At 38.5% G+C, this 72,089-nt stretch overlaps 2 protein-coding genes across 2 annotated transcripts; one reads left to right on the top strand and one right to left on the bottom strand.

The window, feature by feature from the left end:
- The first annotated feature begins 33,391 nt into the window (after positions 1 to 33,391).
- LOC147625888 (uncharacterized) lies at positions 33,392 to 34,869 on the top strand. Its single transcript, XM_086817750.1, has 2 exons — positions 33,392 to 33,909; positions 34,095 to 34,869. The coding sequence occupies exons 1-2, from the start codon at positions 33,392 to 33,394 to the stop codon at positions 34,672 to 34,674; spliced, it is 1,098 nt and encodes a 365-aa protein (XP_086673876.1). The 3' UTR covers positions 34,675 to 34,869.
- Positions 34,870 to 57,958: 23,089 nt separating this feature from the next.
- Positions 57,959 to 61,593, bottom strand: LOC147625887 (uncharacterized). The gene is made up of 5 exons (XM_086817748.1): positions 60,912 to 61,593; positions 60,467 to 60,818; positions 59,870 to 60,309; positions 59,663 to 59,770; positions 57,959 to 58,165 (listed from the first exon to the last, which is right to left on the bottom strand). Exons 1-5 carry the CDS (start codon positions 61,071 to 61,073, stop codon positions 57,959 to 57,961), a joined length of 1,269 nt encoding a protein of 422 aa, XP_086673874.1. The 5' UTR covers positions 61,074 to 61,593.
- Positions 61,594 to 72,089: the final 10,496 nt, after the last annotated feature.

Genomic DNA, 72,089 nt, shown 5'->3' with positions numbered 1-72,089 from the left:
AGAGTGCGCATTGCCCAGGACGTCGCTGCAACGTCCAGCCAAGCAGATGCAAGTGGTACAGGTGTCATTAATCGTACCATCTACAATTCTATGTGCACACATCTCATTGGCATCCCGCACGAGGCTCTGTTCGAAGGGCGAACAATAGGCTCCGGTGTTTTTGGCACAGTAAAAGAGTATACAGTTAAAGGTATATCATTTTTACCGGAGCACATTACTTTTTGCGGGAAGCACTACAAAGGAGAAGGCAGTGCCAAGTTCGAGAGCTTCCAGGCAGAGCAGGGTATGCAAGTGCTACATCCATCGATTGTCCGGTGTATTGCCTTTACAAAAGAAGCTCCTTGGATCACTATTTTCCCGTACTATAATGGCGGCGCTCTTGGTGATACTCTTCTGAAGGTTCCCTTCATATTCAGTGAGTTCACCAGAGCAATTTTCCATTTGGATCGAGGATGGAGACAACCCCCGCCTGATAATATTCCTTTAAGTCATCTAGAACTTTCTAAAATAAAACAAATAGTAATAACCATGCCACATATTATGCATGCTCTGGTGGAAGGCCTAGCGGCAGCACATCTGGCAGGAATTGTACATACCGACCTACATCCATTCAATGTAGTGTTGGATTTTACAAAAGAGTTGAAGCCACGCATAGGTATTATCGATTGGGGGTTACTGCTGAGAGCGCCCAAAAAACGGGTGTCTCTCAATTTTATATTTGAAGCATACAAGAATCCTGAGAAGGTGGCACAGGCAATCTCCTACGCAGACAGAGAGCGAAATAAACGGCCGTGGATAGCCCCGGAGCTTTATGATCCATTTTTGGCAGATGCATACACTCCTGCATCTGATGTTTTTGCCTTGGGATATTTATTACAAACTTTATATGACTTTTGGCAGAAAGTACAAGAGTTGTGCATGGATAATAGTTCCTATGACAAATTTACCATGGATACTATTATTCATAGAGTCAAAAATTGGATGTTTCTACCTAATCGCGATGAGCTAAAATCAATTTTGCAAGTAGTTGAATTTTTTAGATCACTAAATACTGACCCAACGAGGGCACAACGTCCTCTTGTAGAGCTATCGGTGTCATTCACCCCAACTTTGTAATGATACAGTATCAAGAGATTAAGTTTCAGGAATGGCATTTTGTTTCTCTTCAAAATTTGATGTGTCCATTGTTTGAAATATTATCTCATTGAGTCTTTACAATATCTCTCTCCTCTTGTGGTGTTTAAGTTTATGTTTTCTCTTCAAAATTTGATGTGCGCGCATTGTTTGAAGTATTTTTGGAGTCAAGTGGATATTTCTCATCGAGTCTTTGCAATACATATCTCCTCTCGTGGTGTTTAACTTTAAGATTTTGAGAGTAATGGTCAATTTATCTTACGTTGATCTTTACAGTTCATTAAAATCCTAAAGTCATTTATGTTCTTGCAGATATGGCAGAGGCGCAAGCGAACGAGCATCAGGAGTTAGCCAAGAAGGCATATGAGCGAATGAAGGCCCTTGCACATGGCCTGACAGCCCGCGAAGCTACAAGAACAGCATGCAGGTTGTCGAAATGGACAAATCCAACTTATGCCCAATGGAAAGACATAAACAAGCGCGTAACCACAGAGATGATAAAAGAAATATGGCCATGTCCAGATGGCGAGATTAAGAAGGGAAGATGGAAGATTTCACGTTGCACTCACAATGATATCAAAACTAATGCCGAGCGCATTTTCTTGGAGGTGTACGGTCATCCTCTCCATAACGCCGACGCTCCACTCTATTTTCCTAAGATGCTATATGCTCAATTTATCCTAGAAACTCCAGTGGACTTCGCCTCTAGAGAGGCCACTGTCAACACCCACCACATACGTGAAGAGACAGTGACATTCACAAGGGAAGAACTTGCTCTCATGGTGGAGGGCGCTGGATTGGAGTTAAACAAGGTCAAAGAAAGCTTAGGGGCACAGCTAGCAGAGAAGGAGAAAGAAGCTGACCGATTAACTCAAGCGTCAACTCCTCTCCCGGCCAATAGAGGGATTCAAGAGCAGCTAACAAAGATCAACCAAGATGTGTAGAGCATCTCTTCATGTATTGCTCCTGTGCGCCAAGGAAACCACATATCTCATTTTTTGATACATCCTGATCTTGTGGGAGTTTCTGCTGAGGCTACTAGTTCCTCCACCCCCCAATGTCCTGTATGTTACAAAGTATTTGATGGGTGGAGCGGCCAGTATATACTACCCTGTGGACACTACTACCACTTAATATGTTTAGTGAGGCAAATGCAAAATACTTCCACATGTGCATTGTGCAGTGTCCCAATAAATCAAGGTATTTATACAGTGTTCGGCATGGCTAACGAATATAAACCACCACGACCTTTAGATGCAACTCCTAGTGCAATTCGTAATTTATTTCAAGATGAAAGCTAAGAAAAATAAATCTTACTTTTGTATTGATAATTTCTCCAAATACGATCATTTGTACAAGTACTTTTTATGAAATTAATGAAGTGACTTCTTCCTCTATGTCAGTATCTTGCTCCAAAATTCTTTCACCGTTTACTCTCTCATCTGCTAAATTAAGCTCATCTAAGTCAATGTCTAAATTATCTTCTATCTCAAGGGTGGTGCACAACGTGCATCCAACATCAAAGTTCTCGTCTACTACATCATCACAATTGTACATCCATCTGGACATATCTTCTTCATACTCTTCGCTTTCAATGTCTCGCAAGATCTTTTCATTGCAATACATGTAAACAAGTTTATCTGCTCGATCTGCAAGAAGTCGATTGCGAATAGTACTGTGAATATATTTGTACATGCTCCAGTTTCTTTCTGAGCCTGAGTTTAAAGAGCACTGACTTAGAACCTTCATCGCAAGGTTGCGCAATAAAGCATAATGCTCACCACCATTCATCATCCACCACTTCCATGCAGGTTGCTCTTTAGCCATTTGTTGAACAAGGGAGTTGGAAAATAAACCCTCTTTCAATCGAAATGAGGTCATCTCCTTTATGCACTATACATGATCATCATCATTATTATAGAAAGTGTTTACCACTTTATAAAAATCTTGCACCACCTCAACCTTGGACATCAAATCCATATTCCAATATTCAGGATCTAACATGTAAGCAGCACTGTGTAGTGGTGAATGCGCTCCAATCCATCTAGCATGAATGTACTTCAATAAAACTTTTCTTTGTCTACTGGAGAATGGTACACGCCATTGCTTTTCCACCACTGAATGCTCTAATTTCTCAGGACACTCCAAACTCCGCTGGACAGTCCACCATTGCATCCATGCTTTTTCGAGATAAGGCACTCTTTGATCAAGACTTCGTACAGCATACATAACAGGCATCATTACATGGTATGCATCCATCACACTGTTCCACCAACTTCTTCTCGTAAGCGCTCCCTTCAAGACTTTGATTTTCTCTTTCACTTTTTCAAGTTGAGTGTTCTCTTAGTTATGAAATGCCATGCATGTAAATGTTTCGCAAACTGCATCTTTATTTCTAAGAAGAGACTCAAAAGTGTAAAAGTGAGTGCAAAACCTAGTCTCCACTGGAAGCTTTAACATAACTGACATGCGAGGTCGAAAAATATCTAACACTCTCTGTCTCTTGAGCATGAATTTCACAAGTTGGCGAGCAGTGTCGACGATTGAGGCAAACCATTTGGTATCATCAGATTTATACCAATCTTTTAATACAAGATTCAAACTATGAGTATTACAGTCTACCGGAAAAATATGTGGATATTGTCGCTGTAGGATTTTGGATGCATTTTTACAATTTTTTGCATTGTCCATGACGACTTGGACTACATTTTTGGCACCCACTTCCTCTATCTCACAGAGCTAATAACTTGAGCAATGTAAGGCCCAGTTTTGATTGAACCAGCTGAATCCACGGCACGGATGAAAGTCTCACCTCTAGGTGAAATAACCATTATATTAATTAATGGTTTTCTTTGCACATTAGACCATCCATCACTTACTATACTACATCCAGAAAGCTCTATATTGCTAAGAATTATTCTTTGTATACATTCTTTTACTTGCGCATAACATTTCTCTAATAGATCATTTCGCATAGCATGGTACGTAGGCGGTGAAAACCCTGGTCCAAACTCACCAATTTTCTTCCATGCTCTCTTCCAATGCTCACTGTCCACCATCATCATAGCACTCCCAGAAAAGTAAATCGCTTCAGCAAGGACGAGTTGTGCATCATCGAGTCGACCTTGACGTAGGCTTTCTTGCAATGAAGTTTGACGCATGGGTATATTTCCTACGTCAAAGTTTCGCTTGCAGGAAGATGCACTGGGTAGATTACTTTCTGGTTGCACATTGCCGTTCGGGGTACAAGTAGGCGATGTAGCAGGAGTTTGATGATTAGAACAACAGTGTTCTTGCTGCCTTGATACATTAACGGTAGGAGTGTCATGTTTTCTTGAATCTTTCTTTTGAATTTCTTCTCTTATGCGTTTGGCCACTATAGGTGCAGAGGGGTGGGTACATGACTTTTTCTTCGGTCCGCCTAAAAAGTGTTCTCTTAGTCGAGACGCCCCACCTGATTTTACTGCATGGCATAGCTTACACTCCTAATCTATGAATCGATCACCAACGTTAATTGCATATTGCCACTCTATCCCAGGTGCCTTTTTTTTCCTGCTATTTGAAATTTGGACTCTATTGGAGGTATCACTGGATCCAACATTGTCCTCCATCTCAACAAATAACCTATTCAACCAAGCATATAACAATGAATACACAAATGAAAAAACAACAAATCACTCACGTATTACAAAACATACATTAGCAGACAAAGTACTTCGAAACTATCTTGACAAATACAAAAGATCATCACATAACACAAAACTACTTCAAACTATCTTGCAAGGTCTTACTACAAAACTACTTCGAAACTATCATGCACATTGCACCCCTAATGAAGGATGCCTTTTGTACCCAATTAAGGATACTTTACACAATCAAAGATCTATGCTTGCCCAATACTCTAGTATAGGACAATAGACCCTTGTCTACTCTAAACTATATCAAGTATCAAGAACCAATACAAGCCCCTAAGCAGGACTCTTGGCTCCATCAAACCATTCATAAAGTAGAATGAGGTAGATTACGTACGTGGCTGAAATGCAAAGCTGAATGACTCCAAATTTGTCCCTAAATCTCCGCAAGTATTAGCTACGAACCACACCCTGTCCCCAGTTCAAAGAACTAAGGACGAGTGGCTCAATAACCTTAGAAGTGCCTACAAGGAAAGACGACAGCCCCTAAGATAAGGACGTTCTTCCCAAGAGGACACTTCTAGCAACTCGAGAGCTCCACAAGTACTTTGAGGAGAGATATCACGTCCCCAAAACAAGGACTATCTCCCCAAAAGTTGTACGATGGGTGTCGGGCAGTGTTTATATACAGAATAGTACCCCGCCGGTATTCTTTATTTTTCTCGGTGGGCCCGCCGGGTTTTTATTTTTCCCGGCGGGCCCGCTGGGAAATATAGTTTTCCCGGCGGGCCCGCCGGGAAAGATAAAAGCCCGGAGGTGTTACGGGACTAGTGGGTTCTGGCAGGTCATTGCTCAGGTCATGTGAATATACAATGTGATCACAAGTTTTAATATGTTAACAATAGGTTTTGTTAACGTGATCACGAAATTATGAAGACGTTAATGAAATCCCTGGTCTCAACCACTTTCGTTTTTCCTTTACGTGATGTACCAACTAAATTTCTAGGACTGGTACTATGACACAGTCTACCACTCCATGGTCTATCAATAGAACCACTGGATGAGAACTCTCCTAGTCCAGCAGAAAGTATGTGAAGCATGTCAATTTGGAAAGCAAGCAAAGCATGTATTTCCACATGACAAAAATGTGAGTAGGAATGTCTAGATATTGTGTATTCATATGTATGGGATCCTACAAAGACTATGTCTATGGGTGGTTGCATGGAACATTCATCGATAACCACACGAGGAGAGTGTGGGTGTATTTCATGAAGGAGACGAGTGAAGTTTTCACTCATTTTTTAGAATTTCAGAGTGATGGGGCTAAAAAATAGACAGGAAAGCATGTGAAGTGTCTAAGGTCAGATGGAGGGGGAGAATACTTCTGCAATGAGTTCTCTGAATTCTTGCAAAAGAATGGCATTCAGAGACAATTCACATGTAGATACACTCCACAACAAAATGGAGTTGCTGAGCGAAAAAATAGGTGCATTGTAGAGATAGCACAAGCATTGATGGCAAAGAAGAATATGCTATATAGCTATTAGGATGATGCTATTTCTATAGCAGTTTATATCATGAACATGACTCCTACAACAGTTTATATCATGAACATGACTCCTACTACAGCCATATATGTAGCCATACATGATGTAATGCCAGAGGAGAAGTTTACTGGCAAGAAACCTGATTTATCCCACTTGAAAGTTTTTGTATGTATTGCATATGTGCATGTGCTAGATGAGTTGCGTACTAAGCTGGATCCAAAGTTAGAAAAATGTGTGTTTATTGGGTATTTCCTTGATCAAAAGGGATATAGATGCTATAATCTTGCTACACATGAACTGAGGGTAAGCAGGGATGTATTTGATGAGATGAGTAGCTGGTATGCTACTGAAAAATATGCTGTTGGGACTTATGTGAGTGGAAACATGGTTGCACAGAATGCAAGTTAGCTAGATGCATGAATAACCTCATCATCAATGTCATCCATATCATCAATGTCATCCACATGCTCACTAGAATCATAAAACTCATCCTCATGATATGTAGCATGTATATGCATACTACCATCATCCTCATCAAAATAAATGCTCTCCTCATCACAAATAATGATGGTAGATGAATCATCAACACTTGCATAAGCATCATCATCAAGAGGCCTAATGTGACTCCCATGATTAACAATGCATATGTTTAATCCTCATCTCTCTTTCCCCAAAATAGAAGTTCAAAAAGATTTTCAGAAGGTGCATTAGAAATAAATTATAACCTGTTCCAAAGGCCTTAGCCTAAGGGTCTAGATTTTTAAAAAATTTTAGATTAAGGTTCTTATGGACCAATAAGATTAATCCAAATGTAGGGAGTATATAAATTAAAAAATAAAAGAAAAAACCCCCAAAAATGAGTTAATGTTTACATAAGATGAAGAGTGGACTAAGGACCAAGAAAATAGTTAAAAATTTGATTTTTGACACCTCAAGATAGGGATTCTCCCTCATGAAGTAGGTGCCTTTTTCTCATCATTGATTTTCAATTTTAAACCATTAAAATTAGATATTTCATCTCTCCTCTCTCCTAATTCAAAACTAGATCCAAAAAGTGAACTAAACTGACCCAAAAATGGTAAAAATTTGACCAAATTGATCTCAAAAATTCTAGAATCAATTTTCTTGGTTAGAGGCTCATTTTTTCCTATAAATAGAAGCCTCCCCCTTTGTAAAAGCTTAATAGTGCTTTATGCACTTTTACTCTACTCCTCCCTAGAGCCAAAAACATTGAATTCATTGATAATGCACTTGTTTTTGACTAATTTCTCTACAAAGAATTGGTGGCCACTCTTGATCCAAGCAAGAGTAGAACCCTCAATCCCTCAAGCCAAAGGAAAGCTTACAAAACTCCATGTAAGTTAGAAATTCTACTTTTTTTAATTCTATTCTATGGTTTTTTGAATTCTTGCTTCTTTTAAATTGAAATTGTATGTTATGCCTTGACGGAAAGGCCTACCCCTTCTCTTCATTGTGAATTCAGCCCTTCTTTATCCAAGATGTGTAATTAAATAAATAGAGTTAAACTTTTTATATTGTTTACTATTTAAAAAATGAGAATTGATTAGATTAGAGTGTTAAATTCATCTTGAGGTAGATTCTAAGTAGATTTAGAATGTAAAAATTGAAAAATGGTCAGCCATACAAAGGAGGTTATGGTAAAATTTTCTTAAATTTTTTGGAAATAAGTTTTATCTTTATGTTATTCAAAAAGAGTAATCCCCTCCGTTTGTGTATTCTAAAAGTGTTATTCTTATTCTATGCATAGAAGGATGCATATTGGAAATATTTTTATTGTAAAAGCGTTATTTTCATTAGAATTAAATTCTATGCATAGAAAGATACATATTGGAAATATTTTTATTGTAAAAGTGTTATTTTCATTAGAATTAATTTCTATGCACAAAAGGATGCATATTGGAAATATTTTTATTGTAAAAGCGTTATTTTCATTAGAATTAATTTCTATGCATAGAAGGATGCATATTGGAAATAATTTTATTATAAAAGCGTTATTTTCACTTTAGAAAATAAATTTTATGCATAGAAAGATGCATATTGGATAATTTTTATTATTATAAAAGTGTGATTTTCATTAGATTTAAATTCTATGCATAGAAAGATGCATATTGGATTTTTTAATTAGAAAAGTGTTACTTTCATCAAAAATGATTTTTATGCATAAAAGATTTTTTTTAATTATAAAAGTGTTACTTTCACCAATATTGATTTTTATGCATAAAGTGATGCATAAAAGAATTTTTTTTTAATTATGAAAGTGTTGCTTTCACCAATATTGATTTTTATGCATAAAGTGATGCATAAATTTTTTTTTATTATTATGAAAGTGTTACTTTCACCAATATTGATTTTTATGCATAAAGTGATGCATAAAAGATTTTTTTATTATAAAAGTGTTACTTTCACCAATATTGATTTTTATGCATAAAAGAATTTTTATTATTATAAAAGTGTTACTCTCATCAAAATTGATTTTATGCATAAAGTGATGCATAAAAGAATTTTTTTATTATAAAAGTGTTACTTTCACCAATATTGATTTTTATGCATAAAGTGATGCATAAAAGAATTTTTATTATTATAAAAGTGTTACTTTCATCAAAATTGATTTTATGCATAAATTGATGCATAAATGATTTTTATATCAAAATTAGAGTTCTCTTTAATTCTATGTTTAATTTTCATGAATAATCGATAAATGAATAAGTAAATACACTGTGAGAGAAAATTCTATCATTTCATATTCACTCGGATGGTATTGAGAAAATTCTATCATTCTCGGATGGTATTGAGAAAATTCAAAAAACCTATCGCAGTCTGAAATTTAGATAAATTGATTAAATTATTTCTCATAGAAATTCGTGATTAGTTTAGAAATCAGTTACGTGAATATTCAATGAATGAAATTTAGTAAAATAGTAATTGAAATATCCCCCTTTCGAGAAAGGTAGTCCATGATAGAAGAACCTTACCAGACTCAAACCCAAAATCAGACTTTGACCAAGATCAAACTCTTCGTTAGTTTTTCAAGGAAAGACGATGTGACGAGTTCAAGAAAATACACTCAAATCACCCACCAAATCTGAAACAGTTGTTGAGACCCTTTGAATTGATCTAAAGATCAAGGTTACAGAGTTCGAGGAATTCTGCTTGAAATTCAGACCTATGATCAAGAAGTCTTGGGATACGGATTTAAGATATACTCATTATATTCAAAGAAAATCAAAATTGAAAACTTGCATAGAAACCCTGTTTTCTTAAAGGACTGTCTTACGCTAGAATGCTGGAGGGAGCATTTGGTATATATGTTTTTCTAAGGGAAGCTCGGTTGCAATAACTGGCGGGGAGTATTCAAAGGACAGCTCACGTGGCAAAAACCTGCCCACCTCGGTATGGTGAAAAATTGTGTGCTTCTGGTGGTACGATGGGCGAGGGCTGACAAAGCGGTCCGTGGGTGAAGTGCGAGTTCACCTAAGGAGGATCTTGGAGGGTTCTGTGAGACCAGGTGATGCACGAGCTCACGGTGCTTAGGACACCCATGCGTATGTTGTGGAAGATATTGTATGATGGACTAATGTTTATTGTAATCTGTTTACTGGATCTCGTTGCTTATCAACTGGTCTCAATGGACAGTCCAGAGTGATACTATTTTTTGTGAGAAACAAGGATTGGATGGAAATTTTGAGCTATGACATCTGTAACGATCAATAATTGTTTGTCAATGGACTGTTTTATAAATTAGAGTTTAAAGAGGAGTGTGTGCATATCTGTAGTCTAAAGCAAAAGTTAAGAAAGGCATTCAATTATGGGTGGGTGAGTACTTGTTTGGGTCTACCAATTCCAGTGGTTGGGTGGTGGCTAACCCATGGGCCGGATGGGGTTAGGCTAGAATCAGTAGAGTTTTAATAATAAAATTGATTAATAGGAATACACTTAGAACTCAAGTAGTTAAATAAAAGCCCGAAGACTTCTCTAATGAATAGATCAATGGATGTGCCTGATTCAATTAGGAAAAAAGCGTTGATTCCTTCAAGTTAAGTCTGTAATAGTTTTCCTTCTATTTGGTTTAATCAGATGAAGGTTAGTTCAGTATCTTGACCTCATTAGAAAAATTCGTTGAGAAAATAAAAATGGTGGAATCGTCCCCATTTTCCGAGCATGGGAAATTTTTTCGGTTTCGGTTTTCGGAATAACCACCAACTTAGTCTCGTGCGCCCGAGGCCTCGAGCGACGGGAAACCCTGCCCCGCGCAAGAAGGAGCTGCTTCCACTGCGAGTAATCAGGAATCTAGTGCATTGAGAGGGGCAGTGGGATTTCACAGAGCCTCTCTATATGCATGGCCTATATGAGTGGCTACTGCCGGGCAATACTTTTCATACAAACCATAGGTGTTTGGGGTTATATATATGTGTATGTATGTATGTATGTATGTATGCATGTATTCTCATGTAATTACCTAATGCTAGGGTTAAGTCCAAGGATAGATTTTATACTATCTATAATTTAAAGAGACTAAGCCTATATTTAATTTTTAAACTCTAAGGGTAAAGAGATTATGAGAGATTAAGCCTAAATATAGATTAAAGACTTTCTAACATTTGAAAAGACTAAGCCTATAATTTAATTTATAAACTCTAAGGCTTAACACATGAAGAGAGCTTATAATAGTTTATATATATAGTACCAAGGTCTTTATCTTGAGTATATACAATGCTAAGGTTATGTTAAATATATATATATAAATAAAGCTCTTAAGGTTTCAAAAGATTAATGAATTTACACACACACACACACACAGCTTTTAAGGCCCAAAACTATAAATATATTTTATATATATGCATCAAAAATATTTAAGGTCTAAATTATAAATATATAACACTAAGGTCTAAGACTATGTATAATATATTTACTAAGGTTTAAAGATTATGTTGTCTAAGGTTGTAAAAACAAGACCTTTAAAAGTTTTCTAAAAAACAAGATGTTTAAACGCTATATATATACACCTATGTATATCACTCTAAGATTTACTATGTAGATAAGCTCTTTATCTTTAATACATGCAATCCTCTCCTTTTTATCCCATTTGGGAAAATTAACCAAGAAAACCCTTCATATATATATATGAAAAAGAGTTACGATTTTCCTTATTTCTCATGTAGGGATTCGAGGTATGGAGGGGGACTCACCTCTACTTCTCTCTCTAATACTTGGTGGTGGTGGTGACTTCTGCACTTCTCTAGTAGTGGGTCTAGTGTCTAAGTTGCTTCTCCCCTTGTTGCTGCTTTGTGTCATTGTGTGCACGTCAGCCAATTGTCTAGTGTCATCATTGGTCATTGTGGAGCTAGTTATCTTGGTTTGTCTTTGTGTGTAGTCCCAAATAGCATTTGAGTCTAACAAAAAATAAGGAGATGTTCCTTTTTAGTGATATTTCAAAGTACAAGAATATTACATTAAGGCCGCACCTATAACTCTTCTAGCTTAGATGCCTCCTTTAAGGAACACAAAAAGATTCACAAATGAGCATGAGATTAAACTTGTGTGGTTCACATGTGTCTTTACTTAGGCACTAGAGTATTCTAATGAGATTAGAAATGAGAAATGAACAATTAGCATTCATTTAACAAATTAGTATTGCTAGTTATAAATTGTGCAGGAGGTAAGAGGTGGTGTGATGGGGGATTATTTGTGTTGCTAATATAGGTATATATTAAGGGTGGTAATGTTGAAGAGGTGGGCATAGCTGTAAAGGATGAGAAATATTAAGCAAAGGCAATGGTGAGGATTGAATAAAATGGTGATCAGGGGAGGGTCTGAGGGTTCAAGGTAATCTATGATTATTAATCAATGATAAGGATTCTAAGTTGAGATGTTGCATATGAATGCTTTTGGCACACACATGCATGTCGACGTATGTGACATAGAAACCTTTAGGGGTGACACCATACTCACATGTTTGCACATGCTTCAAAGCTAGGTAGCCTTTGTGAGAGCATCTGAACAAGCTCCTACAAATATGCGATTCATCATGAATTAGAACTACTAAAATATCCACCTAATTCTAGAATCTTAGATTGTTCCTAATGTATTTACCTCATGTATTTCATGCCTTAGATATTATTTTTGCCATACTTCTATCGAACATAGCAACACCTATACCAATGGCCATACGATGAATATAAAACCGGCATGCAGAGTGATGCTTGGATCATTTACAATGCCATGTTCTGGCACCGATATATTCTCCAACATTCCCTTGTAGTACATGTGTAGAGACATGTATGCTCTATTTATGTATACATAGAGTATACATAGCTTTATGCATGCATACAAAGAGTGTGCATGCATAAGGCATACATAGCTTTATGCATGTATACTCGATTTATGCATGCACAAAACTATGTATGCTCTATTTGTGTACATAGATGTGATGAAGCAATTATACATTCACATGCACATGTATGGGTCCATGTGCCTAGGCCTAGACCCATACATGTGCATTTACATGTCCATGTATAATTGCTTTGTTACAAACCATCTCCTCTCATAAAAATTCCATCCTTGAAATCAAAGGGTGATCATGCACAAAGAAAAAACATATACAAGGACTATATATAAAAGCTTAAAAAATATCACATCCAAATTTGAATGTGAATGTTGTCATCAAGGGTATATACTAAAATAAATAAGCTACATATATAGCTCTTATGTATACCATATATACATAGAGTTACATGTATAGAGCCCTATTCATAAAGCTCATCTATGCTCATATAAACAAAAGAAGAAAGAAATAAATAAAAAATGAAATTAACCATACAAAAAAGAAACATATAAAGCGTAGTAAACTTACCTTAAGGATATTTAAAGGACAGGAGGCTACAAAACAAATCAAATAATCAGTACTCTCAAGTAAGAAACACACAATAGAAACAATAACCAAAACAATAGAAATGATGGTTTCAACAGAGGATCACACAGGACCAATAATAAACATGATGTTGTTGGTCGTGTGGATCCTGGTTTCACCACAGGACACACAGGACCAACAATAAAGATGATGGTCTTGAAGTGTCACGTGTGTAGCATCCATTTGTTGCTGATGTTGAGATGTTGGTGTCCTCCATTAATGCGTGCGACGGAGGAAGCTAGAGAACAGAAGCCTGCGAATTAAATATTCAAATGATTTGACGTACGAGATTATTCTCAACGAGACCAAATCCAGGTTGCGCAACAACAAGCATCTGTACGTCGCTTTACAACATTTGCAAGGCGATCGTTTCTCACAAGAAGCATTGCTAAGCTAGTTTAAATTGAAAATGTACTTAAAATATCACTAGCTTGGGTTCGCTACAGCCGAAGCTAATAATAGTTTCTAGTCTAATCTTTGTTAATAAAAACCTTCGTTATACAAATTCAATTAATGTAGCATGATGAAACCAGTGTGATTCAAGGCTTATGGTAGCGTAGCTCAAAACTATATGAGATGTCACTGGTGGCTAGATACCAATCCCCAAACCAAAGCGCGCGCGCACCCAGCCACCCACACAGAACATATGAGGATGCACAAACAAATGAGATTCCTAGGGATGCAGCAAGAAGTTCTGTCAAAATGCAAAGACGTGAGGGGAGGAATGAGCCCCAAACAGCATTTGAGTCTACCAGAACATAAGGAGATATGAAGTAAAGTTAGTAATAATAAGTACAGAAATATTACATTAAGGCGTGTTGTCTATAATTCTTCTAGCTTAGACGGGACGCAGAAAGCATTCACAAACGGGCATGGAATTAAGCTTGTGTGGTTCACCTGTACTCTCTGTTGTAGTTGGGATTAGAGTACTCTGATGATTAGAAATGAGAAATGAAGAGCTGGCGTTAGTCGTCGTCAACAGATCAGTATAATTGCTGGTTATAAATTGTGCAGAAGGCAAGTGGAGGTGGTGCGATCGGGGATCATTTAATCTGTTGCTAATATAGGGATCAATTATGGGTGGTAATGTTTAAGAGGTGGTCATAGGCGCTGTAGTCAGAAAAGGATCAGAAATATCGAGCAAAGGCAATGGAGAGAGTTGATTAAAAATGTCATGAGCGAGGGGGAGAGTCTGATGAGGTACTCGTCTCTGATTATTATTAATATTATTATGAATCAATGGGAAAGATGCTAAGTGCATGTGAATGCTTTGGGCGCACGTGTGCGCGTCGATGTACGTGACGTCGAAACCTTCAGGGGTAACACCATCCTCGCATTTTTGCACCTGCTTCAAGGCCAGGCAGCCTTTGTGAGCGCATCTGAAGTAGCTCCTGCAAAATTATAGGCGACATTTTACGAATCAGAACTACTGAAAAATCCACTTAAAATCTTAGATAAATGTGCAGACCATGGCGAGCAGCTGTTTGCATGAGATTCGAACAATATATATTCACCATATTTACTTATCTCTTGTATTTGGCACCTTGGATGTTCTTTTCGCCATACTTCCGCCAAATATAGCGGTCCAAGTGCTCTGTGTAGCCCACTGGAACGCGCACAGTCTGCTTCCACACAGGTTTCCTACGCTTCCTAACTAATCGACTGCTGGCAGAGCCTAGTGCTGCACCTTGCAAGTTCTCATGCAGATGAGCACCGGCTTCCAAATTCTCGACTACCACAATTTGCTTCTCGCAATTTTTCATGACTTCCAACTTGCCCTTACTATGGTCCCCTAATACAGAAGTACTACTACTCATTACGAGCTCGATAAAGCGGTTCATATGCTCCACAATCTCAAGCGAGCCCTGGAGTAAAACGGACCGCATCTGGCTTCGGTCTTCGCCCAACAGGCTGCCCGCAGGCACTGATTCCACCTTTTCTTGCAGGCTTCCTGCCAGCTCCGAGCCCCGCGCGACCACCTGCCTAAGCTCGTCTTCAGAGGACCACTCTTCCTCACGATCCATTATTCGAATACCTGCTCTCAATCTCTCACAGAAGGCTGCCTCAGGCGGCTCTCCTGACTTCCCATTAGAAGCTATCAGTACGTTAACACAAGTCAACGCTGTTCACATGTCCACACTCCAGACCGGCCACCCACTAGCAAGACAAATCAGTACCTTAAATAAGGCCAGATCCACACGGTCCGACGGCTGCTCTAGAAAAATTACAAATTCTTAACCCTTAAAATTAAAGGCAATTCTTAACCATTAAAATTAAAGGCAATGCTTAGGTTTAACCGGGATTTAGGCTTGAAAATCACTAGAAATCGTACAAATGCAAGGGATTTCTAACTAAAATGTCCAAATTCCATCCCGAAAGGCAATATCAAATTCCAACCAAGATTTATGAATTTCAGCAGGGAAAATTATAGTACAAACCAGGTTATATGTATCGAGCATTGGTTTCACAAACTCTTTTCGCATGTGTGTGTTTGTAGGCTTTGTGTGGGTGAAGTGAGGTTTACCCATGGCCACTGGAGAACTAGGACCTCTTTAACACTAGTTTGGTAACATCACTTGTTACGTGACTGTATTCAAAATGTTTTTCCAAGTTATATCGCAAACAAAATTTAGATGGTATATTCTTTTGCATTCTATTTCTTATTATCTTTTCATCCTATTTCTTATGACTTGAACTCCATCACAAAATTTTAGTAGTCATCCTAGTATTCACAACGATGTCTAAAGGTAAGAAGATCATACATGATTGAAAAGTGACATTGAGGAAATTCTACCAAATGTTTTTCCCTCATTTACAACCCATAGGAAGGAACATTTTTTACTATGTAAATAAAGATAGTTATGTTGACACTTTTTTTTGGGGGAATCAATACAAATGAGTAAAGCACAAACTCCCAGCAGCAATTCAACCCCTAAAACATACAAGTTGTGTGACCAGTAGGAAAGTTAAGCCAACTAAAAAACCAACTCTTTGATGATAGAAAACAAGGCTCTCTTAGGTTACATTATGCAGTATGGAAGGACATCCCTCTAGGATCTTCTCCCTTACTTTCAAATTAGATGTCCCCTGACCTTTAAGATTAAATTAAGGTTAGAACCTTTACAAGTATGCAGCAACATCTCACTATCATTATTAGAAGCCCCCATGGGCCCACTATTTGAAGTACTTTAATCAATCTTACTAATCAATGTTTGTATCGTACTGAAAATTTCTTATAAAAGAAGTACACAAATGAAAACTTTAAAATAATTAAAGTGCTATCCAATACCACTCCCTACCTATCCTTGAAAAGAAGTTTTAAAGAAAATTTTTATCCAAATTTTGCACATAAGAAGAACGAATGTATGTATAAATTTCATATCAAGGGTAGAGAGTGTGACATGATAAAACAATTCACCTTTCCATTATAATACAAAATCAAAAGGCCAAATATTAGATTTAAGTGTCCCATCTACTAAGCAATGTTAGAGCTTCATGTGATCTCTCTCTCTCTCTCTCTCTCTCTCTCTCTCTCTCTCTCTCTCTCTCTCTCGCTCTTTAACACACACACACACACACACACACAACACATACATACAAAAACACTCATTTAGGGTCTTTTCCTACCTAGTCTATTGTATACATGTAGAGTCTTTGGCTACCTACTGTATTGTACACACATAGGGATTTTTCCTACCTACTCTATTGTATTCAGAGGCCCTACATTAGTACATTTATCTTTTTCATTCCTTTCAGTTGCTTATCTTTTATTTTTATTTTATCTTGACATCATATCTTTTTGGTCTCATGGACCCTTTCAGGCCCTTTGTAGATGTTGAGAGGATATTTCTTCTTCTTCTTCTTCTTCTCTCTCTCTCTCTCTCTCTCTCTCTCTCTCTCTCTCTCTCTCTCTCTCTCGCGTGCAAAAATGAAATCACACCTTATTCATATATAAAGTGCAACAATGACTCACTAATCAATCAAACTCTGAGTTATGCTTGCATCAAAAACAGACTGAAAAAAATGACCATACTTTGTGATTCTATTTTGGCAAATCACAATCTTTTTCTTGCTTTGAAAAGTTTTTCTACGAGAGCTCTTGTTGAGTTGCAGGGACTTGTTGATGCACTTGTCTTTGTTGTGTGCTCTCTATATGTTCTGCTAGTGCTGAAGGTGCCTTTTTGCTAGCTGGGTAGAAAAGTGAAGAGTAAGAAAAAAGTAGCAAGCTCAATAGCATCTGTGTGAAGGAGATCTTGCCGAACATGTGTGCTGCTCAAAGATGCCATACAAAGTTTGAACATATAACTTGGCCTATACACTATGTCAGGGAAAGAGATCCAAGGCAACCATCAGAATCATTTAAGCAGCACCTCGGCCAAGTTCAAGCAAGCAACGCATCCTCCTTGGTAGAGCCGACTTCACAACATAATAAGAGAGAGAGAGAGAGAGAGAGAGAGAGAGAGAGAGAGAGAGAGAGAGAGAGAGAGAGAGAGAGAGAGAGAGAGAGAGAGAGAGAGTTGTCCCTGAGTACATCTATAGCGCAATAGTAAATCGGCAAGAGGAAGGCGCAGAGGCCATTGACACATCATTCAACGAAGTCATGCAACAGATGCTTTGCAGGCAGAGGTGAGTCAAGCATGCTCAACAAGGAGAAAGTTTCCAACCAATGCAGCTCGGTCGATAACTGTGAGTCTCTACATGAAGAAGAGAATTAGAGTGTCACGATTCTGTGAGGCAAGAAGAGCAAAGAAAAGAAGAGGTGACAAACTCCAATGATGATAACAGCAAAGCCACGATAATTACAGATAAGGTTTGTTCAAAAAATAATTTAAAAAATCCCTAAGGCTTTTTTTTAAAAGGTGTGGTACAAAAGAGCCATTCATAAGAGAGTGTTCACATGGCCAACCATATTCTATTGTTTTTGGGCTTTTGCATTGCATTATGGGCATCACCAAGAAACACCAACGTGGATCGCAACAACACCATAAAAAATTATTCATTTAACCCTTGTAATTTTTCATCACCAAATGATCAATCATATGTGATTGATCATGAGTCAAACAAATGGAATGTAAGCAGCCAAATGAGTACGTAAAAAAACTCTCACTACCCAAGCTAAAGAGTTGTAATACTCGACCACTAGAGAGTAGCCAAATGAGTACGTAAAAAAACTCTCACTACCCAAGCTAAAAAGTTGTAATACTTGACCACTAGAGAGTAGCCAAAGTACCACCATGGGGGAGTGAAAATTAACCCAACTATCTCTAAAATAAACTCTGAGCTAGAGAGTAATCAAGAAAAAAGAGCCTTTGAGTTACCTAGCTTGTAAAAGGTGAAGTCAAAGGTCAAAAAGGTAGTACATGGGAAGTATAAGGGGGCACATGGAATGTGAGTATTTATGGACACATGTATGCCACAAGGATGTACACATCTTGTGAGTTGGTGGGAGCTCAATGAGGGCTATAAAAGGATATAATTGGATCAAGCTAAGTGATGAGACTATGTGACATTTTGTGAGCATACCATTTTGATGTTAATAATTTGTTTAATTTCTTAATAACCTCATTATTCTCGTTAATCATGTCTACAATTACTTGCTAGATCCATGATTTGTAACAACATTTATACATCACCTCTATGACATCCAATCCCCCTAACTTGGTCCTTTTTGAAACACTGGCCAGTTCATGGAGTTCCAAATCTCCCAAAGGCAGCAATATCTAATAAGATTAAATACTACATTAATAGCCCCTTTAGCTGAAAAGATGCAAGAAGGGAGAAGAGAGATTGAGCTCTTGCAAGTACACACACACTCACACAAACCCTAGAAGAGAATACGCAAGGTGAGGGGCTAAAAATTCTTCTTCTTCTTCACACAACAAAAGAGGTCTACAAAGAAGATAAAGGGACTAACACACATAATAGAGTATATACAAGTGGTCCATAATATGAACACGCTACATGGAGTGGGTAGGTGTGGACTTGTCGGTGTAGTCCACAACTATAGAATCTCTAGCGAAGATCTGTTGGTGCCATCTACCAAACCCGCCAGTGATGTAAATGTCGAACAGTCATGCAGGCACCTCGTGAGTGCCAGCTCTTGTTGAGCTTGACATCTCAACACTCCCCACTACTTTAGTATAACTTTGAGACCACATATTGGGGTACTATGGGTGCCTTTTATATACAAATTTTGAGGCATATCTTAAATATGTGGAGCTTCTCAGCTCCCATGGCCTTCATGAAAGCAAACAACCTAATCCTATGTGTTGACGTAGGCCAAGTCGATGTTGCTTGCCAAGACTCTCTCCCTGATAAAGTGGTAATGTACCTCAATGTGTTTCGTCCATGCATGGAAACCTCAGTTCCTGGGGCCAACTATATACTACTAAGATTGTCACAATATATGACAACCTTTATCTCCACATGCAATCCCAAATTAACAAAAGTAGCTTACATAACCAAGCTACCTCACATGCTGCCACTGCAGCTCCTCTGTACTCGACAAGGCAACTGTAGGCTGCTTCTTGCTGCTCCATGTCATAGTAGCACTCCCTAATGAAAACATAAATCCACTGGTATATCTCGTGTTGTCTGAGATGATACCTACCCAATCTCCATCTGTGTACCCATATAGCTCCAATGGTACACCTCCTCCATAATCAATAGTGCCCCTCAAATACCGAAGTACATAATGTCAAGATGTTTATGCGCGCAAAACCTACATAAATTGGCTTTGTAAGCCAACAATTGAACTTAAATATGTCCTGCTGATCGTGAGGATCCTCCAACACATAACCTGCATCTGCACTAAGCTTGCCATTCTGATCTAATGGCACTGAGATTGACTTACAATCAACCATCCCATACTTGGACAACATGTCCATTACATACTCTCTGTGGACAGCGAAATACCATCAGGTGTGTGAATGACCTCAATTCCCAAAGAGTAGCAGAGATCTCCCAAATCCTTCATCTCATCATAATCATAAGGTTAGAGGGGAGATGTGGGAATGGATTGCTAAGTTGGACATTCCATGCCCTTGTATCATTATGGGGGATTTAATACGAGAGAGAAACATGTTGATAGGTGTGGGGGGACAATTTTTATGGGTTAAGTTAAAAATAAGTGGAAAATTATTAGATGTGAGATGGGTCTTGTTAATACATGGGAGTTGGGGGGTCGAGGATCTGAACCTACATATGTACTTTAGCCTTCAATACTTTGGTTTATCATAGAATTGATAAGATCTTCATCAATCATCATACCTCAGGGTTCCTCATATCTTTTTTACTAAAGTAGAGTCTTGTTTTGCCTGATGAGATCATATGCCCTTGAAATGGGGGTAGCATGTGGCTAAATGGGGGGAAGATAAGCTCATACAATTTCCCACAAGGAAGGTGAGGGGAATAATCTTTAACTAAAGGATGAGTTGTTCACTTCCCCAGAGGCTATTTGAAGATTGAGAGGTAAGGGGCATGGATGGATCTTGGAGATGCTTTTTTTTGGGTGAAAAAGATCCTTCTATTAGCTAATGAAAAACAGCCAGAGGGATAACTACAACCACTAAAATTTTGGAAGCCATTTGTTGGTCAGCTCAAGACTTATGGCTATATCTGGATATAAAGTGTTCAGAGGTGAGACGAGTTAGGATCTCACTCTATTCCCAAGGAAGATTGAGTGGAGGAGTTGAGCAAAAATAGAGATGATGATGTCTTCAAGTTGAGACTAGTCATTCTGTTGTTGGAGGATACAGCCATAGATTGGTTTGAGTATGAGGAAATTGATGATGATAGAGGGAGCTAGGATGGTTTAAGGGAAGGTGTAACGAGGAAGTATGGTAAAGATGTTAGTCCAAAGGACCTATGGAAAGAGGGTGGTAAGCTAACCGAGAGAGAAGATGAGGAAGTGTTAGATTTTGTGGTGGAAAGATTTTACGCTGCTTGGAGGAGGATGGTGAAGGGCTTGGGAGAGAACCAGGCTCCTCCCGAGTTTTAAAAAAAGGATAAGTTTTCTAAGATTGTGACTAAAAAGACCAGAGAGAAGGGCAGAGCTTAAGGATGCACAGAGATTTGTTGAAGCTGTTTGGAGGCTGCTATATACCAAGAGAAGGAAATGAGGCAGAAGGCTAGCATGCCACCCCTTAGGCCCAAGAGAGTTGAAGTGTTTTATATTTGATGGATGTGTTTCTTGTTAGAAGCAGTGAGCCTGTAGTGGATCATTATGTAATTGATGTATTTGAAGATGTGAGTGCAATGGATTAGCCTATTTGTGAAGCTACAGAAAGCACAAGTTATGTGGTCGTGGACCCAGACTTGGGGATAGTAGGCGCTGGTGAAGGAATGGAGGGATGCCCAAAGGTTGGAGAATCTACAATAAAGGAGCATAAAGCATCTAGTATGTTGGGAGTGCTACAGGAACCTTAGGAGGAGTTAGGCGAGAGGATGCCAAAGTGGAATCTACAGGTTTGTTTTGTGAAGAGGTGGAGTGTGAGGAAGAGGGGATATTGGAATTTCCATTCTTTGTTAACACAAAGGTTGAGAGTACTGGCATGGTTGGGTACTCTTATGTGCTTGAATTTATAAAAAGTGATATGGATGTTGGATGATGTGATGGATGATGCCTATGAGGGTGTCTCTAACTTATTTGAAGGAGCTGTGGATTTAAGAGGTGTTGAGTAGGCAGGTGTCCTTGTTAATATTGCAGAGTGTGTCAATAATGAGGAGCGAGTGTTGTCAATAGGCTGTGGAGTGAAGAAGGAGAGGAAGCTACAAGACATAGTGTAGGTTTCTCACTTAGGTTCCTTGTTTGACAGTGTTGAGGAAGGCCTAAATGGGATTGTTCTTTGTGGTGATGAGAGTGTTGATGCAGATAACAACCAATCTTTGAATGATGACCATGTGGGTTTCCACCTAGATAATTGTAATGAGTTTGCAAGATGCAAAATATTTGGAGAGGTTGCAACGTTTGGATGGTTTGAGTAATGATTTACAGGTTTAAATGACAAGTGAATAGGCTATGCAGAGGGTCTTTCCCAAACACATAGCTGCACCTTGAATGATCACTCTCCATGCCAGCTTAGCCTTGGCATGCCTCCCATCAGTGCCAGCCCATAAAAGTTCCAAATGAAACATTGAACATGGCCAATACATGCTTAAGATAAGGCCCAGCAAGAAGCGATATACCACATAGTGGTAAGAAGGACCTAGTTCGCCACCACCACTCTACCAGCCACCAGGGAGAGTCTTGTAGAGGTCGAGTACAAAAGCTTCTTCCCAATGCTCAGAAGAAGAGGGCTTGGAGCTGCTCCTCCAAAGAGATGTCTATGCCCACCTCACATCCGAGATAGCAAACTGGAGTGCTCCATGAGATCCACTGGAAAACCTCAACTAGATGCCAAGTCGGGGGTGGGTGTAGAGCCTACCCAAAAACCACACAACTTGTGCCAGTTGATATGTGATCTTGATGCACAACACAAGATCTCAATTGCCGTAGTGAATCTCTAGAGATTCCCAACATCTCCAGAAAGAAAAGTGGTTGTGTCATCTACAAACTTTTGGTCCAGAAGCTCCTCATGTGAATGGAGGGGGAGACGCAATCCCTGAAGCCCTATCTCCTAGGTTGTGAGGATACTTCTCATGGCCTTGGCAATGAATAGGAAAAGGTAAGGTGCCAGAGGAGAGACCTGCTCGACTGAGTAGGAAAGGGGTAATGTGTCGCCCCACCACAGGCTCCTTGAATGAGAACTTGGCTATGAGAGTCTAAGTAAAATATTGAAACCCCACGGATCCACTCCACTGGGAATTCCATCCGACTCATACTGCCCTCCACAAAGCTCCAATCAACCCTATCATAAGCTTTCTCAAAGTCAAGGAGTAGTATAATGATGTCCTACTACCACATCCTAGCCCAAAGTAGTGGCCTCCTAGAAGGTGAAGATGTTATCCAGAATGCTCCGATCATGAATAAAACCTCTCTGAGTGTCATGGATCGATTCAAAGAGGAAAGGCTTGTTGAAATATTGAAAGCCATGTGCAAGTTGGCTATGGTGGATTAAATACTAGTGCTAGGTTAAAACACATGATAAAGAAGAATATTGTAAAATGACGTATACCACAAAAAAGAGACAACAATAATGGGAAAAATGGCTGATTGATTATTTCATAGGAAAAGTTCCCTTTTATAGATTCCATACAATTCAATACCACCTAGTGGTTTCATCAAAACAAGTAGAAAAACACAAAACTACGTGCTAGAGAAGCTTCACCCACAAGCCAAGTGATTTAGTCCCTTTCACATATACATGGTCCATTTGGCCCCATCCTTCTAGGGATGTGTTTGGTGCATATTTCAATACCCCGCTTCAAACACAAAATCATTACAAGGCCAACCAAGGCTAAGCAAGGGGCCCAAAGGATAAAATGAGACTAGAATAACCAAGCGGCACCAACATGCAAGACCAAATCAAGCCAATTGGTCTCACAAAAACCAATCATAATTGATAAATGTTTAATGAGAGCACCTAACAGCACAAAGTAGCATGGAGAGAATAAGCGAGTGAGACACCGGCAACTCAAGAAGTGTAACAGACCAGCCACCACCAAGCATGGGAGGGAGAAGCAAAGGTGACCCCTCCATACCCGAAATCCCTACAGGAGGGATAACGGCAGGAATCTTAACTCTAGAGAGAGAGAGAGAGAGAGGGTTTACTTGATGAATTTTCCCATATGGGTAAAAAGATACGCTTCACACCCCTTCTGCGAGAAAAGAGCAAATGGTAGGCTTGACAAACAATGAACAAACCCGCGAATGGCGGCTTGGTGATGCCTCTTAGCTCCCCCCCCCCCTTTGTTCAGCCCCTTCTAACTAATGGGACATCAAATAGGGTTGATAGGGTGTGGTCGGTGAGCTCAATGACTTCAACGCTGTCTTCTTGATGCTCTTCTAACCAATGCTTCAACAATGGATTTGTAGGCCATACCTGCTTTTAGAATCTTGTATGGTCTACAACAAAGCCTTTAAGTCTTCAAACATAGTATCAAGTCCCAGTTGTTCTCAAGACCCTTTGATGCCCTTTGAGGTGATAGTAGTAAAACCAAAAATGGCTATGCCAACAAACACTAGAGAAGTGTCCTTGGTGGGCCTCTGACCAAGGGAAATGATGCTTGTGAAAGAGTCTTGAATACCATGTATGTATGGATTTTACACCACCTTTTTTTGTGAATGTTCAGGTCTTTTTGCTTGCCTCAAGCCTTGAATGCACTAAACTTCTCAATAACACATGCATTTCAACAATCTTCAACTCTCATACAGGCATGTGCCTTTACAAACCTATTTGCCTTTGTAAAGAAATCTAACATGATTGCTTTGATCATTAATATTCTGCAAAAATACATGGAAATTATCTTGCATGCATCAAATTAACTTGCATTTCACACACAAAACTTTACTAAGTTCTCCAAGGTTAATCACTTATCATAAGATAAGTACTAAGATTTACACTATTTTCTTAATTCTTGGCTAACAAAATTGTCTAATTTTCTCTTAAGCACCAAATTTTAATGCATTTTACATAAACCTTGCAAGATTCACAATATTGTAGCTTCTAGGCATGAAGATTTAAACCACAAAAAAATGTTGTAAGATTATGTCTACATTCAAGTAATTTATCCTCTAAAATCTCTCATAAAACTTTTTTTTTGCATAGCATTTTTTCCTTGCAAGATAATAGTAGAGAAAAGATAAAGATTGAAAGTTGTTGAGGAACACTCATTGTTGTCCATTCTTCTCAAGATTTGATTTATGCACTATGTCTTTGCATTTTCTTAACAAATCTACACAATCTTTAATATTTTGCACTATTCGGCACAAAACTTTTGAAAAAAAGTACATCACAATCTTTGAGAACTATGAAGTGCTCCCAAAACTCTACAGAGGAACTGAAATCTCTACACAGTAGCTTGCAAAACTCTACACAGCAATCTGAAAACTCTGCCCTAGTAATACAAAATTTTTGCATTGTAATCTAAAATTTATGCACTAGATCTTGAAATATGTCTTCACTATTTCTTAACTCTACACTTTAATCTTAACTCTATACATGAAACTACATAGAAAGCTATATTCTATAAACTTTCTTGAAACAGCACCAAATTTTTACACAATAGCAACCTTCTTCTTGCAATATTCCTTTAAGAACTAAAATATTTGGCAATTTAGAGTTTCAATCTTGAGTAAATAAGAAATCTAAGGATTAATATTTGAAAAAGTATGCTCCCTAAGCAAGATAATGAAGGAAATCACTCAAAACTGGTTGTTAAAACTTCTCTAAATCCTAATTTTAAAAATCAAGGAAATTTTCAAGAAAATAAGATCAGGAAGATCAAGAACTTTAAGAAATCAAGTAGTACAATGGATTAGGGTTCTAGAATAGTGATCAATACAAATTTAAAAATGATTAACATAAATTTCATTGCTAATCTTCTCAAATCAAGAAATTAGCTGATCTAAAAACTGTGTAGAAAACAATTCTAAAAATTGTGTAAAAAATAATTCTAAAAATGATTAACCACTAATCATGATGAAGAAAATGCATTCTCAAAAATTGTATTAATAGTAATTTGAAAATGATTATCACTAACCATAACATCAAGAGCTGATACCAATGAAAGACAAGAGGAAGGTAATGACTCGTTAGCATGGAGTTGGGAACACAGGACATCATTTACATGGAGTCCAATACATGGGTAAAGGTCATCATGAAAGCCTGGGCATGAGTAGCAAGAAGACATAGATGTCTATAGAGTAAAATATGATAAAAAAAGGTGCAATGTCCATGAGCCCTATTCCTAATGTAGCCCAAGGTCCCCAAGAGTATACATGTAAATGACCCTAGGCCCAAGTACCTAGCCCCATTTCCCCATGCGCATGTGCTTACCAAATCTACTTCATTATAACTTCTGTCTTCAATTTAGTGCTTTGTATTGTGAAGGTTGTTCTTTTGCTATTGTCTTTCCCTACATGGTATCATAACTTAGGTCTCGTAGGAAAATCTTGCTTTGGTAGTTTGCTATTTGAGGGAAGATTAAGACAGATGGCCCAAATAACATTTGGTGAAGGAGATTTGGATGGAAGAAATTATACTCTTTCGAAGTTCAAGATTAGGTCTATTATAGATTCAAGATTAGGTCTATTATAGATTCAAATAAATTATGGGAAACCACAAAAGGGGTTGATGCAAAGTTAGTTCATACTTAAGATCTAGCAAGATTCTACTACAAATCATACCATCAGATCCTTCTTTTGCTTTGGCATGAGTAGATACACTATGACATCATCTTGACATCAAAATTAATGATTCGATGATGACTCTGATTCAGCATACTATAAAAACTTTTGAAGCATTGCAAGGTCTTAAGAATCTTTATGAGATAAGGAATCAGACAAGGATTTAAAATCTTAAGAATCAGCCTATAGTAGTAGTAGAAAAGCATTCTGAAGGAGAAGAAGCAGAGAATTTTGTGGCTAAAGAATCTACAAGATTAAATGGTGGCACCACTAAGACTAGTGAAGATTTGGCATGCATGTGCATCTAATTTTTATGCCCGAGGTGTGATAGTTTGTTGGTGACCTCACTGAAACACATAGGTGCACAACTTGTCTCTTACTTTTAAGGAGTTCGGTACAATGTTGTTGAGGAGGAGATGTGTTTTAAAGCCAAAGATGATAGTGACACTGCATTGTTGACCTAGATATGCAAAGAAAGGCAAGGGGAAGGAATCTAGTAACCCCAATGCTTCTTAGAAGAAGAATAAATTAAAGGTAAAAAGTTTCTACTATGACAAGCTTGTTCATGTGGTCAAACCATGTAGACTCATGAAAGTAGATAGGAAGAATGGCACTTTAAAGCCTTTAAAGAAGGAGTCTAGGAATAAAAATAGAGCTGTTTGTGGCATTAGGAGATCCAAATTAGAGGAGGCTATGCAATTAGAGTATGACTTCATCATGAGAAACCACGCTTGGTATCTTGTGGATCGTCTCGCAAAAAAAAAGTTATTAGCACCAAGGACAAGTACACTTGTGATGGTACATTAGCTAAGTATAAGAAATAAGTCTCAAAGCTTTATCAATAAAAGCTTTAAAATCTCAATGTTTTTAAGATTTCAAATATACTCAAATTGGGCAGGAGATTTTGTTACTGAAATTAGGTAGGATATTGTGATAGTAGAAAATCTATTTTTGGTTAATGTTTTCCTATTAGGTTTGGAACTACATCCTTAATCAAGAATTAGCCTATAACATCAAATTATTCTACAAAGTTTGGGTGCAAGAAGGTAGCATGTTTTCCACACACGAAGCGGTTTGGTTGAGAAGGATTTTAAGATACATGAGTGTTGGAGAGTGTTGTTGGGTGTTGCTAAGAAGGGATCATCAATGTTGGAGAGTGTTGTTGGGTGTTGCTAAGAAGGGATCATCAATGTTGTTGCTCAATTAGAGTTTGTTGTTGAGAAGGATTTTAAAAGACATGGGTGTTGCTCAAAAGGATCAATGTTGTTCAACAATTAGAGCTACATGTCAATTACTTGCACAAAGCACATTGAGATATAATATCAATATATTCGTGAGGATGAATGGACATGTGAATCTTGTTCACTGCCAAAGGATAAATAATTGGGCAGATATTTTTGCAAAGGCTCTTGGGAGAGATTTTCTAGACATCATCTTCATTGAATCAACATTTTGATCAAAGAGGTAGGTCGGACTATTGAAAAAAATAATTGCCCAATGCTCCCATATTGTTATTGCGGGTGACATATGAGCTCTATTTTGTAGGGCCCACCACTATAGGAGAAGTAATCATTGTGCTGAGCACTTGGGAACCTAGAAGTTCCTAGTTTAATCACGAGATGATCACCAAATGTGACCAAATGGTTAGGAGATGGATTATGTAGACTTGGCACTCTATTAAGTAGGATTCACTCTTGTGTGGGCTATGTGACAACATTAGTGAGTGTTGAATAGAAAAAGAAATAACACAATGTTATTATGAGACATGTTTGAGGGTTTTTAATGGTCTTAGAGGGATGTGGGAGTTACGGAGGATCCCTACATGAATGTGTTGTAGTCTAATATGGTCACAGTTAGATGATATGTGCATAGAGAGCTCTATGCATATGGTAAGAGTATTTATGAAAATTCATAGTGCTCTCATGCATGTGGTACCCTCTATGAATCTTTATAAGTTCTCTATGTTATGCATAGAGGATAAAGAGAGCTCTATGCACGAGATAAGTTCTCTATGTTATGCATAGAAGTTAAAGAGAGCTCTATGCATGAGATAAGATCCCTTATGAAAATGTATAGAGCCATCATGCATTTGGTAGGTTCGCTCTTTGTGCATAGGATAAGAGCCCTCTATGCACTCTTTGTGCATAGGATAAGAGCCCTCTATGCACTCTGGCAGGTTCCCTCTATGCATAAGATAAGAGCCCTTATGCAAGTGCATAGGCTTTCTTTATGCATAAGATAAAATCCCTTATACAAATTCATAAATCCCATACACATTTGGCAGGTTCTATGATGTGCATAAAATAAGAGCCCTTTACGTATTGGTAGGTTCCCTCTACGCATAAGATAAGATCCCTATATGCATTGGTAGGTTCTGTCTAGGCATAAGATAAGAGTCCTTATGCAAATGTATAAAACCATCATATATTTGTTAGTAGGTGGCCTCTAAGCATTTCCATATGGACTATACCTTCTACATGGAGCTCAAAGAGAGATCTATGCATAAGGGAAGAGCTCTATCGAGAGCTCTATGCATAAGAGAGCTCTATGCAAGGGTAGAGCCCTTATGCAAATGCATAGATATCTCTTGTATTTGGTAGAGCCCTCTATTCATTTTCATAAGCTAAGAGCACCTATGTAAATGTATAGATCTCTCATGTATTTGATAGATTCCCTCAAAATATTTCAAAAAGGGCTCTACCTTATGCATAGTGCTTAAAAGAGTTGTATGCAGAAGCTAAGATCCCTTATGTAACTGCATAGATCTCTCATGTATTTGGTACAACCCTCTATACATTTGCATAAGGGATTCTACCTACTAATGCATAGATCTAAAATAGAGCTCCATACATAAGTAAAAACATTCGATAGAGCCATTCCCATGCATGCATAGAGGCATAAAGAGCCCTATGCAAATGCATATAGCACTCTATGATGCATGCATAGATTCATAGGGAGCCCTATGTAAATGCATAAAGCCTTGCATATTCTCTCTATGAGCTCTATGTATACATATAGCTCTCATAGAGAGCCCTATGCATTCATATTGAGCCGCCCTATGTATACATAGGGCTCTATGCAAGCATAGATCCTTTTGCATACATATAGAGCCCTACGCATTTATATAGAGTTCTATTTATGCATGCATCGAGAGAAGTCATTGCATATATAGAGAACTCTACGCATGCATAGAGAGCTCTATCCATAAGGTAGAGCCCTCGATCCATGTATAGGGGACTCATAGATAGCCATATGCATGCATAGAGGGATCTCACAACAGATTGCTCTCTATGCATGCATAGAGAGCACTCTATGAGTGCACTATGCATGTATAGAGCTCATAGGAGAGGCCTATGTATGCATATGTCCATATGCATGAATATGGTTCTCTATGCATGTATAGTGCACTATACATGCATAGAGCTCATAGTGAGCCTTATGCATGCATAGAGAGCCATGTAATGCTCTATATGGCTCTCTATACATGTATAAGGCTCTCTATAAATAAGATAGTGCCATTAATGCATGAATAAAGCTTATAGAGATCTTTGAGAATGCATACAATATTATTTATGTCCATGATGTATATCAATTACAGATCAACATGTCTAGTATTTTGATAGTGGTCTAGCAAGAATATTATTTCTTAGTGTGATAATTTTAGTTTCCTCTGCTCAGCAACAAGGAGGTACGACCACATGTGTAAACGACTCACTCATATACATTTAAAGTATTTGGTAAGTTTATGCTTAATGTTACTATTTTAATCGGTGGGACAATATCTCTCTCAAAAGTAGGGGCAGACCTAGTGGTGATACTTGTAAACATCAACAAGTGTATAGTTCTTGATCAAAGTGATGGGAGACAGTGACTCTGGTATGGAATCTAGAGGTAGGTTGGACATGTATGAGATATTGGTACATAGTTCTTGTTCAATTACTCCCACACGTGCTATGATTGATGAGCTATTGCTGCATGCTCGTTTTGGTCACTTAAACTTTGGTAGCTTGTTGCACCTTAAAAGGCAAGAGATGGCATTGGCATTGCCAAATCTTGAGAACCCTGTCAAACATGTATAGGAGGGGTACATTTTTGGCAAGATGTAATGGGTATCATTCTCAAAAGATGGACTAGTAAGGGCTATCCACATAAATTTTATACACAGTGATGTATGTGGTCCTACGAGGACACCATCGATTGGGGGATATCTTTGCTTTGTGTCTTTTACTGATGATCTTTTATCCTTTCAAGGCAAATTCAAAGATTTTTTAATGATTTAGACACTTTATTTCTATGGATGAAAATGTGTCCACACGTAAAGTCGACACCCTTTATACAGATCGAGAGGGGAGGAGTATATGTCAAAGGAGTTTCATGCATATATGGCTCAAAGAGGCATAAAACACATCAATGCATGGTGCCTTATATACTCTTGAAAAAATGGTGTAGCTGAGAGAAACAAGAGATCTCTCATGGACATGGCATGTTGTATGGTTAAAGGCCTAGATTTGCACCTTAGTGATACCCTAATGGCATTTCTACTTTTTTTTAAAAAAAGGAAGTGGTAATTAAAGAAGTTATAGCTAGCAATTCAAGTGAATTATTAATTGTATTCAAGTGAATTATTAATTGTATTCAAAAAAATCAAAGAGTTTCATTTAAATATTGAGCTCTTATTCTTTGTGAAACCTCATGTGATATTTTATGATTCTCAATGAAAAGATAAAGCTACTAAATGTACGAACTTGTTCCTTTTTAATTCCTCATCACTATGCCATCTATAAGTTTGTCCTTATTTTACACTATGGGAATGATAAAGGTGATTTTAGTTGCCTCTTTCACTCTAGATTCCAATAAGATTATTGTTCTCTAGTTTTATAGTATGGGAAAGATAAAGGTGATTTGTGTTGCCTCTATCACCATAGATTCCAATACAATTGTTGTTCTTTCAAGAAATCCAAAAACATCTTTTTAGCAATGCCTTAATGTATTTTTATGTAAAGTTTTGTTTCTAGATTCGATTCTATGAGAAACTCATATATGGTTGTTACCCATAGTATATTATTCTTTTATATAGTGTTTTATACTTTTAGGGTGTGACTTTGCAAAATTTGAGGTTGAACTAAGGTTCACATGCAAGGACATAAACTCTAACAAGTTATGTCTAGCTAACAATAGTAGCTTTGTTAATTTAATTTGAGTTCAATTATTTATACTCATTGCTGTTTCATTTTTAGTGAAAATGTCTAAATCATGAAGGATATAAAGTGGGGCACAAAAATATACCAAAATGGTCTCACCAATATTTTTAAATCTATTACTAGTCTAAGTGTAACGCATGCTTTGGTTAAATCTATTACTAGTCTAAGTGTAACGCATGCTTTGGTTAATTAGCAAGTCAACATTACACTTTGTTTATGTGTTCAACAGGGAATTTGCCAAAATTTTCTCACAAAGTACAATTGTCTTTGTTTTTCAACATTTTGCTTATGCAAGTGTAACTCATAGTTTGATTAATTAACAAGTCACACTATTGCCCTTTATATGTGTGCAAGGTGTTATTTTATTAGAGAGAGAGAGAGAGAGAGATAGTAAGATGTTGTCAACCTCTACAAAATACCCAATTCAAGGGTTTCTGAGACCAAAAATATGTAACATATGACTCATGCAAAAAATCGTTATCAGGATAACATGAAAAAAAACAAGCCGTTTGAAATTATAAAATACAATAACTTCATGTAGGTGAAAGTAGAGTCTCTTGATATTATTAATTTGCACATGTAAGATATCATTGATGATCATATTTATGAAGGTCATTTACCATATTAAGTAGCAAAGAACTATTCAATTGATGTTTGGAAAGAGGGCATGTTATCTTTGAATCACTTTCAATATAGGAGAAAAGTCACAAATATTGTTGTTGGAAAATATGGACTTCTCTTTATTGTGCATGATTTGATCACTTGTAGTGTAGGTTTGTTGGCCTTAAATGCTTTGTCTTCCATAGAAGAAAAATAGTAAGATGATGATGATGATTTGATGACTTGGAGTGTAGGTTTGTTGGCCTTAAATGCTTTGTCTTCCATAGAAGAAAAATAGTAAGATGATGATGATGATGATTAAGAAGAAGGAGAAGAGAAGTACAACATCTAAATACCTTCACAAACAATTTTTATTCCCTTTGTACCCTTCAATCAATAAAGGGTAGGATAAATTATAGTTTATCCTTTACTGTGCACTCAAAAATACATGAGGTAGAAACAAATTATTTTGTATTACATGGTTATATTGAATTTGGAATTTAGCACCGATGTGTGAATTACGTTTTAATTATATGCTGGCCATTGAAGATGTAGGGAATACAAAGATAGCATTAGAAATTGATCTCTTTGGAGCATTGGATCTTGTGGAAGATGAACGGTCAAGAAATTTATGTAAATCAATTGTTAATGTTTTTTCTCAGAAGATTGATGCCGAAATAATTTTTATTTTTTCCAGTTACCGACACATATATATTGATGTTGATACCGATGCATGCATATATCAACTTGTTAGTCAAAGAACTCTTCAAGGCTTAAGGCTCAACCCTTAAAAATCTATATTTTCTACGTGTCTATCTTCAAAATGTAGGACATACCACCCACAAGCGGACCGATTCTGGACCGTGTGGATCGGCCTCATGTGAGGTACATTTGTCTCGCGAGTCGCGGGTGGGTGGCCTGGGGATGTATACCAGCGTTGATTTATCTGAACGTGAGCGTGCACTTTTATGGACTTGCCATGTGATCAGGCTTCACGACTTAATTAGGAGCAGCAGCTGAAGAGGCCGAGGTAGCCTTTTGTGAGAGAGACTGAGAGCAGGATGGGAGGAGATATGGTAGAGTTTGATTATGAAGACAAGCTCAGGCGGGTGGTCACGCAAGGCTCCAAGCTTGCGAGGAGCCTGCAAGAAAACGTGATATTGGTGGCTGCGGGCAGTCTGGGGGGCGAAAGCCCAAGCCAGAATATGCGGTCCCTTTTACTCCTGCACGGCTCGCTTGACATGGTGAAGCATATGAACCAGTTTATCGAGCTCTTAATGTGTAGAACTCCTGTATTACGGGACCATGTTAGAGTTGATCTTGTTAACGACAAGCTGGAAGAAGTGAAAAATTGCGAGAAGCAAATTGTGGTAGTCGAGAATTTGGAAGCCGGTGCTCATCTGCATGAGAACTTGCAAGGTGCAGCACTAGGCTCTGCCAGCAGTCGATTAGTTAGGAAGCGTAGGAAACCTGTGTGGAAGCAGACTGTGCGCGTTCCAGTGGGCTACACAGAGCACTTGGACCGCTATATTTGGCGGAAGTATGGCGAAAAGAACATCCAAGGTGCCAAATACAAGAGGTAACATTAATTAAGTAGATTAAAACCAAAAAACAGACAATCTGATTTATGATCAATCGCCTATAATTTGCAAACTCAGGTAACTAGTCTGCAAAATTATAAGTGTCTACCATTCCAGAATTAAGTGGATTTTTAGCTAGCTTTACTTTGTTTTATGATAAATCGCGCCTATAATTTTGCTGCAGGAGCTACTTCAGATGCGCTCACAAAGGCTGCCTAGCCTTGAAGCAGGTGCAGAAATGCGAGAATGACGTCACCCCTGAAGATTGGGACGTCACGTACATCGACACGCACACGTGCACCGCCCAAAGCATTCCTATGCAGGACGAGCTGCTGATCAACGTAGCTGGCGAATGTTTCAAATTTATTGATAATCATGATAGAAGTCGAGTACCTGAGGCATTGCCCCTCGCTGATCATCTGCACATTTTTAATCAACTCTCTCCTCCATTGACTGTGCACAACGTCATTTCGCATCCTTTCATAGCTATGGCGCCCACCTCTTCTGCAACACTAGCTATCGACGATCATTTCGCAAATGATCGTCGATCTCACCACCTCGTGACCCCTGCACAACTAACCAGAAATGCTAATCTATTGACAAACCCGACCAGCTCTTTTCGACCATCTCCACTTCTCATTCCTGATCATCATCAGAGTTATAGTACTCTGCCTACAGCAGGGGCGACGAATGTGAATCACACAAGCTTATTCCCATGTCCGTTTTTCAATCTTTTTGCGTCCCTTGAAGGAGGTGGCGTCTAAGCCAGCTATAAGAACTTTAGACGCCTTAATGTATGTAATATTAGTTCAGTCTAAGCTATATTAAGACTTATAGACGTCTAAGCTGCAATAATCCCTTTGTGTCCCTTGAAGGAGGCCTCTAAGCAAGCTATACACGCCTTAATGTATGTAATATTGCTGTACTGATTACTCAGATCCAGCGAATTCAGGCTCGTGAAGTTTTACTTTCAAATGGTGTGATCTGGTTCTCTTACAAAGAACTTTTACACAAATGCTTATGTGCTAAAAAATTATGTGAAACTGAAGTTTAGCTTTTAACAAGTATGAAAAATAAAGTTCATACAAACAAAGTATTGAACCTACTTTATATATATATATATGCGCTAAACTTTACTTTTTCGTATGTGTTGATAGAACATTCTCAATTCTAACCCGTGCGAAGACGTATATAATTCTCCACTTAATATTTTTCAAAATTTCTGAATTATAGGACCTTACAACTCTTCCTATAGTAATAGGAGCCAACCCCTTTAACCTCCAAATTGCATCCTGAACCCCCCCCAAACTCTTGCCACATGGCAGCTTCGTAAAACTCTTCATATATATATAGAAGATAGAGATAGAGTTAGAGATATAGACATAGTGTCAATTAGAAGATAGAGATAGAGTTAGAGATATAGACAGCTTCGTAAAACTCTTCATATATATAGAAGATAGAGATAGAGTTAGAGATATAGACATAGTGTCAATTAGATGGATAGCTTGAGTGGGCCTAACCCGTCTACTATATATTTATTATATATTTGCTGTATAATAAATAAAAATATATTTTTAAAATATTATAATAATAAAAATATTTAATTTAAATATTTATTTATTTACATAATATACATATAAATGTATTATATGTTATATATATATATATATATAGTTGGAGGTCCTTACACCTGTTGTTATTGCTACTATTATGCTTTACTACTCTGTTAAGTTAACTTTTAATATGTTATATTTATTTGGTTTGATATTTAAGAATTAATGTCATGTTTTTTTATTAAGATTTAATGGTTAAATTTTTATATTATAAGCCTTGTGGTTAATTATCTGTAGGATGTAGGAAGGAATAGGAAAAGATATACACTTTCAATTAGATGTTGAGTATAGACCTTTACAAAAGTAAATATAGTGCAACAAACAATGATGCAACAACAAAGAGATGTAGGTTAAAAACATGTTAATCTTTGGGTAGAGGGATCAGTATATCCACTTGATCCTCTTACTCATCACTCAGTCTCCTCAATTTTTAAGATTAACATTTTTCATTAAGTATGTATGTGAGCGTCATGCTAGTATGTTAGGATACACAAAAAGACTTGTCAACCAAGTATATAGTGTTTATACATCTACTAAAGAACAAGGAAGCAAGGATTGTGCATCTCTCAAATGCGTTGATTGAGAAGGAAACCATGTATGATAAATTATAGGGTGCAATGCATGTTGTTCAAATAGAAAATGCTTAGTTGTCTATTAATGTGCAAAGTTTAGAACGAAGGAATAGAAATATACAAACTATGTTAGAGAACTTGACTCCATTAGGGCTACATGAGCATGTGAAACTGCTAGTATCAACGTATAAATTGGTCATTGGAGGTGGGTGGTCAATATGGAAGCATCGAATCATGGCATGCAAGAACATTGGACAAATGTTTACCAATCTAGATGATGAAGTCGATATGGCAATTTCAAAAGTACTCACAAAAGGCATGGTAAAGTCTGCACTCCAATCTTCCAAATTTAAATCAGTCTCTAAGGAGATAGCCATAAATTGTTTGTAGGAGGAGAGAAAGTATTTCACACCCAATGATGCTCAAGGTATTTGTGATAAAGTGTTTTTCTCTCAATTCTTGTGCCATGAATATGTGTGTGAGAGGAATCATGGTTGAAGTACTTTATATGCTTTCTTAATACCTTTGAGTGTATGCATGCCTTCTTAAATATATTTGGTTGGAGTGCGTACTTACATACATGGTTCAATGGATTTTAGTGTGCCAATATAAGTGATTAATTTCTTTGATAGACAAAGATCTCATGCAAAATCTAGAGTGTGTGAAAGTTGTCTTAAGGCTAGTTGTAGATGTAAGAGCATAGCCCTTGAGAAATAAGGTCTCTTTGCTTTATAACTTAGACTTAGATTAGGTTGAGTTGGATAAAGTGGTGGAAATTCCATGGTTCTTGGGTTGATTCCTTTGAATCACTCTCGGGTCAAATGCTTTGTGAGAATCATGCCTTGAACTTGATGCAAAACTTCAGGTTTTTCCATGAAATAAGTCCTAGAAAGATTTTCTCACAAAAGTATAATTATGTGGTGAAAATAAAGTTTTTCAATGAAAGAAGTTAGCTCCCATTAGTTTCATGCAAGGAAATTTTCTTATATCAGACAAATTGGTTTATGGAAATTTGTTACCAAAACTTCTATCACGAGTGACAAGAGTTGGAAAATTTTAAAAACCTTTCCAAGTGTCTTACTTAAAGCATAAACAAAATTAAGGTTTAGTGCTTCTTTGGAGTATTTAAAAAGATGAGTAAATATTCTATGTATCAAAACTTGCCACGAAAAAGTGAAGAAGAAGAAAAAAATGAGTAATTCACATCCCAAAAATAAGTATTCAAAAGATGAGTAAATACCTTATGTATCAAAACTTGCCACACAAAAGCAAAGAAGAAAAAAAAATGGGTAATTCACATCCCAACTTGTGGAGAGAACTTTTGATGTAGGAAGGCATCACCGGGACCGATCTCTTCAAGGACTATCTCTAAAAAAAAGGTCATCTTTGTGAGAGTCCAATAGTAGTTCAAAATAAAAGGGCCGATCTCTTCGAGGACTGTCTAACAAAAGGGCCATCTTTGTGAGCATCCAATAGTAATTCAAAACAAAAGGACCGATGTCCTCAAGGACTATCTAACAAAAGGGCCATCTTTGTGAGAGCCTCGTGAGAGTCCAATAGAAATTCAAAACAAGAAGAAGAAGAGGAAGATCAACAAATGGTGAGAAATATTTCAAAGCCTATTACCAGCATAAGAAGCCTTAAAAAAATACATTGGCCTTGGCAATGCACTAAAGTTCTAGAAACATGGTGATATCATAAGCATATAGTGATCGTGCATGGATTTGTTGATCTCAATTGACTTTAACTCAAATCAAGTGATCACAAAATAGGCCTTATTTGACACAACTTGACCTCATTATGTGTGGGTCATCCATTATACATATCGAACCTCAATGAAGATCTAATGAGCTTAGTTAACCCCATTTCATGTTTATTCACCTTGATTAACATCAAATTGACCTAGTTTGATCTCAATTAACACCATTATGATCAAATGACATCTATTTATTTTCCATTAAACTCAAGTTATATTAGGCATAATAAAATGACATCATCTAACCTCAATTTAATATCTATGGAGTTTATTAAAACCAAATCAACTCATTTGATATTAATTAATTCAAATGTTATTTGACTGATTAGGGGTATAATGGACTTAAAAAAGGGCCCATTATTCATAAATATCCTAAAAGGGATGCACATTTAATCCACAAGAAATGAGGCACCTTTTTGGGTCCTTCATTTTACTAGATAATAAACTCTTTTTCACACATCTCATCACTTTTGGTACGTACACCCTTAATTTTTGATACCATTTGAATAAGACCCAAAATTTCATGTTGTGGTCCCCTACCCAAAAATAAATAAATAAATAAAAGTCTAAACTACCCATGTAACATACCCATCCTTTTGACACCATTCCAATGGCTCATGCCACCATTACCATACAATAACATATTCCACCATACTGATGTGCCATGAAATGATCCACCATAGATGGTGTAATATTTCTAATAAAATAACCACTTAGTAAGTTAACATGGATCTTCACTAATGCTGCAAACATTTGTAGAAAAAGAGCTTCTTCATTACTATTACAAAGCCATGATTCAATGTTGTAAAGTACTCTAAAGACACTCCAAAGTCTTGTGGAACTAGAATAAAACATGTGGAACACTCGACTTAGAAGGCCAATTTCTTGAAAAAGCCTTGCAAATGACACGTACCCTCAGGTCACTTACTCCTAGGGGACCTAGTGAGAAAAAACTTACAAAGTATAAAAGCCAATTTATAATGTTTTTAAAGGGAAAATTTGGCATACATGCAATTGAGCTAAATTTTTTCTATTCTTGTAATTGTTTTATGCACTAGCATTTCTCTCTTACACACACACACACACATAGGAAGGAGTCCCTATGTTTGTGAATCTCCATCAAGTAAAGTTCAAGGCATTTATGTTCCAAGAAATTTAATTATCCTAGGAAATGGACCAAAGCTCTCTCAGAAAAGGTAGGATTCTCCTTTGGATCTCATAGTAAGTTTGGCACTTAGTGAGATACTGAGGAGGAGATTGTCACCCATTGGATGTGGAGCCATGAATAATGTGCACGAAAGGGATACAATGAATGAGCTCTTTATGAAGGTTAAGATCTTGAGCTTTGCTCGAGCTCAGCTAGACAAGGTAATAAGTTACAGCCAACGAGGACAAAGAAGCTCTTAACATTATTGATATATGTTAAATTATGCTGGTAGGAATCTAACCTAATCACTCAAGAAACCTTTGATTTTTTCTAATCCTTATAATTTTAGGCCCTTTTTACTTTTTTTACTCCTAATTATTTTTGGTTGACACTAATAAAGATTCAAATGGCCTAACGATCTTTTAAGAGATCAAGTGGAGATTTTAAAAACATTCCCTCGAAGTCCTCTTTAAAGATTTCCTCCATTCCCAATGACTTCTCTTATGGTGCCATCCTAGCAATTAGGCTGAAAGTTTCCTCATAGTCAATTCTATAGGTATGTGCATATCCTTTGTCTATACCAATCTTTCCTTGTACCTGCTCATAAACCCATATGAAATTTACTTTATTTTATAGACCCACTTGCATCTGATTGCCTTCTTCTCCTTACGGAAAGGCACTGACTCCCATGTCTCATTTGCATCCACCCAATGTAGCCATCTCTTCATCCATGACATCTTCCTAATGTTTATGTCCAAGTTTCTCCTCAAACTATGTGGTCTCAATATCTTGTCTTGCTTTGAGACCATATAAGCATAATGATGATGATGGATTGTATACCCATCATATCTCAACATGTGCCCTAAATATCTAACCTTCATAAATTTGCGTACACCTAGATCACTACACCAAGTTTTCTCAACACTTCTCTTTAGCTCTTTATACACACTCGTGTAACAATAGCCAAGATCCCAAAATCCTTATTAAGGCTTTGTTATAAGCTACTATCCCCATCAGCAAATAAATAACTTGTTGAAAGACTAATCTACCCTCTCTTTTTCCTTACACGATACATGTGATTTTGTGAAATTTTTAGCATCTGTATTACCACCAAACGGTGTGTCAAATTTCTCCATTATAGACCCACTACTACTAGAGGACTCTCCATGTCCACCACTAAGCACATGTAATTGGCTAACCACTTTGTTAGTTATATAAGTCTCTCTACAAAATCCTTCACTAGAGCATACCAGCTACTCATCTTATAAAAAACATCATCCTTGCTCACTCACATCTCATAAGTAGTGGGGCTATAGTATCTATAACCTTTCTACTCAAGGAAGTATCCAGAAAGGTTATAGCATCTTTCTACTCAATGGAGTATCCAGAACGATTATAGCATCTACAGCCTTTGTGCTCTAGGGAGTATCTAATAACATTACATTTTTCTACCTTAGGATCCAATTTGCTTCTTGCTTTATCTGGCACATGTACATAGGCTATACAACCAAAAACTTTTAAGTGTGGTAAATATAATTTTCTACCAATAAGTTTTTATTCAGGTCTCATGCCATGAACTTCTAGTGGGGGTTTTGTTTATACTATAAATTGTAGTTGCTAGTCCAAAATAATGAGGCATTCTTTTCTCGTTCCTCAACAATGCATGGAAAGTTTTTATAATATATATGTTCTGCCTTTCTACTACAACCACATTTTTGTTATGGGGCATACCTACACATAAATTACCTCTTTAACATACGCTCTCTTAGATGATCACGTCTTAGGTATTTTATGTACATGCATTTATCTTTCTCAACCACCATAGCCCTTGAAGCTCTGAAAGTTTATTAAAACTTCACTTTTCTCTTTTAAAGTATACCCACACCTTCTTGGAGTGTTCATCAATGAAAGCTACATAATAATGACATTCTTTAATTGATGTTGTTTTTGTTGGTCGTCCCAAACATTAGAATGCACCACATCCGATGGTCTTTGGCTCACATTCCTATCATAGAAATGCATACTTAGCCTATTTTCTCAATTGGCATGCTTCACATACTTTATGCGTTCCGTCTAATTTGAACTTCGGCAAACCTATAACAATGCTTTAAGCCTGCATATTTTTAACCAACCACTGAATATTGACATGACTAATATGCTTACGCGAAATGTCAATGTCTACAATCACACTTGTACCATGTGCAAACATTGTAGACTACACTTTAGGCATATTTACATATAATGTAAACATTCTTCCAATTTTTTTCCCTTTGCAACCATGTGGTGCTAGTTATTGAAATCTTCTACATAACACCCATGAAGGTTAAACCTCACTTTATAGCATTGTGAGGAGAATCCGGAGCCTGATCCCAACATGGTGTAAGGGTAGATAAAATGTACATAAGATGGTGTGAAGTGAATCCTAGGTGGCAAAAAAACAACGTGGCAGCCAAGTGGATTTGCGCAGGTGTGAGAACAAAAAAGGAAAGCGTATGGGAGAGTAAAGGAGTCGGGTGGCATAGTGTTCTAGAAGAAAGCAAGACGACGATGGAGTTGAAGAGGGAGAATTGGAAAGTTTTTAAGGATTCCAAGAGATAGAAGGCTAAAGAGACCACCAGAATGAGTGAGAGTTGAAGGACTGCATAAGAGTGGCTGCTTTAGGTCCGTTTTCTTTTTGAAGGTTTGCAAGCTAGAGGTCTTGCAAATTTTCAAGCTCACAGAGAAGATCAGAATAGTGTGAGAAGGATTGGTGGGGTCAAAGCAGAGGGTGTACTGAAGACCAGAGAGTTGGTTAGGATGTGTGTGCCCTAGGTTCTCTGTTGTGCAACATCTCTGTTAGAGACATGACTCGGACCTGCTCAACTGTTGCTGTGCTGACGTCAAATGAAGATAATTTTTGTATATGTTTGCAGAAGGCATGCTACTTGTGGTAGTGAATTCTGTGAGGTTTGAAGTTATGTGGCTGAAGATAAAGCATTGGAGAGTTGTGGCTAAGGTCTACCTAGGGGGATCCTTGAGCTTTTTGATGTTTTCTTCTTATGTTTGTGCCCATGTCTCAGGGCTGTTGACACAATGATGTGTTTTTGTCTATATGATGAAGTTTGAGAGTTTGGATTGTGTCAGTATGAATGGATGCTAAGTTTTTCAGATTTGATGTGGTGTATGTGTTGTTTTGATAGAATTTGTGGATATTGAACCCCTGTGAGTGTAAGTCTCATGTTTGGGTTGTTGGTGCTGAGTCAGTGTTGACTCAGTCAGCATCAGATGAGAAGGTACAGAGTCAGCCAAGGTCAACTAAGCATCTCAGATATGATCAGCTAAAGGTGTAAAAGTCTAGGATTGCTTTATATGGGTTGGAGGGAAGAGATTTTGAGTCAAGTCTAATAGCCAAATGACTTTCAACAGTTAGCAGTCAGCAGTCAAACCGGTTTGTGGTCTGAATGATGATTTAGAGTCTATCTATGAGTTAGTTGCTAGTAGGCTGAGTGTCCATAGTGTTGGATCCTTGAGAGGTTTGAGTGTTTTGAGGGGTTAAGAGTGTTAGAGGATACAAAAGAGGGATAATTTTATTGAGCTGAATCAGCCAGATCTTAGGTTTGAGTCAGATTGGGATCTACTGGCTATCAAAACAAGAGAGTCTTTAGTGTGATATCTCTTTGAAGTGTGAGCATCCTGAGAGTTGGGAAGATTCAGAGGAAATATGAAGGAAGGTTTTTTATTCAATTAAGTGAGTTGAGTCAGCCAGGTCTGTTTCTGTCAGAACTGAGTAAGTTTCAGTTAGATTCAATTAGACAGGTGTCAGCAGAAGGTCAACAGAGGGTCAGCAAAGTGTTCAATGAGACCTTGGAGTTGTGGGTTTGAGGTTATCTTATGCTGGAGAATTATAGAAGATCCTGGAGACCTCGTGTTGGCAGAAATGGAATCCGTGTCAACATTCTGGATCAGTTTACAGTTAGTCATGTGTTAGCTGGGGAGGATTCAGGTCACCAAGCTATTAGAGGAGGTCAGATGGGCTATAGAGGTGAAAGATCAAATATCTTAGAGGTTAGATCTGACTTGGGAGGACAGATAGGGGAGTCAGCTAGGTTAGATTATTGGAAGGTGTTGAGGTGTCCGAATGTGTCAGTTGAAGGGCACTTAAGGACAAGAGCAGGGTTGATTGGTGCCGTTGGAGCTGGGATTGGTGCTGTTGGATCTGGGATCTTAGCATCCTGTAATTATGATCCCTAGATATTTTCTTCTTGTGTGCCTGCTGGTGGTGTTATAGAGGCCATCACCCAGCAACCTCATATGCTTCAGTGCTCCCACTAAGCATCAGAATGTTCTTATTTAGGGCTTTGTCACAGTAGGTTGGAACCCACTTTTGCGGATCAACTTAGGACCAATGGGCTGGATTTGTATATGGTGTGTTTAGAGGTGACAAGGGGAGAAGATGTCACTCTGTTCCTCTTGAGGAGAGTTGAGTTGGTGGCTCTGAGCAATAACAGGGATGACGATGCCTATAAGTTGAGGATGGCAGATTTGTTGTTAGAAGACACAGCCAGAGAGTGGTTTGAGTATAAGGCCATAGATGCTTAGAGAGGAAGATGGGACAGGTTGAGGGAATCCCTGAAGAAAAGATATGGAAAAGCAAATACTCCCAAGAACTTGTGGAGAGAGATGAATAGGTTGAACCGAAGAGAGGATGAGGAAGTGTCAGATTTTGTGGATAGGTTTGAATTTGCGTGGAGGAAGATGCTCAAGACCTTGGGAGAGAACTAGGTTCCTCTTGACTTTCTGAAGAAGGACAAGTTTGTTGAAGTGATGAATGAAAGAATCAGAGAGAACGTGGAGGTGAAAGACCCACTCACTTTTGTAGAAGTTGTGAAGATGCCATGTACCAAGAGAGGAAGATAAGATGGAGATTTGGTTGGTGTATGCCACCCACTATGCCAGGTAACTTTACTACATTTGATTTTCTTGATGTGTGTTATGCTAGTAGCAATGCACATGATATGGATCATTGTGTGAGTGATGTGTCAGAGGATGCAAAGGCATTGGATCAGTGTATTTGTGAAGTTACAGAGAGTGCAGGTTATGAGGTTGTGGACCCAGAGTTGGAGATAGTAGATGCTCGCAAAGTGATGAAAGATTGCTCAGAGGTTGGTGAGTCTACTATAGAGGGGCAAGTGGTCCTTAGTGTGTTGGAGATATCACAGGAGCCTGAGATGAGGATTGCTACATCAAAGATGCCAGTGTAGAGTCTACAAGTTTGTTTGGTGAAGTGGTGGAGTGTGAGGAAGAGAGTCTATCAGAATTCCCTTTCTATGATGACACAGGTGATAATGATGCTAGAATGAATGAGCAGTCATATGTGCATGAAAATATGGATAGTTGCGTGGATGAGGATGCTTTGTTGGATGACGCCTTGGAGGGTGTCTATACTTTGTTTGAAGGATCTGTGAATCTAGGTGATGGTGGTGAGCAGGTTTATGCCTATGTGGGCACTAGAGTGGATTTGTGTAGGTGCGAGAACGAAAAAACGAAAGTATATGGTAGAGCAAAGGAGTTGGGCGACACAATGTTTTGGAAGAAAGTGAGGTGCGGTGATGGAGTTGAAGAGGGAGAATTGGGAAGTTTTCGAGGACTCCAAGATATGGGTGGCTAGAGAGACCACCAAAAAGAGTGAGAGTCAAAGCACTACATAAGAGTGGTTATCTATAGGTCCATTTTCTTTGAAGGTTGCAGGCTAGAGGTCCTACAGATTTTCAAGTTCACAGAGAAGATTAGAACAATGTGAGAAGGATTGGTGGGGTCAGAGAGAAGAGGGTGTGTTGAAGACCAGCGAGTCGACTAGGATGTGTGTGCCCTAGGTTCTCTGTGCAGTATCTCTATTAGAGACATGACTCAGACTAGTTTCTACTCAACTATTGCTGCTGAGACTGTCATATGAAGACAGTTTTTGTATGTGTTTGAAGAAGACATGCTACTTCTGGATGCTACTTCTCGGGCAGTGAATTCTATGAGGTTCAAAGTCGTGGTTGATTTGATAAAGCTTTGGAGAGTTGTGGATAAGGTCTATCTATGGGAAATCCTTGAGCTTTTTAGTGTTTTCTTCTTCTTATGTTTGTGCTCTTGTCTCCGGGCTGTTGAGACACTGATGTTTTTTGTCTATATAATGAAGTCTGAGAGTTTGGATTGTATCAGTTTTATGAATGGATGCTAAGTTTTTCTGATTTGATGTTTTAGATGTGGTGTATGTGTTTTTCTGATAGAGTTCATGGTGGATATTGAACCCCTATGAGTGTCTGTCTGATCTCTGGGTTGTTGGTGTTGATACTGCTGACTCAGTCAGTCAGCATCAAACGAGAAGGTACATAGTCAGCCAAGGTCAAGCTAAGCATCAGATATGATAAACTAAAGGTGTAGAAAGCTAGGATTGCTTTATCTAGGTTGGATGGAAGAGATTTTGAGTCAGGTCTGACATTCATAGGACTGTCTCAGTAGTCAACAGTCAACAGTCAGTAGTCAGCAGTCAACAGTCAGTATAGTCATATGGGTTTGTGGGGGACTGAATGATGGTTAAGAGTCAGCTGTGTCAGTGTCCATAGTGCTGGATTCTTGCAAGGTTTGAGTGTTTTGAGGGGTTAAGAGTGTCAGAGGACATAGAAGAGAGGAAATCTGGTTGAACTAAATCAGTAGGATCTAATTCAGTCAGTTCAGTGGAGCACAATTAGATTTGAGTTAGATTGGGATCTAGCTGTCAGCAGAGAGTCTTTAGTGTGATATCTCTTTGAAGTGTGAGCATCTTGAGAGTCGAGAAGAGTCAGAGGACACATAAAGAAAGGTTTTTTATTCAATTGGGTCAACTAAGTCAGTCAGGTCTGTTTCTGTCAACTCAGCACATGTTGAGTTAGTTTCAGTCCAATTTAGTCAGACAGGTGTCGATAGAAGATCAGCAAAGTGTTTAGAAAGACCTTGGAGTTGTGGGTTTGAGGTTAGCTGATGCTAGAGGATTATAGAAAAGCCTAGAGGACTAGGGTCCACGTCAGCCTTCTGCATTAGTTTACAATCAATTCTGTAGCTGGGAAGGATTTAGGTCAGTAGGTTGTCAGAGGAGGTCAGCTGGTCTATATAGGTGAAAGATCAAAGATCTTGGAGGTCATATTTGACTTGGGAGGACAGCTAAAGGAGTCAGTTGGGTCAGATTCTTAGGGGGTTCACTATGTATTAATCCTCTATATCACGTGCGTTCAAGGCCTATTTTCAAAACCCCTTACCTGTGAATTTTTCATGAGTAAATCACACCCTTTTTGTATTCAATCTGTAAATACCCCCTTTAAATGGTACCCTTCTGTATGTAAAAAAAATGTATTAAAAGGGATTTTTAAAATCCCTTCTATTGAATCCATGTGCTATGCTTACATATTTATGAGTGACCCCCCCCTCGAGGTCAAATGGAAGGTGTTGAGGTGTCTGAATGTGTCACAGCTGAAGGGCTTAGGATAGGAGCAAGGTTGATTACTGCCCTTAGAGCTGGGATCTTAGCGTCCCGTAATTCTAGTCCCTATACGTTTTCTTCTTGTGTGCCCTACTAGTGGTGATATAGAGGCTATCACCCAGCAAAACCTCACAACGTACTAAACCATTTATCCAATAGATATACTAGGTTCTTTGTAATTTTTGAAACATGAAGTACGTTAACTAGGTACTTCATTTTTTCATCCTATATAGACAGTGGTACCTTACCAGTATCATGCACAATAGCATATGTAGTATCATCACATGTTTTCATATACCTTGGTTTTTCCATTTTTTGTATATCTCTAAAACACTAAACCATCCATGACTAGTCATGTAGTTAGAAGCACTTGAATCAACATATCATACATCTCTAGGATTCTTGCATTTGCAATTATGGAACTAAGAATATGCTACATCACAAAAAACTACTCACTTCTATCTTCATCTTGGTTGCTTAAAGATGTATAGTTCTCTTATTTGCAACTGCCCACTTTTAATTTCATTCTACTTTTTATGGCACTCCTTTGCTATATGACCTGGTTTTCCATAATAGCACTCCGTGCTATTTCCACTTTTAATGTCATTTTAAAAGTTCTCCTTTGAAGGACATTGAGATGGATCAGCCACCATCACAATAAAAGGGACAGTGCCTTCAAATTCTTAACATGTAAAGCATGTGGTGTTCTCAATTCCATTGGTTTTCTACCCTATGAAGAAAATAAGCTTACAATTGGTATTGTAGCTTAGAATCTACTCATGTTTAGGATAAACTAGTGCACCTTCTGTTGTAGATCCATGAGGAGCAAGCAAGTAAAGGCAAAGATGTAGGTGGTAAAGGATTTTCCTATGGTGCAGTTGGCAAGAAGTATTTTGTCTACTTTGTCCTAGGCCTCACTTCTACGGACATAGGTTCTACCCTTTCCTCCTCCTCAGACTCTTCACCTAGAGGCCTTATCAAATTCATCTTCATCAGATTTAAAAACTTTGGAGTGGAATAGCGAGCGCTAGAAATCTTGTGTATGTATGGTGCACAAGGTTGATTGTGTTGGTTTTTGCAAGCCCTCCATAGGCACCATGGTTCCCCATGTCTTCTTTGACATAGGTTAAGATGGTTTATTAAATCATCCAAGCAATCTATCATGTTTCTCAAATGATCTAAGCAATTTAGAACCATCAAGAATGTTGCTTGATTGAAAAATTTATCTCTTTGTAAGAGAAGTTTCATAAGGTTTGTTAGGCTCCTACCTCTCTCCTTGTGTTGCTATCTTGCTCTTCTTTAATGCTTGAGTTATGGAGGTGGAGAATTAAACTATGCAGCTTCTTGGACATGGTCCTTACTCCTCTTGGAAGGCTTCTTTGAGCCTTTGCATCTATAAAAATGAAAATAAAATCAATAAACACATGATAAGTATGCATTATTATAGAGTCATAGTCCTTGTAAGTAATCTAATTGGAGTAGAAATATTAAAACTAGAGTAACTTTAAAAAAAACATATATATAGTAAGAACACAACATAAAAATACATAGAATTACAAGAGAATGATGAAATTTCTAACAAAATTGCCTTGATACATGTAGAAAAACTAACATAGAATTAATGTTAGAACATCAACTAAAGGGGCTAAAAACTATAGATAAAGTATATGAATTTATGAAGGAATTTATTTATTTTTGGTGAAAAACCATTTACAATGAAGTTAAAACAACTAAAACCAGTAATTTTTAATTCAAAGCAATAGATTTGTGTTTATAAAGAGATTTGAGAACAAAACAGATGTTAAAAATCTAATTTGAGCCTATTTATAAAGAGATTTTTGATTAAAATTGATGTTAAAAATCTAGTTTGAGCCTCCAACTCGATGTTCAATTAACATCAAGTTGGAGGCTCCAAGTTGATGTTCAACATTGACTTTAAGCCTCCAAGTCAATGTTCAACATCTAGTTTGATCCTTCAACTCAATGTTGAATATTTATTTTGTGCAATAATCCTTCAACTCTAGGTTGGAGGTTGAAACTCGTTGTTTAACATCAAGTTAAATGATCACATGAGGTATGAGAGATTAATGTATAGGAAACATGCTTGTGGTTTATTGAGATCACCTTCAATCATAAACACAAGCCTTATGTCCTATCATTGGTTTTAAGGTACATTAGCATTGTACCCAAATAGGTATTGAGGTGTGCATTTAGGTACATTTTTTATCATACAGGAGGTGACAACGGTTTTGTCCTAGAAGAATAGGTGACAAGGTTTACATGCAACCAAAAACCCTTTTGATGTGCGATAGAGTAGGGAAATAGTAAAAGGATCTAGCTACTTTAGAGTGGGATCTCTAGGGTGACATTACGTGAGCACCAGTCGGATGCAAGGGAGGTGGGTATAGGACATACAAATTGCATAGGCTAATGGCAAAGATGCGTTACGATGCACAGATGAATCAAAGGATGGGAGCATTATGCATACATGAGGGCATGGGTTGGGGTAGGTTGCACTTAAACAAGTGAAAGACGGAGGTCTAGCAACACAAAAGCACAACAAGGTGATGCCAGGGCTATAGGATGTTGTGTAGATAGATGCCTTTTGTTGTTGGTAGCACACAAGTAAGTGGGAGCTTGTAGGGGGACGATGCACACATAGAGATAGTAGTAAGACGTAGGGCATGCACACGAGAGGTGGCAATGTGTGGGAGAATAACATTCTGCCAAGATAGAGCAGTATGGCATATGGGGTAAAGACAATGCGGACATGGGGGCTCTTGAAAAAGCATGTGCTAAATATAGCTATCAACAAGAATGGATACGGTAACATGTGTGTGGCACGCTCGCATGGGGGAGAGAACATATTTAGAAAACATGCCCCTTTAACCTCCAAGTTGATGTTGAATATCAAGTTGGAGTTTAAAATTTTACTTGCATATTAACGTATCTAATATATTTACACTAGAACACCCCTTATGCACCTAATCTTATGTACATTGGTGCTCTATTGGTGTTAATTCCCATGCAGACATATAATTGGGTGTTGTCGTACCCCTTGGACATCCAAGTAGATGTTCCAATGGACCGAATGGACATCCGAGACCATAATAGACTAAAAAATGTCACGAACACTAGGGGTGGCCGTTGATCATGGCCCCCCCCAAACACCCCAGCCTAGATTAAAAAACATCAAGGGCGGGGCCATTAATCATGGCCCCCTCGAATCCCCCCTAGATACAATACCCTTTGGGATGCTAACTCTTGAGCAAAGGCTTTTCACCTAAAATAAGGTGTACTTTGGTTTCTACCTAGGTCTCTACACAAGCCATCTCCTAACCATTTGGTCACACAAACAATTGAATTCCTTATAATGCCTGAATCATGAACCTATAAATGTCAATGCTCACACCGACATTTCCTCATAATAATGGAGGCCTTATAAATCAACTTAATGTCAAACATCAAGCTGAAACCATAAGTTGATGTTGAACAACAAATTTGGGGCTTGAAATTGAAATTAACCCCTTAATATTAAGCATTTATTTTGAGGTTAACTTTATATTAATGAAAACTTTTGTTTCTTTTGGATTTTACTTTTACAAGCATAAATAATTTCTTTGTGCAATTAGTTTCAATTTTCAGTACTCTAAAAAATGGAATCTTCAAGGAATCCTTTCATAAGAGTTAAAAAACAAGTACTTGGCCATGACTTTGATTTTTTATCCTTTCTCCTCCACCTCTAAAAAATAACAAGTTTTTTGGGCTTTGTAATGATAGTTTAATTTAAAAAATTATACTAATGTCACTTTTTGTGCTCTTCTAGGATTGTATTCTTGCATTTGCCTCATACACAGAGAGTCACTACTACATGTTAGCCTAATACCGGCGCTTATACCGACGTCATTCAACGGGGTCTAAAAAAGCCCCGTCATCGGTATAAACGCCGGTATAAGCGCCGGAACCACAGCGTCGGTATAAGCGTCGGGTAACAATACCGGCGCCTATACCGGTGTCTATACCGACGCTCACCAGGGATAATACCGACGGCTATTCCGGCGTCTATACCGGTGCATATACCGGGGTGTATACCGGGCTCTATACCGATGCCAATACCGAGAGATATACCTATGAATATACCGATGACAGTACCGGGGAATATACCGACGCTGTACCAGAAATTTTTTTTGGGCAGAATAGTGCTGCCTGGCTGTTGCCTGGCTGCCTGCAATGAACAGGATCAACAACAGCAAACAGACAGCACCATTCTGTCTAAAATAGAGCACAAAAACAACCGTGCTCGTTTTTTTATTTTCCTAATCGACAAACAAGAAATTAAATTAAACATTAATACTCAAGAATGTTTTGATCATATACCATTAGTTTGAAGGTAATCTTACATCATGGTAATGCTCTGGGCGCACAAAAGTATCTTGCTGATCGGTCCATACCTTTGTGGAGTCCACTTGGATGAGGCCACTCTTGTCTCTACGTGCAGTTGCATGTGGCCCATTCATGATTACCTTGAACCACTTCACATCAAAGATAAACAACTCAAAACTTCTGAAGCCAACCTTTAATATATCTTGAATGGTTCCAAAGTAATCAAGCATTCCAGTAATTGTGTTATCATCACTTGCACTTGCACGACTTTCTTGAACAAACTGTGCTGTGACACCACAATCAAAGGTTGCTCTTCTTTGGTCTATTCGTTCTACTCGAAAATGACGTCCATGGGACCAAAACGCCCCATATTTGTGATACTACAAATAGCACAAAAAGATTGTTGATGGAGAATCAAACACTGAGACATGTAGAGAAAAAAAAGAGAGACACATAGAACTTAAACACTTACATGCCAATCGCATCCTTTTGTAAGCTCCTCCTCCTCCTCTGTTATAGTTAAACCAGCACGTTTGGCTTCTAAAATTGTAGCTTCTAGCCATCTACTTGTGGGAAAGTCCGGAAGAGCTTGCATACCTTCTGGATATGGGAGATTTCTTGTAGTGCGATTCCTTCTGAAACTTAAACGATCTTGTACTCGCTGTCACTTGAGAGCTTCATATGTCTCAATCCACTTCTCCATTACATGAGAGTTCAAGATGCAAAATTTGTTGATTTTTTCCCTCAAATTGTTATCCATCTTTCTCTTAATGCCTTGGCCTTGAGGTTCCTCACCAATGACTCGCCTGTTAGACTCTTGAGACCATAGTCGAGGTATCTCTGGATCTGAGGAACTTAAATATTCAGTGATGTAAACAAGGGACTCTTGTATCAGCCACCCTTCTGACATACTACCCTCTGGGCGAGCCATTTGGCGAACAAATCCCTTTAATGTCTTCATAAACCTCTCCAAAAAGAACATCCATCTTGAATGGACTGTTCGAGCAACTGCAACCTCATCTACAACATGAACTAGCAGATGCATCTGGATTGTTAATAAACTTGTAGGGAAAAACTTCTCTACCATGCAGACTGCCTCTATGGAGTTTAAACGCGCTGTCTCCAAAGTGTCTCTCTTTATCTCTTTTGAAGAAATCCAGCGTACCAATGTGCCAATCTTATAGATAGTAGCTCTAATGTCTTCAGTGAGGCAATCTTTTATTGCTATGGGTAGCACAAATTGTAGAAACTTGTGCCAATCATGACTCTTGAGGCCACTAAGATCATCATCCTTTGTAAATGCACTTTTCAAGCAATGCATACAACCTGTAGGAGTCCGAAACTCTAAAATTGTCCTCTTGACTTGTTGTTCCTCCATCTTGCTAAAAACCCATGGGGCTCTTGGAAGTAGCACCTTTCCATTGGATCTAGTGCGAGCCCACAACTCTTGCATGCAACCAATCTCTTCCAAGTCATCCCTTTGGCCTTTAGTCTCCTTTTTTCCTGTCATGGTCTTCCACAGAATGTCAGCTACATTCTTGAAAATATGCATCGGGTCAAGCAAATGGTTTATAAGGAGATCACCCCAATAGGGGAGTTGGTGAAAGATAGAGAGCCTCTTCATCCCAGGACATGCCAAGTTGCCACATTCCTCCCATTTGATCTTCCAATCGCTTGCCTTCAATGCACTTGGAGGAGGTCTTCCTAGATTACCATCCCGCAATTCATGATTTTCTGGAAGATACCTAACATGTCCTTGGTAGACATTCTTTCGTAATGCTTTTGAGTATCTTTAATCAAGTCGAGGACCACATACAGGACATGCATTGTAACCCGATATAGACAAACCTGAGCATTCTCCATAGCCAGGCCAATCATGCATTGTCCACATGAGAATACCTTGCACAATTGTAAGTCTTTGGCCACTCTGCTACTTCGACATGTCCTTCACTTCAATTCCGTTCTACAAGGTGCGTAACTCATCAATAAGTGGTGCCAAATATACATCCATGTTCTTCACCTTGTACTTTCCTGGAACTATTAATGAGAGCAACAAATGACCTTTCTTTATTGCTAACCATGGCGGAAGATTATAATTCACAAGGCAAACAGGCCATGTGCTCCATGAAGAGCTCCTTAAACCAAAAGGGTTTACACCATCCATTGCTAACCATGGCGGAAGATTATAATTCACAAGGCAAACAGGCCATGTGCTCCATGAAGAGCTCCTTAAACCAAAAGGGTTTACACCATCCATTGCTAGGCCAAGACGGAGGTTTCGAGGTTCTTCCTTAAAAGCCGGCCATTTCTCTTCAATGTGTCTCCATGCGGGTGAGTTAGCAAGCACACGCATCACTTCATCTGTGGATCAAGTTGTGGCATGCCATGTCATCAAGCTTGCTATAGATTTGCACCTGAATATGCTTTTTATTCTTGGGATGATTGGAAAGTGCCTGAGAACCTTTACCGGGACATCTTCCCCCTGAACATCTTCTCTATATCTGTTAGAGCCACAATGGGAACATTCTTGCAAATGCTCATATTCATGGCGGAAGAGGCAACAATCATTGCGACAAGCATGAATATTATTGTAATCCATGCCTATGGATTTCAATAACTTCTTGGCATCTGCACGAGATGGAGGCATCTCGTTGCCAGGGGGCAATATCTGGTCTTTCAAAAGCCTCCAAGTATGGCAATATCTGATCGTTACTATTAAGATTTTCTCAAATACAAGTTGATAATTTATCATTTCAACAGTAGGTGTAATCTGCAAAAAAAGTCCTTACTTGAATAGTTCAGTGACACTTGCAGCTCATTAAACACAAATCATTATGCATTACACAAAGCACTATGTAAACCATAAAACAGGGCTTCTTTTCCCCAGCCGTGTGAGGGAGATTTTAAAAAATAACATTTAAAGCGTCAAACGGGCTTCTTTTCCCCAGCCGTTGAGGGAGACTTTAAAAATATTTAAAAAAGCGTCAAACGGGCTTCTTTTCCCCAGCCGTTGAGGGAGATTTTAAAAATAACTTATACATTAGCTTATCTTCTCTCCATACAAAATTAAGATGAATTTGAATAAGGATGGAGAGAGAAGCTATCTCTATTCATAAATAGCTATTTATAAAGGCCTTATGCAAAAATCTAAATGCATAGATTCTGTAAATAGAGCCTACACATTGAGCTCTATACGTAAGTCTTATGCAAGCTTTATGAATAAGGTTTATGCAATCGTATGCATAGTAAGGCTTGTAAGCCTTAAGTATAAGCTTGCATAATAAGGCTGCAAGACTTATGCATAAGCTCTATGCATAAGCCAACTGCATAAGTCTTATGCATAAGCTCTATGCATAAGCCTTATGCATAAGCTCTATGCATAAGCCATATGCATAAGTCTTATGCATAAGCTCTATGCATAAGTCTTATGCATAGAGCTTATGCATAAGCCATATGCATAAGTTCTATGCATAAGCTCTATGCATAAGCCATATGCATAAGTCTTATGCATACGCTCTATGCATAAGCCATATGCATAAGTCTTATGCATAAGCTCTATGCAAGACTTATGCATAAGCTCTATGCATAAGCTCTATGCTATAAGCCTTATGCACTATGCTAACCCTTAACCCCATCACCCACCAATGGTGTAATAAACATGATCTTGTTTTACATGGATAAGAGATCTTACCTTAATAACATATATAAACTCTATGAATAAAGAGAATACCTTATGCATAGAAAAACAGAGCATAAGAAATATATGTTATATGTATAAGAGAGTATAAACATTCAAAAAGCTTATGCTTTCCATCCATGCAAGGCACTCTACATCAAAAAAAGCTTTATGCAAAAAAACATAGCGCATGTGAAGCCTTATGCATAAAGCTCATCCATAAGATTTATACATAAAACATTATGTATTAAGCTTTATGCATAGATCTTAATTCATGCATTCAGCTAGATTCATATAGCTCTATGCATAAACTCTATGTATAGAGCTTGCATAAGCTTACAAGCCCTATGTATAGAGCTTTCATAATCTTACAACCTCTATGTATAAAGCCTATACATAGAGCATATGCATTGAGCTTTTACAAGAAGGCTATGCATAGAGCTTTCAACAAGAAGGCTATGCAAGCTCTATGTACAATGTCCATGCAAGCTTTCAAGAAACCTATGCATAGAGATTCTATAAGCTTGCAAACTCTATGCATAAAGCCTATGCATAAAGCTTATGCATAGAGATTTCACAAGCTCGCAAGCTCTATGAATAGAGCTTATGCATAAAGCTTGCAAGAAGGCTATGCATAGAGATTGCAAGCTTATGATAGGTTTTATGCATAGATATTGAATTAATCCTATGTATAAGCTTACAAGAATCCTAAACTAACCCTAAACCATAAAACAGGGATGCAATAATACATAGAAAAAAGCATAAACAAGAAAAATCGAAAGAGGATCTACCTCTTTTTTGCGAAGCTGAAGGAGAGGATTGGTGAAAGATTGGTGAAAGAGCTGCAAAACAAAATATTAAACAAAATAATTAGTAAATTAAACACAAGAATAAGAACTAATACAAAACCCTAAAATCTCTCTACATGCATTAGGAGATCTATGCATACATAGAGAGCTCTCAACATGCATAGAGAGCCAAAAAAACACAAAACTCTAAACGTCCTAATTCCTAAATTAAAAAGTAAAAGCAAGAACATATTAGGAGAAGGAGAAGAGGAGAAAAGAAGAAAGAAGGAGAAAAGAGGAGAGAGGAAAAAAGAGGAGAGGGAGAGAAAGAGACGTTGCATACCTTCTCTGCAACGCTGCGAAAAAATCAGAAAATACGCTCTCGGCTGTAAAAAACTTACGAGCGTCGGTATATGCTCCGGAATATGCGTCGGTATATGCTTCGGAATACGCGTCGGTATATGCTTCGGAATAACCATCGGTATGTGCTTCGGTATACGCGTCGATAAACGAAAATTTGAAAATACCCCGCCCGACTTGTCTCCTCCAACATTACGATGGGCATACCGACGTTCGACATTTGCGTCGGTATTTTAGCGTCGGTATGCCCTCAAGCTCTTGTAGTGAGTGTCACTATGAAGAGCTATTTGCCTCTTAGTCCACTATAACCCCCATCTATGCCATCAACATAATCACACTGAATGAATCAAAAGGACCATCCTTTTCCTCTATGAATATGAAAACTCGCAAAATGTTACTCCAAGTATATCAAAGGGACATCATGATCACATGTTACCCCAGGTAAATCAAAGGGACATCGTGACCAATCACTTGCTTTGTCATTCTCATCCTATGAACATCACCAATCTAATCAAAGATCACCATCCATCATAAATGAGGTGTATCCATCTTCAAGCTTGTCATTTTCCTCAACAGATATTCAAGAATTAGGCAAATCAAGGGATGATGCACACGTTAACAAATCAATTTCATGTAGGAGAATAATCTCTTTTAATGTAAATCAACTACTTGGTTCTAAAAAAATATCATAAGAAAAAGAGAGGTTGTAGAAGGGCTCGAAAAGAATTCTTAACTTCATATCAACAAATCCAATAATACAATGTGGTTGTCTCATAAAAAAAACTGTTTAATGAAGATTGGACCAAAAGTTTTAAAATCTTTGAGGATGTATTAGTAATTACTTTAATTTGAATGCTAAATGGTAGCAAGATACATATCTATGTGGTCAAGTCATTCCATTGATTGGTGACAAGTTTCAATATAGCCTTGGTAATACTATTGTTTATCGGACTTCTTTCAAGGTCACTTTGAGTTTGGGAAATTTCCACCTTGACAGAATAAAGTGGAGGACAATCAAGTGAGGAAGAATTGAACCTGCTCTAAGGTCACTTGGTCTAGTATTATTAAGGATGTATTTGTAATTACTTTAATTTTAATGCTCAATGGTACCAAGATACATATCTATGTGGTCAACTCATTCCATTGCTTGGTGACAAGTTTCAATATAGCCTTGGTAATACTATTGTTTATCGGACTAGTTTCAAGGTCACTTTGAGTTTGGGAAATTGTTACCTTGACAGAATAAAGTGGAGGACAATCAAGTGAGGAAGAATTGAGCCTGCTCTAAGGTCACTTGGTCTAGTAGGGGATGCACATCTAGGAGGTGAGGTAGAATAATTTCCTTCCTCGTGTCACTATCTACAGTTATGTTTCCTTCTTCAATGTGCAATCCAAGGCTTTCCAAACTATGAGCTTTCTTTTGAGTGCATGGATGTCGCTTTACCTTCAAAATCATCCTTTCCATTCATTTCCCCAATAACTTTATTTATTATTGACTTATTGAGGTATCTAGCCTTTGTTAGAGTAAAGACATAAATAATTATGTCCACCTCATCGAGCTTCAAAGCACTTATGGCACGTGTGTTCTTGCTCTTCTTTCTCTTGCTTCTACCTTTTGGTTCACTAATTATGTCTAAAAGATATGTTCCTTTGAAGGTATCCTCATGATTATTTTGGGACCAATGTAAATTATTAAAATAATTTTCTCTTCAACTTCATCCTTTTCAACCTCAATCCCTTTGCCAATCCAAAATGGATGTCCAAGCTCATTGTCCTTTCCTAATCTAGCTGCAAGACTCTATGTCTTGGTGGTTGCAGTACTCCAAATATCTTGTAATTCTTCTCTTCTTGCTTTTGATCTTCTTGTTCCTAGATACATTTCTCTTAATGGGACATGTAAAAGAGAGTCACTTTCTTGTGGGATATGTATTGCCAAATGACACCTTGCATCAAAAGTGATTGGCCCACTAAAAAGGACTAACCAAAGTCCATTCATTGTTTTTTACTTTTGTAAGAATGACATTGTAAGAGGAAGAAAATAAAAAAAGTGACATGTGTGTGCTTCTCACCTCCCAGCCAATATAGCCCATGAGTTTCTATAAATGAAAGTCCCTTAGAGCATGTTCTCACCTCCCAATCAAGCAAAAGGTAGAAGTGCTCTCTTAGCTCCCATTCCCGCACTCCTTGGCTAACCCCCGAGCTACGGACCTTGGCCCACTAGGCCCCTAATGTCCGGTCTAGGCCTAAGTGCCTCGGACTAAATTAATATATGTCTAACATTCTCTCCCCCTTCTAAGATCATCGTCCTCGATGATCTGCTGTGGGAAATGTTTACGAATCAGAGCTTCTGATTCCCAAGTAGCATCGGTTAAAGGAAGACCTTTCCAGGCAACTAGAAACTCTCGGAGAACGCGATTACGTAACCGCTTCTCTCTGCGATCTAGTATCTTGTCTGGACCATGGTCTACAGAGTCATTTTCCTGCAAAGAAATAAGACCATCAATTAGATTATCATCCTTAGATATATATCTCTTGAGTTTACTAACATGAAACACCGGATGGACACGACAGCCTGGTGGAAGTTCCAACCGGTAAGCTACGTCACTAAGCTTCTCCATAATGGTCCAGGGTCCACAAAATCTAGGCGAAAGCTTAGGACACTTTTCAGTAAATAAAGATGTAGAGTTCAATGGTACTTGAAGAAAAACTTTTTCTCCCTTTTCAAAAGATCGAGGAGATCTTTTCTTATCAACATAAAACTTAGCTCTTTCAACTGCTTGCTGAAGCTTAGTTTTAGCCAATGCTAGAGTATCTTGCATTGTTGCCAAAAATTCTGCCGCACTAGGACATTTTTGTGGTGTGCCTATAGTACCAGGAGTTAAGGGAGACATACCATAATTCATCTCAAAGGGTGCATCTATTTAGCGAGCCAAGAGCAGTGAGCACAGAGCAGTGAGTAGAAATAAAGTCCTTGTGAAAGTGAGCAAGTAGGGGCATGGTATGATGTTAAGCGAGCATGTAATGTTAAAGAGAAGAGTGAAACCATAGTGCAACTCTATAATGAACAGAACAAAGAAGACTAAAAAAGTTTAAAAATGACTATTGCAAATAAAGCATTTTCAAATGAATGGTGCGGATATAAAAAATCACTACAAAACTCATACTACTTGGCTCGCTAAAAAGACGTTGAATTGGTCATTGAGCTACTAATAGAAACAAACTATTGTTGCAACCACATGGAAACTATAGCGACCAGAGAGCATAGAAATCAAGCCATTAAGATGCACACCAATTTTAATAGCCATACCACTGACACAACAATATGATACTCTTTAGAAACCATAACCATAGGATTTAAAAATTTTATAATCCAAATAAAAATTGTCCAACAATCAGCTACATGCTATTGTAAAAAACATTCAGAAGCATAACATCCATCAAAACATTACTTCCAATAGTCCCAAAAAAATGATTCTCTCAATTAAAAAAAAGACTATCTCTAATGGCATTCTGATGTAGACATGTGATCCTCATAACTGCAAGAGACACAAAGAAAAGAAATAAGCTTTATAAATACAAAATTATTCTCTACTGACATATTTATCTTTTCAACATGCATACCTTTGCTGAGTATGGTTCTAACAGGTGATCGTAGATCCGCTCATCCTTGTCTAACATTATGACATTGCGATCCATAAATGCTGCCACTAGCCCAAGAGTTCCAGTGCCAGCAAACAAATCCAAAATCGTGTCCCCAGGACGACTGAAGACGGAGACGATGTATTTGCTAAGCCGCTGACCTCTCTGACAACCGCCCCTCCATGGTCTACCCTTTCTCTTCACCAGATCCTCCGATGGCACTCTTGAAAACGCACACAAACCATTAACCATATGCCATAAAGATCACCGAAAATCATTTTAAATTCTATCTTGATTTAAATGCATACATACATGTCAAAGATAAGATCTTGCCCTACATCAAGATCATCACCTGGTGCCAAATCCCTTAGTTGATCCCCATGCATCACAAAGCTTGTAGCAGGAGATGTTGAGCAAACAAAAACAGCCAATATTAGACAAGTGACCTACAAGCAAAGACACATTGGTTGTTCATGCATTTTCACCTTAAATGGGACAAAGAAGATTTGCACAAATGACAGCCCCAAAGAGAACAACACCAATACCTGGGTAGTAATCATTTGTCCCATCTTCTTCCCAATAGGTGGAGTACACCTCACAACCTGTCTATGATAAATGCCAAACCCAACGCTCTGTGCAACCTGCTCAATGGTCACTCCTTCTTCCATAGTGTAAAGGCATGTAAAGAAGCCTCGATCCGAGAGACAAGAATCAACAACTTTAAAAGTAGAGTCATACATGCCATCCCCAATCTTATTCCAATATGGAACCTTGTTTGCAACACAACCTCCAATGATGATATTTGAGGGGAAGTCTGTAAATATCAACTCCACACAGTAATCGGACCCTCTACTCTTGACATTCCCTACTGTGCAAATAACATTCATGGCATCAAGCACTTGTTTTCCCAATGAGGATGCATCCTCCATGTTCACAAAAGTAGCTGCAAGGTCCTCAATACTGACATTGAAGGCATAAATGGTTCCTGTAGATAGGTTTTTGACATTTAACACACATAGTCTTAAGTCAAAACAATTGGATCACGATAGAGATGAGGTAGGAAGCTCACATACCTGGAGCTTGCAATGTCTTAAGTCAAAACAATTGGATCACGATAGAGATGAGGTAGGAAGCTCACATACCTGGAGCTTGCAATGTCTTGGTTATGATGTCAGTTGGTTGTATCCCGCCTGCACTACTATTGGATGTCTTTTGTTGACTCTGCTCCCTATTTGCTTCCATTGCTCGATTCACCTCCAATGCACGATTCACTATTTCCCTCCCTAAATTCACTGGCAATGACTTACGAAAAGAAGCCGATGCAATCGACGTTGCATGTGATGTGGATGTGGCCTCATTATGATCAATTTGCTGGCTACGAAGCTCTAATATAGACTTATGTTGGCGATACAGATCAAGCTCCTCCTCAGGCACATGGTTTCTTTCAAGGTCCAACCACCACAGGCAGAAACGAGACTCTATGCTTGACATGGCCTGTTCAATGACAAACATGGGTAAACACAACTCACCCTCAATATGAACATGTTTCTCAATCATGGATTCAAAATGACAAATTCAATCACTTACTCTTCCAAGCTTCAAATCGGCATACATATAAGATTGATTGTCAACACAAAGCCACACACTAGCGAGAGGGGGTAAAATATCCAATTGGTGCTCCTCAATTTCAGAAAGCAACCATCTGCAAGCCAAAGCCCAAATGATAAAACAACACACAGAAAGAAGCATGCATGTTTTTTAACAAGGAATATCTGGGTTATGTTGTAGGAAAACCTATAAACGACTCGCCGTGCAGCACTTTGTAGGCCTGGTTGATGGTCAATATCATGGCTAAATTTTATGCCTCCTTCGTGCACTTTGAAAGCCCTTTTGAAGTACTTTCTTCTGCATAGAACAACAAAAGAGGTGAATCGGCTCTCACTTGGCAACCTGACTCGATCGGCATTTTTAATATCATTTTGGATTCTCAAACCTAGCTCCGTGATCTGAAGCCAGTAGGAGTACATGTGCAGCCATTCCCTAACCTTTGTCTTATCATTTGGCATACCCTCAAGTGATCGCACTGCAGCCTGAGAGTTGTCCAATAGCTTGACAATGTGAGCCTTATCTGTGTCTCTGATGCAAGCAGAACCTATCATATTGAGCTTTTCCTCTGTGGCCACATGATTGGTTGATGCGTGCCATGGGAGGGAGAGCACCGCACACCAAAAGGCCTCACCGTTGGAGGGATCAGCAATCCTTGCGTATTTTGATGTTTTTCCTCTGTAGAGAACTTCTACCTTTCGAGTCACATTCTCCCTAGCAGACTCGGCAAGTGGTCCATTTGATGCCTCATCAATTTTTTGCTCCATCTCGTCCTTGAACAAGAGCCAAGTCATAATCTGGATTGGCAAATGAAGCCAACTGGGCCTTCCTCTGGCAGATGCACTCTGCATCTCTCTCTCAACCCACAGCTTGTCCTCATTGTCCAAATGTGCCATCAGAGTTGTTAGGTCGGACTCTCCCAATCTTCTTAGTTGAAATAGACGATCACCAAATGTGGTTGGCACAAATGCATAATCATGCGTCCTACAAAACAAAGAAAAAATATGTTAATATTCTTGAGTACAAACAACTTACTTGACATAGAAGGAGACTCTGATAACAAATTAACTTACTTGTTCAACCTGGACAATGAAAACAAAAGCTCACCCACATCCCTCCGCTCGAACACATAAAATTTACAGAGAACACAACAATGCATGGACAAATCCCCTTGAAACCCTGTAATAAAACACAAAATTAGGAAGGACAAAGAAGCATAAGAAACTATAACATCCCAATGAGAACTCACCTGTAGAAATGCAGTCCATCCAAGCATTGTGTCGATTATTACCATCAAGAATATGCACCATTTTTCGGCTCAAGTACGGACCCCAATTGGGGTCAAGTGCAAGAGTTTCCTCAAATTGTTGATTCACAGTCCTCCAATGCTCATCCCAAGATTCCTCCCTCTCTTGTGTCAATGGTGTCTCCTCCCCTTCCAAGTCCATAATTGATACTGTGAAAGCTCCCATGCTCTCAATGTACCCACCTAGTTTTTTGAAGCTTCGAGTAAGAGACTTATCTGTTGAGGGAGAAACCTTTCGGATTGCCTCCGTCTGGATCATCCTACAGAGAGGAACACGTGGAGGTGGAGACCTAAATTTGACTCCTATCCTATCTAAAAAGGCTTGTGGAGTAGATGTCTCAAGAATCTTTCCAAAAATATCAACCTTATTTTTTTTCTGCTTGCTTCCTTCAGTTTGGGTTGTGACAACTGTTTCTTCTTGATCCTCTAGTGGATGTGTGTTCTCTTCCCCCTCTATCTCTCTCCCAGTATCCTCAGTATTCTCACCTTCATCCTCATTATCACCACCTTGAGTATTCTCACCCTCATTTTGATCACCTTTATTTTCCTCAATTGCCCCCACTACATTTTGTCCATCCTCCTCATTTCTTTCATCGCTATGTAGATGTTGCCTATCCATATCCACCTCCAGGTTAGTGTCATCTATGATATGTACCGCATGCTCCGTAGTAGGGTTTGAGGAGGCGGCTTGCTCTAAAGTGCTGGAAAAATCAGCTTGTCTCCTTGTGTGTCTCGATGAGCTCTCACCTGGGCCAACCTGCACACTCTTTTTCCGCTTAGCAAGAGGTAACTCATCCATTTTTGCACAACAAGAACCTTTCAAGCAAGATGCTCTAGTGAAACGACTCGAACTCATTTGAAAACCAGATAGCCATGCAAAAATACAAGAACAAATCTTCAAATAGTATTCTACTCGTATTGTGTAATTAATTGATTATTTTAACAGCAAATTCAGTAATACGACACAAACTTAAAGAAAAGGTGGCACATTCACTAAAGAGATTAAATTCAGTACTGCAACACAATCATCAAACAAAGGTGGCACATTCACTATCCAACAAAACGGCCAACTCATTAACGAACAGAATATCTTTGAGATTATCATATGGAGTGCTTTGGCCCAAATTCCAAGGCATTCAAAGCCGTATTAAATATTTTAAAAAAATCTTCATTGGAAAATATTTACGTAGCCCTTTTCAGGTGTTCAATTCACGGCATTTAAATTTATTGGAAAATATATAAAGATTCGGTAGCCCAAATCTGAAGGCATTCAATATTGAGTACTAATAAACTTTAGAAGTGATATTTCGCAATCCAACACTTTTTTAAGGACAAAATTTTTTCTTTTTGTGCTATTGTTCTTTAGATGCACGTGTTTGCTGGTCTCCTCTCTCGACTGTGTGAGCCGTTTCTCAACCAAGAAGACATCAAATGTGAGTTTTTTGAGCTTCTTGTATACACAAAGTCTGCATAATATAGACAGTAGTAAGAGAGATAGTCTATGCAATGTGTTTGAGACAGTAGTAAGAGAGACAGTCTATGCAATGTGTTTGAGACAACACCATATAGATAGCATGTTCTTACACTACTCTCTCCAAATTTTTGCCGCCGGCGGGGGGATCCAAGGGGGGCCGGTGGCGGCAGCCATTTAGGCCCCCCTTGGCGGGGGAGTTCGGGGGCAACGCCCCCGAAGCTTGAAACGAACTCAAAATCGTGATGATTTTTTCAATGCTCGGAAGCAAAACATCCTATAATTTTGTGCGCTGAGCGCACAAAATTAATTCAAGAAAAATAGCAAGAAGTAACGCCGCACATCTCATACTGTGTGTGGAGTGTGGCGGCAACAAAACATCCTATTATTTTGTGCGCTCAGCGCACAAATTCATTCAAGAAAAATAGCAAGAAGTAACGCTGCACATCTCATACTACTGTGTGTGGAGTGTGGCGGCAGCAAAACATCCTATTATTTTGTGCGCTGAGCGCACAAATTCATTCAGGCAAAATAGCACAAATTCATGGATGATGATACCTTTCTGTGTCTCTTTGTTGGGGAGAAAGATTGGAGTGGGGAGAGGGCCCTGCGCATGAGATCAGCGTTTCTTTGCTGGGGAGACGTATGATGCTTCATGATCGCTTCTCTGCGTGTGTGTTCGAGGGAAGATGCTTCTGTGCGGAGGACGACTAAAAGCCTTAAGTAATTGCTTCATAAGAAGTAGCCGACTACTAAAAACCCTAAGTTAGGCACTGGACAAATTTCTTTATCCTAACACTAATGAATTTCAACACTAAAATTTAAGGGTTTGGTCAATATTTTTTTGATTTTTTTAAATCTATAGCACAGTTATGCTATGGCATCCAACTAGTAGAGTTTTTGAAATCTAACAGGAGATTATGAAAAAGCGCAAGAACTAACACAAAGCAAATATGTGTGTGTGTGTGTGTGCGTGTGTGTGTGTATACATACACACACACACACAAACATATATACATATATACATGTACTCTTTTTGATACCCTTCATTATGACTATTTTTGCAATAAATATTTTTATTTGCTTCTACCCATAGTCTTAAAATGAGCCTGGTAAAATTGTATTATGGCTAGTATATGCTATTGATTAGAGCAAGAACATCTAGTATTAAAATATTTTTGGCTAATATTCAATGTAAATTTCTTAATTGTTGTTGTGATTGCATTATGCAGGGAGGCTCGTGTTTTCCTCCATTCTACAATGGGTGCATGCATCCGAGTCCCCTTCTCGAATGGCAAATGTCTTGTGTCAATCAACATGATCCGGGGGAAGCTTGGAACTACTGGTGGGATAAATGTGGAGGCCTTACTTGAAATTGGAGAAGAGTATGAGCCCATTTGTCCTTTACACTTGTATGCAGGGATTGGAGACGAGGCATATTTTATCCTGGAGCATTCATTGTCCTCTGTATATATTGCCAAATCGGAGAATTATTTTGAGACCCCAGAACAAGGCCCCTCAACTATATTTCCTCCCGGTTCTCGAAAGAGTACTCCAATGTAAGTGGCATTAACTTTGACTTTGACATTTTCTGTTTTGCATTGTGCATTGAATTAGAGAGCATTGTGCTTTGCAGTGACTTGGACACTGAAGAGATAGAAGAAATCAATGTCCAAGCACATGGGTCATTGCAAGAGGAGATAGAGGTCTCTCCTGTGGAAAAGTGCTTTCAACATTTGGAAGAGGAAGATGTTCAGTTTGATACTGCGGTCTCTTGCTTTCAAATAATCCGCATGTTACCTCCTACTGATGTCTTGCACACTTTAATCCATGATTGTGATTACAAAGGCAAGGTAAAAGAGCTTCCCAAGGTGTACCCAGAGTTCAGTACATATGAGCTTGAAGGTGGGAAAGGTATGGAAGGGATGGAGCAAAAATACGAGGGCAACATTTGGACAAAGCCACAAACGCAAACTAGGTCCAATAAAAATTTTGTTCTTAGGAAGAGCTTCTGCGGGGGAACCTTCCAGTGCATGAATGAGCATTGCTCCTTTAGGACACGTATGAATCAACCAAACAAACTCCATTGGAATGGGCAGCTGATAAAATCTCCAAAATATGGGAATTTAGCAATTGGGAGCTTCGGGAACCTTGAGTGTTTTTTCTGCAAGCATGTGCCAATGTGTCTTAAAGAATGTCCTGCTTGTGTCTATTATTTTATGCCAAAAGAATCAATGCATAGCAGACTATTTATTCATTATGGCAAACATACACACATGGTTTCCAAGGGAATGTGCCGAGCATCGATACGAAATATCAAGGCCTTTGTAGCACGTGCAGTGGGCATCGACCACAACGCTGGGCCCAGAAAGGTACAAATGATTGTGGCAAGGGAGGTGGTTCTAAGAGCATTCACTAATGATGACAAGGCACAGGGAGAATTCATGACAGAGAGGGAGCTACAGGAGATGTCGCAAGAGTTGCAAAGTTTGATAAATGTCAAAAAGTATGTAGGAAGTGTAATTTAGAAAAGAATAGTATGCAATTATCATCTTTAATACACTAAGTATGCTTTATGAATGCAGGGTGAAGCAGATGGTAATGCAAACACGAAAAACAACACGGCCTTTGGGTGAAGGATATGAAGCCATTCTTAATCTAAAAAGAACATGCCATTTTGAGTTCTTCCATGGTTCTCGATTTCCATTGCAAGCCACCACTACTACTGAGCGTTGCTTTATCTTTAAGATATCTACTACTGGACCTGGTTCTGGGATTGACATTGTTCGGCGAATGGACAAGGATGGTAATGGGGATCTTCATCAAGCATGGGTCTGCTTTGATCATGTGCATCGACGAGTGGATACTGGATGGCATACAATGGGAGCACATGTTTATGACCACATGTAAGTTACAAGCGGTAGAGAGCATTACTTAATTTGTGTCTTTAATATAACTCTGTTTCCATTTGTGGCATGCAGGATTGGTGAGCTATTGACAATAGAAACTTGTGAATTTAGAGAAGAGGATGAGGATACTCAAGTCATGTTTTGGGAAAACATGAATTTGGTAATGGTGGAGCACACAGGGAAGGTAGCAAATTTTTTTGGGTTTATGGCGGATGAGGCTGGCGCTAACTGGAATGCAGTGAGACGTGTCTTCAACGACGGAAAGGAGATGATTGAAAGGGAAAGGTCATGTTTATGGCATTGGGAAGACAACCTTCGTGCCCACACGTAAAGGTACATCTATAGCTCACATCAAGAAAAGCACATGGAGATGTGTGAGAAGTGGAGGACTGCCCCAAACAAAGAAAGTGCCCTCTCGGGGGGGTCACTGTATGTAGAATACCCCTATCGCGTGCGTTCAAGGCCTATATTTTAAATCCTTTATCTGTGAACTTTTTTATCCATAAAATATCCCCTTTTCTTTATGAATCTGTAAATTTTTTTGAAAAAATTTTAAATCATACCCCTATGTAAATATATTTCTGTAAGTTTCATAAATTAAAAATATGCTTCTGTTGAACGCACGTGATATTTACATTTTTTTGTGAGTGACCCCCCCGAGAGTGCCCTTCAGCAATTTCGCAGGATACGAGCATGGTGGGCAACTGGCAAGGCAGCTGATAGAAACATCCCTAAGCTTCTTAGCTGGTTGAGTTGGTGGCACTATAGGGTTAGTCGATGGGGTCATTTCATTTTAAAGGTAATGTTTGTAAGAGATTATTCATTCTATTATTGTGTGCCTCCTACTTATGTGCACTGCATTGTTTTTAATCAATTTCTACCACTCTCTTGTAGGATGGAGAGCCTATTGTCAGTGCTCTTGTCCCAAGGACAAATATGTCAGAGACCAAGCATGCAAGCTGGTTGGCAGGGGAGGGGTATAGGCAAAAGATTAGTCTTTATGATGCTTGTGTGACAGATCTAATCAATGCTTACTTCCAATGTGCCAGACAACTGGCTTTCTTGGAAGGAAAATACACAGGTTGTGGGCCTATATTGGAGCTTTTGGTTGAGAGAGCTCTTTCTCGACAGAAAGCAAGTCCATCCCCAATAGCTACCTCACGAGCAAAGGATGATGCAGTGGCGGGGACCCCTATGTTTTCAAATAGGGTAAAATTCAAGGGTGAGAATAAAACTATTCGAGCCAAAAGGCCACTACACGACTCGATAGAAGAAAACTTTGGCAACTCTAGCCATAGGCCTAAGTTTAACTATGTGACAAGAGAGAGGTTAGAGCCTGCAATAGAGGTCGATGAGCAATGCAAAGTTTTAGAGAGCCTTGAAAGTGATGTGCATGATACAAAGTGGGCCTTGCGGAGGATACCAACAGTGAATCGAGTTGAGTGCAACCACTGGGCATCGGGGAAAAAGTGTAGCTCAAGGTTGCGAGGGGGTGATGTCAGTCCTTGTTTTTGGAGTGATTGTCAACTATCCTCCTGGAAAAAGGAGAAGTATTGCTATTTTTGTAATACAGATGTTAGGCACACTTGGAAAATTACAAAGACAATATTACATCCACCAGAGGATGTCCCTTGTGTTTGGCCCATTGCTAAAGGTACCAAGTTACAAGTGAAAGAAGCCTGCAAGCTTATTAGAGCAGGATATGACATTGGTATTCCTCTTGAGTTTTTTCTAGAAAAGGAGCTTGCAAAAGGCACTAGCGAGACAAACAAGGACGTGAAACAATTTCCATATCGACGAGGAATTTCAAAGGCTGCATTTGGTCAAATCACTGCGGCCTTAGATATGCATGCAGAAGTTGTAGGCAGCCATATACATATAGAAGGGGTAAAGGAAACATTTAGTATTAATCCATTGACCAATGGGAGCCAAGACACACCTCTGATAGAGGTCACTATTCAGAAGAATCCAATGTGTTCATGTGTGGAGTTCAGAGATAGAGTGGCCAAGAAAAGACCATATCTTGCATGCAAGCACATATACTTTGTGTTCTTAATGATTCTTGGACAGGATGTGAACAACAATATGCATATTCATCAAGTTTGTATTTCTGAGAGAATTGTAAAAGACATGCTAACTAAGTCTATTAGAAGTCATCCTCAACAGCTTTAGGAACCTGCAACCCACTTTAGTTGAAATATGTATGGGGGTCATGTCATACCAGCTGAACCGTAGTACGAGTTTATTAGTTATTGTTTTGGAAATGTTTTGGTTATTTTATAAATTTTCATGTCTATTGTCTTTTGTTTGCTAATGGCTCTCCAACATTGTGAATACTATAGATTCAACATCTTTTTAGCGAGCCAAGCAATATGGGTTTAATAGTGATTTTTTGTATCTGCACCATTGGTTCAAAAAAAAATTATTGCAATGGTCATTTTAGAACATTTCATGTCTTCTTTGTTTGATTGCTACAGAATTGCACTGTGGTTCCACTCTTCTCTTTAACATTTCATGCTCGCTTAACATCATACCATGCCCCTACCTGCTCACTTTCACAAGAACATGAGCTCTACTCATTGCTTTGTGCTCGCTGCTCTTGGCTCGCTTTTTGACCACCCCCCATCTCAAAAGGAGACATACCGGTCACCTTATGAGGTCTATTATTATATGCAAACTCTAACAAGGGTAAGTATGAATCCCAATCTGTCTGGCTATCAGATACATAAGCACGTAACATGTCCTCGAGTACTTGGTTGACCCTTTTTGTCTGACCATCTGTCTCGGGGTAGTCACCACTACTCATATTGAGAGTAACATTCAACTTTGCAAAAATATGTCTTCAGAAATGTCCACAAAAATGCACATCTCTGTCTAAGACAATAGACAAAGGTAATCCATGTAATCTAAATACATTCTGGATAAACAAATCTGCAACCTGTGGAGCTTCCACAATGTCCTTGGTTGCTATAAAATGAGCCATCTTGCTTAGGCGGTCAACTACCACCAAAATGGTATCTTTTTGTCTTTGAGTTCGTGGCAATCCCGTGATAAAATCCATGGATATGCTTTGCCAGTTAGATTTCGGAATTTGTAAGGGATGTAGTAACCCTGGGCTCTTTACTCTTTCTACCTTTATTGCTTGGCATTGAAAGCATTGTTGGACATACTTGTGGACATCTCTAAATAGATGTGGCCACCAAAATGCCCGTCTAACAAGCTGAACTATTTTATCTTGACCAGGATGCCCAGCACAGGGACTATCATGGTTCTCTTGCAAAACTTTTGTTCTTAGTTCCCGTGCACAAGGAACATATATCTTTCCTTTCCGCTTTAGCCATCCGTTCTCAACTGAGAAATTGGCATACGGACTTGATGAAGGTCTTAGTGAAGAAGTAGACGAAGCTAACTCCTCACTAGTATCCATAGTAGACTCGAGTCTGGACCTTACTGTCTGTGCATAAAGGTCCTCCAACTGTGCTTCCTTGATTTCTTGAAGCAATGAGTTTTCTAAAACTGTAAAACTCATATTATACATAATTCTAGATAATGCGCAGCGACTACATTATCTCGACCTTTACGATACAGAATTTCCATATGAAATTCTTGCATCAACTCAGCCCATCTACCTTGTCTTCCTCGTAGATCAGGTTGACTGCAAAAATACTTAAGTGTATGATGATCTGTATACCCTTTACACAGCACCATAAAGATAGTGCCGCCAAATTTTGAGAGCATGTATAATAGCATACAATTCTTGCTCATGGACTGGCCAATTCTATTGAGTTGGCGAAAGCTTCTTGCTTTCAAAGGCCATTGGCCTACAATCTTGGCTTAACACTGCGCCAACAGCCACACCGCTGGCGTCAGTTTCTAAGACAAAAGGCTTTTCTAGGTCGACCACTTTCAAAACTGGAGCTGTTGAAACTGCTTGATTCATTGTATCAAAACTTTCTTGTTGCGTAGATGTCCACACATAGGGCACCTGTTCTTGCAACAAATCTATCATAGGAGCTGCTATTAGAGAATAGAGCTCTATAAATCTACGATAAAAACCACTTAATCCCAAGAAGGATCTAAGTGCAGTGATATTTTCTGGGACTAGCCATGTCAATATCACGGAAACTTTCTTGGGATCCATTCTAATCCCATCTGCAGAAACTATATGACCTAGATATTCAATCTCAGTCATACACAAAAAAGTCTTTTCCTTGTTGGCAAACAAACTTGTTTCACGCAACGCTTGAAAAACAGAAATTAAATGTGATTCATGTTCTATGATGTTCTTGCTATAAACTAGCACATCATCAATGAAATCTACCACAAATTTACCCATGAATGGTCTTAAAATATCATTCATTAACATCATAAAAGTAGCTGGAGCATTAGTCAAACCAAATGGCATTACTAAATACTCATACTGACCAAACCTGGTTCTAAAAGCTGTTTTATATACACCTTCTTCTCTTACTCTTATCTGGTGGTAACCACTTTTTAAATCTATTTTACTAAAAATAGTAGCACCACCAAGAGCATCTAAGAGATCATCGATCCTAGGCATAGGATAACGATGTTTGACAGTAATTTTATTGAGTGCTCTGTAATCTACGCACATCCTAAAAGAACCATCCTTTTTCTTTACAAGTAAAACAGGCGAGGCAAAAGGTGAAAAACTCGAACGAATCGGGCCTTTACTAAGGTATTCGTCCACCACCTTCCTAACCTCATTCTCCTCCTTGAGACTCATGCGATATGGTGGTCTAGCAACTGGATTAGCTCCAGGAACGAGCTCAATCCTATGCTCCACATTCCTGCGAGGAGGTAAACCAACAGGTAACTCAGTTTTAAATACATCCTCGAATTCAGCTTTTATCTTATTAGAAAGATCTAAAGCTGAGGTGGTAAAACTGCCACCAACTATCGAATCCATCCTTGGATTTGATTTAGAAATATTTACAATATAACAAAAGTAAATATACTTACAATCTAACTTGAGCATCTTGGTAGCCTTTAACACTTTCGCTTCTGGGAAATCGGGTTCCCCGCGAATCAAAAGGCGTCTGCCGCTATGCTCGAACTGGATGACATGGGAAGAAAAGTCTATCGTTGGCTTCTTCCATACATGCCATTGCTTGCCGAGAACTAGATCGAATCTCGCAAGCCATGTAATTTCAAAGTCCAATCTGTCCTCGTAGGACTGGATCTGGAATGGGAGTCCTCTGACTTGACGATCCCACACTTCTGTGCCCTTGCCGTCAGCTAGCTCCACTGTGTAGCTGTACTCTGAAGGCTGTGTTTGGAGATTTAGCTTCTTGACAAGCCTTGAGCTAATTACATTATGAGTAGAGCCCTGCTGTGCCCCAGGAGACAAGACTACATCTGGAGCTGTAGGCACCTTCTTGGTTACCGAAATAGCTAAAATTCTTTTAGGATAATCTTATGGAGTGTCATCCAAGTCATCCTCACTGTCCTTC

This window comes from Cibotium barometz, chromosome 23 (genome assembly GCF_041138505.1).
Source record: "Cibotium barometz isolate CiBa-2024 chromosome 23, ASM4113850v1, whole genome shotgun sequence".
NCBI lineage: Eukaryota > Viridiplantae > Streptophyta > Polypodiopsida > Cyatheales > Cibotiaceae > Cibotium > Cibotium barometz.
Note: the sequence above shows the minus strand (reverse complement) of the source record. Positions and strands in the feature narration are given on the sequence as shown.

Coding starts and splice junctions, on each gene's coding strand:
- LOC147625888 (XM_086817750.1), top strand. CDS start 33,392: ATGGGAGGAGATATGGTAGAGTTTGATTATGAAGACAAGCTCAGGCGG. Junction 33,910..34,094: donor CAAGGTGCCAAATACAAGAG/GTAACATTAATT, acceptor ATTTTGCTGCAG/GAGCTACTTCAGATGCGCTC.
- LOC147625887 (XM_086817748.1), bottom strand. CDS start 61,073: ATGCTTCTTTCTGTGTGTTGTTTTATCATTTGGGCTTTGGCTTGCAGA. Junction 60,310..60,466: donor CAAGACATTGCAAGCTCCAG/GTATGTGAGCTT, acceptor ACCTATCTACAG/GAACCATTTATGCCTTCAAT. Junction 58,166..59,662: donor CACCAGGTGATGATCTTGAT/GTAGGGCAAGAT, acceptor ATTTCTTTGCAG/GAAAATGACTCTGTAGACCA.